This window comes from Alnus glutinosa, chromosome 11, assembly GCF_958979055.1.
Source record: "Alnus glutinosa chromosome 11, dhAlnGlut1.1, whole genome shotgun sequence".
NCBI lineage: Eukaryota > Viridiplantae > Streptophyta > Magnoliopsida > Fagales > Betulaceae > Alnus > Alnus glutinosa.
In genome coordinates, this window is record NC_084896.1 from 20892853 (window position 1) to 20964941 (window position 72089).

Below are 72089 nucleotides of genomic sequence, written 5' to 3' on the forward strand. Positions count from 1 at the left end.
GGCCCATTAGATGTCTGCATATATCACACCAGATAGATTTGTAGTACTTAGAGGGTTTGATATGTTTCCTTGAAATTAATATCAAAATGCCACATTTTTGCATCATTATGCATCATCCATCATGCATTACAGTAAATGTGCCTTGTGGTGTAACAATAAGTATTTTGGCAGTAATGCAACCAGTAAAAAGGCCATATGAGAATCGAATGATATGTGGATTTAGCTGGACTATAGTGTCACAAGCCACTTTTAGTCTTGTAAGCTACAAAAACTATTTCAAGATTCGATCTCTCTACGCGATTCAAAAGCTATTGCTAGCTGTAGACTTTTATCATGTCAAGTTTTGGAGATCCATGGTTTTAAGTTATGGCCTCCCTTCATGTACGAAAAAAGTTCCCAGGCACATAAAAGCATGCACACGACATATATCGACAATTCACTAATATCTATTGTTTTGGTCCATATATATTAAATGTATGTCTTTCACTAAGCTTTATTTTACGTTTGTACTCCTATTAGAAGACATTGTCACCAGTTTCACTTCTCAACTTAATGCATGTGCCGGTTATACTATTTGTATTAAACCATAGCCACGTAGGAACTAGCTTTTTCTTTTTCCCCCTCATTTTTTTTTTTTTTTTTTGAGTGGGGAGTGGTTTTTCCTAAAAGGGAGGAGTTATGACTGAAGTTGTAGACAACTAGGGGAAGGCAAAAGGAGATCCTTAAGGACACGAGATGATAGGTTGTTTATTTTCAGATGTGGTCCTCGATAGAACGAAATGAATGAGAAGTGTAGGTGCAATTGGTCTTATGTAGCTGTCATAGTTGATGTCATTAGGCTTTCTAGGGTTGAATTGAATGAGGCATAGTTCTCATGGTTGGATGTCAAAATGATATACATGATTACTTGACTAATAAGAAGGATGGTAGAATCATTGGCTTTTAAGTAAGGAATTCTTGAAATTTCAATTTCAGTCTTGTATGTATACATTATTTAAGATCATTATAAAGTATTCAATGATTATACCTGTTGCATTCTTGCACATATTGCAGTTGCTGCCTCAAGCTTGTTGCCTCCCTTTGCCTGTAACGCCCCGCCTTTTACAAAAAGGCGTAAGTGAAAATTTCGATTTTCACGTGACATTACTACAACATCAGAGTTATAAATTGGTAGCGGAATATAATTTATCCAACAGACTTGGATTAAATAACACATCAGAGCTTTTTAAATTAAATACCTCTAAACATTCATTAGAAAATACTTAGAACAAATACATGGAAACAGGTGTCCATAGTGACACAAGAGAATACATGGAAATTATTAGCAATCTTGTCAACATAAAATGTTATAAACACAGAAGACTACAAACAAAATACAAACTATGTATCTTTAACTTGAAGACCACTCGAGCTCTAATCTTTGTCTATAAACCTGCACCAATGTATATATATATATAGAAATAAAAACACAAAACAATCTAAGTGAGTCCACTGTTTCCCATAATAATATGAATGCTGATTTATTTAATAAAATACCACTTAATGCAAATATGGTTTTATAGTCACGTATATACGCAATATATAAACCGTGGTAGCTAATCACAGTCATATATTAAATGTATACCTAACCATAAAACAGTAATATGACAGTTTTAAATGCAAGGCTTAATTATCAATTTTATGTACTCCTCTCGTGAAGGAACCAACGGTCCGGATTAGCGTGTCACGGGAGCCAACGGTCCCAGTTGGTAATACCATCAACACCCCAGCTGTATTAGCCAACTCTCACATTTATTAGTTTGTTACTGGAATCCAAAGGTCCCAGCAGACTATGAGCCAAAGGTCATAACCCGTTTAATTAATTAAGTGTCACGGAAGCCAAAGGTTCCACTGGCAGCCATCACCCCCCCGCTGCATACCAGCTTTGTTATTAACCATTTTAGTTAAAAATAGAAAACATGTAAGAACACATGCGCAAACAAATAAATAAAGCAGTAAACACAATATCATGGAAAAATCCACTAGCTTCGTCCTCAGTAAGTATAGAGATACTTACAGCCTTTTGGTGCAGTTCTCATAATAGCTCATATTCTGCAATAAATATATGTTTATATATAGAAAGTGTTAATATTATTATTCAAGGATCATAATTGTACATATATAGATACAATTACTCGTGTTATATATATTTAACACGAGTTTAAGGAACTCAATATTATTGTCAAAATTTTTAATTAAACCATATAACAATATTAATTGATTACCTTGGAAGTTAATTTACAGTTCTTTTAACACCCAAAATCATTTTACACCAAAATCATCAACAAACCCGAACACTTCTCAATACACCACAAATTTGTACCCAAAACCCATATCATTCTGCCAACTACAAAAACCACAACTCAACTCAGCTAATACCCATCAAAATATAGCCATCAGGAGTCAATACCCATGTGTCCAAAATACTATAATCATAACCAATCCAAGATACATAAATCACCCAACACCCAAAACACAAGATCCATCCTATTCCAACTCACAAAACTATCATCAATTTAGCACAATCCGACCATTATCCATAGCCGCACATAAATCAACCCAATCTTCACCATTTATTAATTAAAACCATTTGGCCAAACATCACTACATACTGGAAACATGATCTGGACAGAGGAAAAAGGACACCAAAAATACACATAATCTGTAATCCATACGGCTTCTACATCATCAATTCCAACTCAAACCACAATAAGCTAAAACACCAACCACCGAGACACAAAACATGGCTCAGTCCACAAAAACAGGGAACACAACACACACGCACACTGTACAGAAACAGGGGATACATTTAAGCAAATCCATTTCAAAATCAACATCAAATTATAATCCATAATACCCATTCTAAATCAGTCCTTCCAGAAAAATACCCAACATCAAACCTATCTAGGAATCACCCATCTATGGGTACAGGGGATCACACGGCCGAACACCCACACAAAACACACACACGGCTAACCCAGAAAAATACACACAATCGGGTCAATCCAAATACCCAATAAATCCAAATACATAACAGAAAACTACAATAATCAAACAGAAATTACAAGAAATCGTTAGGAATTTAAGGCTGGGGAAATTCACCAGAAAATCACCCATGGAAGTCGCCGGATTTCGTGTCCCCTGTTCCGCCGGGAATTGGCCGAAATTCACCACTGGGAGTCGCCGGATTTCCGGCCAGAACCGCCGGAAATCGCGCCTGGGATCGTCACCGGCAATGACCCACGGAGGATCGGCTCTGGGTCTCGCCGGAGAGTCGGGTTTCAGCTCCGGTTCTTCTGGGTTCTCTCCTCCGTCGGTTTCCCTCTCTCGGTTCTCCCTCTCTGATTCACTCTCTCCCTCTCGGCTGTCTCTCTCTCTTTCGGCCTCTCAATTTCTCTTGTTCTCCTGATCTCTCTCTCCCTCTGTTTCGGGTTCCCTGTGTTTCTCCCTCAGCTCTCATCTCTCTTTCTCTCTGTTCTCACTCGGATTCAGCTGAGAAGAAGGAGAAAAGAAATGGGATCAAAAGAAGAGAAAAGAGAAAAGGATTGGGTCTCTTCTCTCTATTTCGGCCAGACAAGGAGGAAAGAAGAAGAATCACGGAAAGGGAAAGAAGAGATTCGGGTCATGGGTTCTCCGGGTTCGTTGGGCCACGGGTCATCTCCGGTTCTCTCCCTCTCTCGATTCTGCCTCTCTCTCTCTCTCGGGTCCCTCTTTATCTCTCTTCTCAGTTTCTTTTGATCTCCCTCTCTCCCTCACTCTCTGTTTCACTCAGACAATATCAAGAAAGAGGAATGAAGAAGGAAAGAAAGGAGAAAGAGATGTGATGAAATTGAAGGAGAAAGTATCTGTTATATAGGCGTGAGAAACAGACCAGGCATGGGCAACAAGTTGTAGGAGTGAGCTGTAGAGGGTGAGTCAGTAGTGATGCAAGGGGATGACGCAGAGTTTATGACAGCTGGTTCATGAATCTTCCTATTTGCACGTTATGTTCATGATACAGATTAAGTTAATCTGTAGGTATTCTTACATTAGGCTTTTATCATATAATAACTCATTAGGGTATAATTTTAAACTCGTTTTGAGTCCGGTTCATTTCATAAATAATGTTAATTTTTGAATAACATTATTACACTGATAATATTATTATACAAAATAATATTAGATCAAAATAATATCTTGTACAATAAATATTTCAAAATAATATTATATATTAATAATATTATTCTACAAAATATTCTCGTATAATAATATTAGAGATATTATTATTCCAATCAATTTACTAAATATTTAGGTTTTGGAACAGATAGCACATAAAGATGCAATTTATCAGAATAATGTCGATCAAGCAATTAAAAGTGTGAATTGATCGCCATAGATCTTAAATTCTATTTAAAACACCTTGTCTTAAAATCTGGGGTATTACATTGCCAAAACTAGAAAGTATAAAAGATAAAAGATAAAAGGTTAGAACTATACACCATAATATAAGATAGGCAAGATTGATATGACTAAATTAAATTAGATCGCTCATCAAGGTTGCAAAATAAAAACTAATTCAATTTGGATGGATGTATTTCCTAAATTGCAGTATTGTTACGGTCCACACTCCTCTTGGAGAAGGAATTCCTAAGGAAATAGAATATGTGGCTCAAAGTTCTCTTGGAGTTGGGATTGAAGAACAAAACATGACTTAAGGAAGTCAGAGTGGAATCATGGTTGAAGATAAAAATGGCCGCTAAGAGTTGATGGGAATTAAAGAAGAGTCTTGCTCATACAGAATGAACGACTATTAGTAGGAGGAGTCTTGCTTATAAAGCAGGCCCTTCATAGAAGAATAAGGGACTTCATGTTGTAGTAGACGTAGGACTATATTTACCGTATGTTTCAATTCATTCTTAATTTTATAATGTATTTCGTCTATAGAAGGAGGAAAGTTATTAATAAAATTATGAAAAGTTTATTATTTAGTTCTTGAAGTAGATTGGGAGGTTAGGGTATCTTGAATACCCTATTTATCTGTCACCATAGGTAAACTCAAGAAACTAGACCCTGCAACTTTGTCTGTTTCCAAACACAAAACAAGTTCTCAAACACAAGCCAATAACAAGTTGATATCAGAATTAACCACCACATCTAGTATGGAATCAAAGGGTCCGGCTTGCGGCTTTATGGTCGTGTCACAGAAGGGGAGACCTATAAGCTGGATTAAAATGTCTTGGTACTATGTATAAGCATAGTTTTAAGTCATTGAATACTGATAGATGAGTGAATCCGCCAAAAGCGAAATTGCTACAATTGGGTTAGTGTTGATAGAATGGACTGCCGTGGACGTCGGCTATGGAGAGTGGCGGTATATTATGATAGTAAGTGTCCCATGCACATAACTTAAGTACAATCTTAATCATGTGTATATAAAATCTTGGGCACTCTCCCATTGCAAGTTGGTTTTAAAGGGTGAGTTATACCTGAAGTTTGCATTAGGTACAACAAAAAATATATTGACATATGATCGATGTTATTTTCCAAATAGAATTTAAATTAAATCAAGATATTTTCTTTGTTTTCATTATACTTTTGTAGTTGAATATCATGTTCCTAGCTTGTCCATAAGGAACTACTCAAAACTTGTTGTTCTTTTTTAATATTGTGAAGTGTTGAGGCCATGAGATTTTATGTGCGTAATTAAAGGCTTGTGATTGCAGTTCATATTTTCCTTCCTACATTAAAATGCTCCATGAAGAATCCATACCAATAATCTTTTCACAAATCGGTTTGTTGTTATTCTTGGGTAACTTATACTTTAGCAACTTCATTCAGTTTCTACTTTAAACTTCTATAAGTGTTGTCTATTGAAAATATTGGGTTTAATATTTGAATTGGTACATCCTAGTGTCAAAAAATGGGTAAATTGGATTGTAACCTATAGTAGTTGAGATAGAGTTGAGTTTGGTTCGGTTTGAAACGTGATTCAGACATGCACTTTATGAAGACAACTCAATTCAACTCATATATGTTTGACCCACACTTGAGCATGCAAGTTTGGAGGTTAACCCATTCATAACCCAAAACGTTGCTTGATCCTTGCGTGATAGTCGCTCAAGCGAGTTTCCGATAATTTAATTTTTTTCAACTTTGATTCTCCATTTAATGAGTGAGTGTGTGTATATATATATATATATATATATTGTATTACACTACTTTTGAGATAAGGGAGAGGTAATCCTAAAAACCTTATAGAGAAAGCCTAGTTTCTTCTTGAGCCTAAACCTTTATTCTTGCTTCTCTCATTGTTTCCAAACCATTATGAAATCCTAAGTCCCTTTTAGATTGTTGGGGACTGGTTGGTGAGTTCAATTGAGCCAAATTTGAAGAGATCGAACAAGTGCATTCGTGGAAAGTCATTCTAGAAGAAGGTCAGAGTTTTGAAGCCGCTTGGAGCCGAAAACAAGTGTCACTTATACAATTACAAGCCTAGCTTCAAACAAAAGTTTTGTAAGTTAAACGGGTTGCAAAATTTTCTTCTATATATAGTAGAATTTGTTAGTGGTCAACTATCCTGGAGTGAGATTTTTGTTGACGAAGTGAAAAGCTTCTTCGATCTCCGCATGTGTCACTTATGGGATTACGAGCCTAGCTTTGAGTTTATAAAGGTTTTGTGAGTATTTAAAGAGTTTGCAAACTTTTCTTTTATAGAGGAATTTGTTGGTGGTGACTGCCCTCAGAGTGGTTTTTCTTTTGAAGAATTTTTTAAAATTTTTCCATATGTATTGTCATTTATTTACTGCATTTATTTTTGAACTTTTGTTGATTGATAACCCATGAAAAATAAATCACTCTTACTTTGGGTAGCATAATGCAATGTCAACGAACTAATAAATATATATTTCATTGGTTTTAAATTGGGGTGTACGTTGCGAAGAATAATTGTAGCTAAATACAATTTTAGTATGATTGTGTGGGGGCTATTGTGTCGTACAACTATGTTAAGAGTAGAATGTATTAACATCCCCTACTCTATTAGCATCTAGGCAATGAAATTGTAGGGGTATAGAAGTGTTGAGGAAATAATCAGCTCTGAAGCTATGTGGTCTCCATACAGAGTTGGAGGTTTGACGCACGGGACCGACCTCTGCTTGGTCACCTCGGATGTTTATCACAACCTTATACGAAGAAATCGACTTGGTGCCTGAGTACCTCGGACTATGACATATCTTAGTGTCCCACATCGCTAAGATTTCTTTCACCTGGACACTTTATAAGCCATAATGTTCTTATGACGTCCCACATCGCCTGAGAATGAGAATGTGCTTATATATATAAATGCACTATTTATGACACAATGCGTTTTAAAGCCGTGATGGTCGCGAACCTATCAGAACTCAGCAGTTAAGCGTACTTCTGCGAGAGCAATCCCAGGATGGGTGACCTCCTGGGAAGTCTGATTTGAGGAGTCAAAAGCGGACAATATTATGTCATTGGGTGTGGGTCGTTACAGTTCCCTTCTCTCTCAAGGCATCTTTTGAGAGTGTCAATGAGCCCATGGATGTATGGGATTCATTGGTTTTATCACTCCCAAATCCCATTTGTTGGGAATGTGGATTCCCTTCTAGAGATGATGAAATCAATATTCCCTTGGCTTGGGGATGTAGTCTTTTTTTTTTCTTTTTTCTTTTTAAAAGAACAAGAATGCCCATTCCATACCTTTCTGACTTTGTATGCATTTTTTATTGGATATGTACACAATCATTTTATGGTTAAATAGTGTTTTTCACTTTTATAAAGGGTTTTTGGAATTTAATATATATGTGGAAAATAGAGAGAAAGAAACTATTCTTGGCATGTGCTAACAAAAAAAATGCCTAGCTATGACAAGATCAGGAAGCAACTTTGTGAGAAGAACATTAATAGCTAAACATATTTGATTTAAAATAAAATATTGTAATGTGAAGAATAATTGAGTTTAAATAACTGATACAAATATTTGAAGAAGGCCAGGTAATGGATAAGAAAACAAAAAGACAAGGGGACAATATATACTTGAGCATTCAAAATACCGATGAAATATATCCAGACATTCAATTTGATCCAGTATTTTATTGAAGCTATTCACCTGATCGATCAATTCATGTACGTGAGTTCATCACCACGGCTTTCTCATATCTTTTGTCAGAGATGACCAATAATAAAACGAATATTATGTTGTGTATATTTTATAATTAACATTTGGCAAATAAGGAAGCAAGGCCGATGTAAATGAAGACAATGCCAACAAGGTAAAATTCTAGACGTTTTTCTTTTCATTGGTAGTAAAACGAATTATAATGCCAACAAAGGTTCTTGAATGTTTACCTTAACTTGCGAAGCAGGATCCAGCAGCCGATGGTGTTCCTCTTTTAGGTTGTTGTATCGTTCAATAACAGATTTCATGCTGATAATTCACGTAGTCATGAGATCATCAACATCATTAACTTAGCACACGTAGTCATATATATATATATATATATATAACAGTAATTTAAAGAAATCATTAGCTGAAAAAGAGAAATTGGTTGTAGATATAAATCAAGCATCAAAATGAATTTTGAAAGGAAAAAGTATCGTTCTTGTATTTGACCAATGATGTTAATTTCATCTTCTTCCTTATTTTGAATTTAAAACCTAACAATACGTCCTGTCTTGTAAAAATTGTACACTAATCAAAAGCAAGAGTTTTTAAAAGTATCCTTCTTGTATTTGAACAATGATGTTAATGCTTTTTACTTGCTTGCTTTGTATATATGCATGGGACCGTACGCTTTTCTCAGATCAATCACCTACCCTTGTCCCTTGTAGTCAGTCAAACCTGGAGCTTGGTTTGAATTTCCTTAACAAGAAGAGTGAAGATGAAGCTTCTAACTAAATCTCCATACCCGATCGTCTATTCTCAATGAAGAGCATTTTAGTCACACCCAAAATGCTTCTGGCGTGATTGATTCATGGCTATCTCTTCTTTGCTGGAGGCTCAAACTTTTATCTTCAGTTCTGTATATATATATAGCTAGCTTTCAAATCTATTGGTCTCAAATTTCGTCTTACCCAACAAGGTAGTTAGATCAATATTGGAGCAAAAATTTAATCGTTTTTTATGGAATGGTAGCAGTGATATCTGTTCTGAAAAAACTAAGGTATCATGGGATTTGATGTGTTTAGAAGAGGGAAGGTGGGTCGGGGTTAAAAAGGCTAGAGGATTAATTAGAATAAGGCTGCTGTCCTAAATTTGGAGATTATTTGCTAAATCAGGCTCACTGTGGGTTGCCTGGCTTAATCAGAATCTAATCAAAAGGGAAATGTTTTTGGTTACTTATAGTTTCTCAAACTGATATTTGGAGTTGGCCGGCGTAAAATTCTTAAGCTTAGAAAAACTGCTAAGAGTTGCTTGAAATTTTTGTTGGGTGATGGTAGCCAATTTACGTATGGTTGGACTCTTCGCATTCAGATGGACCAGATGGTATTCTTTATGATGAGTATGCATGGTTATCGACATGACGGAGGAATGGGGGGTTGATTCTTAAAAAAAAAAACGAAAGTGGGGAAAATATAATTTACAATCTTAAAGTTTGGCCACTTTTTCACTTTTGTGCAAATGTTTAAAAATTTGCAATGTAGCCTTAAAAAGTTTCCAAAATTCTCAATATTGTAAGCACTCCGTTAGTCATTTCCGTCTTCTTTAATGAAAAATTACTCACGTGCGCTGCACATGCATTTTTTGGTACAAAAATCACAATTACCCCATATATACGTGTTAATTCTCAAAATGTCATTTTTTTTTTTAAAAAAAAAAAAAGGAAGTGGCCGACCCATTTAGGGGTGGCCAATCCACCCCCATTTGGCTGGAATGGGGCTTGGGGGCTGCCGGAGCCATCCCCCATGTGGTTGCTGAAACCACTCCCGCGAACCGCACAAAATGGGGAGAACCTGTGCGGTGCGGGGTGATGCGGGGTGGGGGGTGCGGGTTGTGCGGGGATATGCGAGTTTAATTCCTAGATACATGAGAAACCAAACCAGAGCTAGATTTTCTCAGGAACCAAACAAGAAAATTAGATTCAAACAAATCACAAAAAATGATGAGAGGTCAGAAAGGAATCATTCAATACCGGTCTTGAAGGGAGCATCGACGATATTCCCGCCGTTCCCGGTCTCCTCGTCAACCCTGATCTGAAACTTCATGACGTCCCCACAGAACTAGCGACTCAGCTAGGTCTATCAAGCTCTCCATGGTCATCTCTTCCCAAAGAAGAGATGGGAAGAATTAAAGAAGAATGAAAGAACTGAAGAAGAATGGGGCACCATGGTCATCTCTTCCCAAAGAAGAAATGGGAAGAACTGAAGAAGAATGAAAAAACTGAAGAAGAACGGGGTAGATGCAGGAAAACGTGAAGAAGAAGTCTCTGGAAGACGAAGAAAAGAAAAGAAAAATGAAGGAGGGAGGAGGGGTGCGGCGTAGGAGAAGTGTTTAGGGATTTAGAGTTAGGCATTTTATTTTATTTTTATTTATGCGGGGCGGGGCGGGGCGGGGCGGGGTGGGGTGGGGATCCGGGAAAAAAAATGACTTAAACCCGCGCCCCGCCCCGCCCCACTTGGGTTGCTTAAAATCCAACCCGTACCTGTTAAAAAAACACTAAAACCCGAGTTTTTAAGGGAGGGTTGGGGTGGGGGATGCGGGTTGGGGCGGGTTTACTGGTTTTTGCTCACCCCTAATGCTCACCACCCTTTTTTTGGCTAGATGGAGGTGGATCAACCACCCCCATGGGCCGTGGTGGTGGCCGAGCCACCCTTTTTGGCTCATGGGGTGGCTACGACCACTTTTATTTATTTTTTTCTTTCTTTCTTTCTTTCTTTCTTCATTCTTTTCTTTTTCTTTTTCTTTTTTTTTTCTTTTTTTTTTTTTAAAAAAAAGGCATTTAGGTCTTTTCAATAATTTCAATTAAAAATGATGGAAATCATTAACAGATTGGTCACATTGAAAATTTTGAAACTTTGTTGTGCCATATTGCAACTTTTTAAACATTTGGGGCAAAAGTGAAAAAGAGGTAAAACTTTGGAGGGTAAATTGTATTTTCCACAACAAAAAAAAAAAAAAAGAAAAAAAGAAAAGAAATTAGTCTACTATCGAAGCAACAAAATGTTTGGCCATTGGCCCCTGACCATAATAGTTTATGGCTCCGTCCCTAGTTATCGAGTTATATATATATATGATGCTAGGAGTAAAGTTGATGCAAAGTCGTCAAGTTAATAAACGAGTAGTGATATTCCTATATATAGGGTTAGCTTCAAAATCAAACAAGTATAGAAACTTGGGAAGCAATAAGGGTAAACCAACCAAGGGTTGATTGGTGCCAGTGGTGGAACTAGGATTTGAGATAAGGGGACGAAACTAAAAAATAACGATCTTTAAGGATAAAAACAAATTAATTTTAGGGGTCGAATTCATAATGAACGGTTGGCCACCTATTATTTTGTGGTGGTTTTAGTAGAAGGGTATGAAGGGCAGTAATGCAGAAGTGCATTCAGGCAAGTATACCTACTGATTGGGAGGATATTTGAAGGAAAAGTATAAGAGAATGGCAAGGAAAAAGCTTGAAAGATGTGGTGTGTAAATTGGCTTGGGGCTCTGCAGTATATAATATATGCATGGAGGCATAGAAATGATGTTAAATATGGAAATAAAATGAATGCAAAAGAAAAAATGTTGCAGAAAGTATGCTGGGAGGTTAGAACCAGAATTACTGGGGAAGGGTAAATTGAAGGAGAATGAAGAGAATGTGGCCATTGGTACTAGTTGGGGTATATCTTCAACTATTCTAGTTTAAAAAATGGCAGGTTGTGGAAGCAGAAGAGTTTCCTATAGTTTTGGAAATGCTGATGGATTTCCCTGCTGGTGCTGGTTTTCTGGTGCATGATAGACTTCATATAGCAGTTGAAGGTTTGTTGTTTGACTTGAGTCTAGCATATTTACTGGAGATGATTGTAAGAGCCCTTTTTGCATTTGGTTCCTGATAGTTTGATTGGTTCCTGTTTTGTTGCTGTTGGGGAGTTGTGTAGCAGATAAGGTTTGCAGGTCCACTTGAGTGTTCAACATATTCTGTTTGAGGTTTTGAGTTGATTGTAAGAGTCTCATTAATGGTTTTCTGGTTTTGGTTTTGTTTGCTATAGTATAGTATGCTGTTTTATTTTTTTTTTTTCCATTTTTTTTTTATTAGGATTGAAAACCTACTAAAGACATGACCATTTCGTGTACCCACCCTTAATAGGTAAACTTGGGGCTCATATTTCGCACTCCTCTTTACATGGACCAAATTGAATAGCGGGCTTCGCCCGGAGGCCGACTCAAAAAGATCGATTTCAACTTAATGGAAACTCAAACTTGGAAATGAATAACCCCAAGTAACCCTTTTAACCATTTGAGCCAACCCCTAGGGCTTACGGTGTTTGTTAGGGGTATAATAACATTTAAGCAGCTATAAAAAAAAATATATATATATTCTATTTGTTATAGCTGCTGCTGTTTTGTGTGTAGATAATTGGTAAGGGTTCTGTTGTAGAGTGGATTTGTTGTTTGTAAAGTGTTTTGAACATATAGCTGCTTTCTTGTAGGCAGTTGATTGAGTCAGGATGCTTGTTGCATCTAGTGTTCTAGCTAATTTGCTGGAATACGTTCTGATAGTTAATAGAAATTCATTCATAAATAAAAATAATAATAATAATAATAATAATAATAATAATAATAAAAAAGGAAGCTTCTGACGCCATCCCTAACGTACCCACTCCAACAACCCTCTATCTCTATCATTATTTGTCATTGCCAATAGTGAGGCGATGACAAAAACTGGCGGGGTACTCGATCATTGACTTACCATTAAGACGGCGGTTGACGATGTTAGAAGGATTGAGCTCGATTCAGAACAAAGAGTACGGGAAATATGTGTTCTTGCACATCCTCCAAAACAAAGAGGAAAGCCATAAGAAGTGTCAACAATATTTTATATCGATCACTATATATATAGTAGTACTTCAATACGTACAGAATGTAACCTAGCTATATCCTATTTACAATAAATTTCACCAACGGAATCAGCTAAAAGCTGCGGGAAAAGCATGTAATATAGCCAACTAAAAAAATGTAACCTATATCGATCCTATTTTTTTTTCGATGGATAAGCTGCTTTTATAAGCTCTACAATATATACAAACCTTAATATAAACGAGTAAAAAATGCCTTCTTTTGGATGCATGAGAGAGACAGAGAGACAGAGAGTATACCTAGAGCTGGCAAAATCGTAGAGCCTGCCGGTGCTGGAGAAGACAATAAGTCCAACTTCTGCATCGCAAAGGATGGAAAGCTCCCGGGCCTTCTTGAGCAACCCATTTCTTCGCTTGGAGAAAGTCACTTGCCTGCTAGTCCAGTTGTCAATCCTTTTGATGACAATCTTTCCTCTCCCCATTTTCTTTCTGCTAGATCCACAAATACTTGTTAGTCGTAAAATTATAGTAAAACTGTGGAACAACTTATTTGCTTAAACAAAGATGTCGAAAGAAAAAATGAGAGGATATATATATATATATATATAGACCTAAGAACAGAAGAACAATAGCAATAGCAACGAAACGGTGCAACTAAAAGCAGAAGAACATTAAAGTATGAAATGGGATCAGCACAAGATAATCCAAAAATAGGTGTAGAAAATGGCAATTAATGCATGGGGATAGATATTCTATCTATAGAGCTTACTTGTTTGAGATATGTAAGAGGGGGGGACTAGGGGTGGGAACCAGAGAAGAAGCTGTTTCTGTTTTGAGTGATGTTTTTCAGGGACGCAAAGTCTTTCTGATTTGGAAGGAAATGGAAACCTCAAAGGATCCTTATTTAAGGTAATTAACATGGAGCACTTACAAAAAAAGAAAAAACCCAAGTGGTCCTGTGCTTCCCAACTCCCAACCCCACTTGGTGGGTCTCATGACGGAAGCCACTCTCTCCGGAACGAAATGAACATCTGCTGGCGTTTTGTCGTTAATCTTCCTTCTTTATTTTATTTTGCTTTCTGACCTCCTTAATAATTGGTCGAATTAATGAAAGTTAGGGCCAGAATTTCAAATCAGAAAGTGGGAAACTTAAATACTAATCTGTTCAATCACAATTCAGCTTGCTGGGCTTATTTAATTGGACGAGATAAATTTGAGTTCAATTATTAATTTATGGTCGATTTGATTTGTTCTCAACCTATACCCCCTAGCATATATAGGTTTTATATATCTAAAGAAGGATTTTTACTTAACCAAAAGGAAAATATGAATAGGCGTTTAAATTTATAAAAAAATGGGACCATGTTAGGAAGATAAAGCAAGAAAAAATTTATTAAATAATTAGATTCTTACAACATGTATTAATTTAATTACATGTTAAAACAGCTATTCATTAACTATTTGTTTGATGAAATGAATAGAGATACATCTTAAATTAAAAATTTACTAAGCCAGAGATATGTTCTATGTTTACTAAAAAAATTAGAAGAATAGATATTTCTCAATTTAAGCAATAGTATTCCCTCATTACAATGGAGATAGCTATTTCAAGTAAAAAAAATTAGAAGAATATATATTTTTATTCTCAATTAGATTCTTTTCATGAGCAATATTGCTACACGTCCCAAAAATATTTCTCCAAATTTTGATTCATAAATGATGTGTCACAATATCATGTGATCTATTATTTTGAGAATTGTGTCATAATTTTATGGGATTGTGACACATCATTTAGAAACAAAATTTTGAAAGAAAATTTTGAGAAGTCTAGCATTTCTCTTTCATATAACCTAACACCAAAATTATTTTATTTCACATTTTTTCATTCCTAATAAAAATTATTCATATTTTTAATAAAATAGTCATTTCACGTTCTAAACGTAATATTTATTAATAGAATCTAAAATGATGGGTCCAAATGTGCCTTTCCAACCATATATGGTTGGTTGAATGTTTACCCTCTGATAATCTGACCCACACTAGGAACTTTCTGTCAAAACATATATGGAGCACCAAAGTAGATTCTTTTGTGTGTCAAAACACCTAAACATATAAATTATATATTAACACATCCATGCAGATAGTTGAAAACTTCTTTTCACGGTATAAATATTTTCAGTTAGCTTTTTCCCTAATTTAAAGGCATCAAGAAGATAGCTGAAATTTATTTTAAGAAAAAAAAAAAAAAAAAAAAAAAAAAAAAAAAAAAAAAAAAAAAAAAAAAAAAAAAAAAAAAAACTGTACTGTACGTACGGTATAAATATTTTCAGTTAGCTTTTTCCCTAATTTAAAGGCATCAAGAAGATAGCTGAAATTTATTTCAAGAAAAAAAAAAAAAAAACAAAACTGTACTGTACGTACGTATAGAATTTGTAACATATGTACATATGTTATAACATGTCAAAGAAACCTTACTGATATGAAGAGGAACTTAACTCTCCGCTTAGGCATCCCCGTCCATTCCAAATGCTGCTGCTTCTCTTAAAGTTGGGAGCTCTCTGACTCCGGCTGTACTTGTCTCTGAGAAGTTTACGGTAACAACGATGACGAGAAGGAGGATGACTGATGCGTGAGAAAATCAAGCATATATAAGATTTGAAGAATATTTTTTAAATAGGATCAGGACAAGAATGAAAATAATCGTACAAAATATTTGAAGATTATTTTTAGAATCATATATTTTACTCTCTACAAATATTTTGCTTTGTCGATCTCCAAGTTTTGGGATATTTTTGTTCTTTTTATCCAAGTATTCTGCTTGGAAAGTACACAAACTTTTCCTATATAAAGACAATCTGCATTATTTTAGAATCAAGTTTTGAAGTATCAATTAAATTATATCTTTCAGAGTTATATTTTTATTTACTTATTTTGGATAATTAGGGGTATTTCGCTTCCTTATTAGTTATTTTCTCTATTTTTTAATTTTCCTTTCAATCTTCAATTCTTAATTTTTGCTGCTATCATACGGTATCAGAACAATCTTAGTTCTGTCCAGCATCAGTTAATATCAGAGCTTAGCGTCTTCTTCGGGGAAAAAAAATCATCAGTTTTCATCATTGGTGATCATAGTTGGCATGGATAAGTTCCGAATGAGAAAGTTTCTTACCATGGACACAGTATACAAGACGTGATAATTGAAGACTTGCAGAAGTAGGTTACAGAGTTAACCCAACGTCTAGTGGCAGAGAAGATGTTTCACGATATTGACGGTCATGATTCAGAATCAATTTTCGAGAACCCGTATCACAATCCTGTTCTGATTCGGGAACATCGTGATCAAAATAAACAGTTTGTTGATAAAGAGTTTTAACATGAAGAAGAAGTTGAAGATCCTTCTCAATGTTTTGTAGATTGGAATTCTCTAACAGCTTATGATACAATGTCAATGATGAAGATCTTGTAGAGGTAAGTTTTTTGTCATATGGTCAAGAGGTTGAACAAAAAGTGGATAATCATGTGTTTGTTGAAAGTCCAAAGAGTGAAATATCTCAATGGGGTTTTGAGAAAATTAATTATGTTGATTTTCTTGGTATTGAATTTTTTTTGTCAAATTTTCCTAATTAAACAAAATCTTGACATTAGTTTTGGCAGGTTGGAAGAAAATTTAATTTTTCGTGGTCAAGAAAGAATTGAAAATTTTTATAAAGAGTAAATTTATGACAATCAATCAAAAGCTTGTGAAAATTATTTTATCTCAAGTTGGTGATAGAAACTTGAAATCTAATATTCAGAGTCATGTTGTGATGGGTTGCAAGTTGTCTCTTTTCCACTATCAAGTTGATTTGGTGTTGAGAAGTACAAGATGAAATGAATTGATGGACATCCAAAAGATCGAAGCAAATATGATTCGAATTCAATGACAAATTCTTTCCAACCTGATGAGACTAATGCAGGAGAAAATCAAGCATAAGATTTGAATATTATTTTTTTTAATAAGATCAACACAATAATGGAAAGAATCGTACAAAATATTTGAAGATTATTTTTAGAACAATATATTTTACTTTCTCTACAAATATTTTGCTTTGTCTCCAAGTTTCGAGTTATTTTTGTATTTTTATTTATTTCTTTTTATTCAAGTACACTACTTGGAAAGTACTGAAGTTTTTCCTATACAAAAGCATGTCAATATTATTTTGTATAAGATATCGATGATTTGGTTCAATATGTTTTGCCTAAAAATATTACTTTATATAATGATCAAGTGATTGATATGTATTACAAGTTGTATTACAAGTATCACTTCATGAGTATCTAACACAAACCTATTGAGATATAATTGTCTTAGGATGTGTTTCACTACAACTCTTATTCTTGGTTGCTATATGATCTGAAGAGTTTCGGTTTGACTCTTGTTCTTGATTGCTATTTGATCTAATATTTTGGAATCAAGTTTTGAAGTATCAATTAAATTTAGAGTAATGAAAACTAAGATGCATGGCATGCACAGCTTTCACAAGTACCTGTAACTCCGCAAGTCCAAATTGCAGTGTTATTGAGCTTTTGATATAAAAATTTACACTTTGGGAAGTGCGATCCAGACTTTTTGGCAAGGGCAGTTTAAAGAAGGCTCGGGCAAATCTTCTTCTTTCTCAAAACTGGAATATTACCATGGATTTGTAGGCTTGATGCTAGTTTTCACGTGTTTTAGTTTTTGTGCTTTGTTTTGGGGGGTTTGAAACAGGACCTAGTTTCTACATGTATTTCCTGTCGTGTTTTAGCTTATCTGCTGAGTTGTTTGTATTGGTTTAGTAGTTAAATGAAAAAGTTTACTTAATCATAAAGAAAAAGTTTACTTATTAAGTGATTATATTGCATGACAAAAGAGAAGCGGTACCTTCTGGAGAATTTGAAGGGCGAAAGGACCCCCGAAGAATCCCTAGCTACCCATCCAAAGGCCTTCTTGGGGTGCTCTTGCTCCGGTGATTTCACCATTTATCTCTAATTTGCACACGTAGAAAGCAACTAAGAAACAATAATGAGTATGTTCATGTATACACACCCAAAAGATGATTTGAGTCCAGCAATAGAGCGATCAAGGACGAGCACTTAGAAATCTCCTTTGAGATTTCACCTCTCAAGCACGTTCAAACGCAAGTATCAATACATAGTGAATTACCAAATCAAGCACGTTCAAATGCGAAAGCCCAGAGAGATCGTCCAGAATGTGGCCCGTCAAAGTGTTCGACCGTAGCTCGAGAACTTCGACATCAGAACAGTTTCCCAGCTCCGATGGTTGCCAGAAGGCAATGTCGAGTTGTGTGGAGTGCCGAGCTGCTGCCATGACCAGAGTCTCCGGGATGTATGTGCAACCTACGATGGAGTCTTGGAGATTGAGAAAAAAAAAAAAAAAAAATTTCATAGGTAAAATCATATAAACTATGGAATTTCAAAGCGTAAGGAGATGGGTATAGAAGAGTCAGGTGCCGTGCACGTGACTCGGTTTTTGTCCACTTAGACAACACAAAGTGACAGATGGGGTCAAAAAAATAACTAATTAGTAGTTTGGAGGGCCGGATTGCAAGCACCGGTAGTTTGAGGGGCTATCCAGAAAATGAGTGATAGTTTGGAGGGGTTTTTTGCATTTAATCCTTCTTTTAAGCAAATGGAGCTTAAAAGAGAGAGATCTAGTGGTGACATGGCGAATTGATTGGCTAGCAAAGGCATGGAATATTCATGACATCATTTGCTAATTAAAATATCAAATCACAGAATATTCATAACCCGAGGTCTCTTCTGTAATTACTTGCTAGAATCCCTTAATATTCGGAAAAAAAAAATTTAAAAAATAAAGGTCCAAAGCTATTTCAAATGGGATCCGGCTTCAGTGCTGTAGTTTAAAACTACAGCATATCTGCTGTAGAAAAATGGAAGGCCTAGATTTATTTTTCCAAAACTAGTCGTTTCACCAAAACTGATGGCTGACGTCCGTTTGAGGAAGTGGGCGTCTGTTTGAGAAAGGATAAACGACAGTTTTGCTTTCATGGTGGGACACAGATTCTCCGTCTACCACCCAATACATGGTCGTCGTGAAAGCAACCACGCCATCGATCACCTTCCGCCACCTTCCCTCCATCTCCCAGACCTCCGAACTCAAAGCCTTTGTCATTTATTTCTTCAGTGATGCTGATTCTTCGGGAGAAGGAGTGGAAGGGACGTCGGAGATGGAGGAAGGTGAAAATGGAGGCATTGGACGAACATCCCTACGTACCCACATATCTAAAGCTGCCAGGTTTTGTGTCATGCTCTCCTCAGCTCTGGAGCAATGGTACCACCCATGATTACAAGAAAGAAGACTTAGCCTCACAAGCAAAATTGGTGATTTTTGAAAATCTAAAAAAGACAAATTCTTTTTGGGTTTATGGGGATTTTTTTTTATCTTAGCGAGGCGAAGAAGATGATCGGTCTGTGCTGGAGAACCCGGCCCAGGCATGGAGTAAGTGAAATAGGGAAGGGGTATTTGAGGCATCAAAGGAAGAGAATGAGGTTTCACAAGTCACTGGCCTTTCGCTTATGACTCCTCCACTACTTGAATTCAATCCAAGCAATTCGGTTTCCAAAAAGACAAGCTATTCAGGTTGTAGAGATGTTTCCTCTCATTCATCTTTGTCAACAGACCCACAGTAGAAACAAAGGCGGTACTGTGAGAGCTTTAGATTTGTGGGTACGCAGGGATGTTCGTCCAATGCCTCCACTTTCGCCTCCTCTCACCAAAGTCAAGACGCAAACTTAAAGGAGTGGAACTTCCTCAAACGGACGTTTTCTTGCACGTCAGCATCAGTTTTGTTTCCCTTAAGTGAAACGACTTAGTTTTGGAAAAATAAATTTGAGTCCTCTATTTTTCTACGGCAGATGTGCTGTAGTTTTAAACTACAGCACTGAAGCCGTATCCTTTCAAATGATTCCGATCCAAGTGGTCTAAACATCGATAGAATGGTGGATGAATCAAGAAGACATTATTAATGCAAAGATAAATGTCCTCAAAATTCGAGATTCGGCTTATGTAGTGTAGTTTTTTTTAAGGGTTTAAATTTATTTATTTTTACTTTTCATTTTAAATAAAAATAAAATAAATAAAATATAAATCGTTGGAAAAACTACAACACATATGTTGTAATTTAGTGAACTATAACTCAAAGTTGGAGATTTGGCTTAGGTACTACAATAAAAAATCAGTATATGTAGTGTAGCTTATTCCTTTTAAAAATACATCATGCATTGTGTTGTTTTTTTAATGATTCATATTTAATTTTATTCAATTTTTATTTAAAATAAAAAGTAAAAATAAATAAATTTAATGAACGCAATATTCATGATATTTAACATTAATGATTGCGTGATTGAATTAAAATAGAAAAAGAAAAAAGAAAGAAGCAATTGGGTAACTTGTATCTGGCTCAGAAGTGTCAAAATGTTTTTTAAACTAAATATAAGAAAATATTTTGTAGGCACGTACTGCCATTAAATTTGAAATTAGCAAACAAACCCTTAAGGTTTCATAATTTTAGGATAAAAGTGTAGGATAACGTTTTTTATTTTTTATTTTTTTAAAGTAGCGAATCACAGTCACTTAAAATACATCGTGTCAACCGTAGCACATGACAATTTGGGCCAGATTCTCCCCATTGCCGCCGGCCACCTCTAGGGGCAACTCGCAAGCCACCCCCTTCATTTTTCAATTTTTTTTTTCTTTTTCAATTTCCTTCTTGTTTAATTTTTTTTTTTTTTTTTTTTTTTTTTTTGAAGTTTTAAATTTTTAGGTTTTATATATTTATTTATTTTTTAATATGTCAATATATTTTTTTTTATTATGAGTGACACATGTTATCATTCTATTGGTGATGACATGGCACACTAACGAAATTCGTCAAGTGTTTTGATCAAATTTTAATGCAGGGACTAAATTGTTATTTTGGCATACTCTGAAGACATCTGAATTATTTTTTATACTGCAAGAAGCGGTTTGTAATTTAGGCTAACCACATAAACTGATTTTGCATTTATCTCAAAAATTAATTTGTTAAGTTTTTAATTTTTATATATTTATAATTTTTTTTAAAAAAGTGATATGTGTCATCATTCTATTGGTAATGACATGTTGTACTCAAATGAAATTTGTCAAGTATTTTGATGAAATTTGACTGCAGAGAATAAATCGTTATTTTGGCCTACCCCGATGACTTGTGAATTATTTTTTATACTGCCATGAGCGATAATTTTGGCTAACTATAAAGACTTATTTTGCATTTATCCTTAGATTAAATTATATATTTTTTTCTTTCTTTTTTTTTTAAAATATATATATATATATTTTTTCTATTAATTAATTAACTAATACAAAAGATAATTTTGGCTTTTTAATGGTCAAAATAAGGGTATTTTAGAAAGATTTTAGTCAAACTTGATTTTCCGTCCAACATAACGTTTAAGTCTAACGGAAAGGGATAATTAAGTTGCAACAAATAATTGGTAGTTTGAAGGGCTAGCTAAAGCATGACACTTATCAGTTCGTAATGCTTTATATATAAAAAAACGGTTGTTAGTTGAGGGGGCTAAATAATATTTAACCCTAAAAATATCTTTAAAACCCTGCAAAAACTTAACGAAGTTCATAAGAAAGGCTATTGCCAATTGATCGGGTTACTTGTTTTATCCATTTTTCACCAATTTGGTTATTAATTTAGCATTGTTGTAGTTTGTGTTGGGTCTGTTGTTAGGAAGCCCACCCCATTTTCATTTTTAGGATCATCCACTCTTTCTTCCATTTTCTTATACATTCAATTAGAAAAAAAAAAAAGAAAAAAGAAAAAAGAAAAAAGAAGAGAGATCTTACATTATTAGCTTTCCTTAGTCAATACAGAACTAATTTTGATAAATATTGAGTTTGTCTAAATTCAACTTAAAATCTGTTTCAACCTATTTCCAACTTGTGTATTCTATATATATATATATATATATATATATATGCATGCTATAATTTTTTTATAAGTAATATATGCAATAAATTGATTGTACAAAGTGTATACAATTGTTATATAAGATATATATATATATATATATATATATATGCATGCTACAATTTTTTTATAAGTAATATATGCAATAAATTGATTGTACAAAGTGTATACAGTTGTTATATAAGAAACAATATATATTACTTGTCTGTAAAAATGAAATACAGTGGGTGTGTTCGGCAAACACTTTCATCTTTTTTTCACTTTTTATATCACATCAATAATTTTTTCTTACTATTGAAATAAAAAAACCGACTTTAAAAGAAAACTTTTTCAATTTTCTATTAAACAATTTCAAATTTTTTTATACTTTATATCACACATCAATCATTTCTTATTGCTATTTAAATAAAAACTTCACAACACAACCGTTTATTAAATACACCCACTATCTTTTTCCGCATATCCAATTTGTATTTGTCCACCTCAATTTCAAGCTCATTGTATATATTCACCGACTCATCTTATCTTTCAAATGGTTAGATTTCTTGAGCATTCAAATTGGGCTAGCCTTGTAACAAAAATTAGTTAAGAAATAACTTGCTGCTACATAGCACAGTAACTCAATAATGAAAAGAAATAAATAATAATAATAATAATAATAAAAATAAAAAATAAAAAAAATACAGTGTTCTCTCCTCATATAACTGTTGTAGAAAGACTCACTGTATCCATCTAGATCTCTTCTGTGTGCTTCAGTGTCACCTCTGAAATAAGGAGAAAGAAGGGAAAAAGCATACAAAAACCAAAGAATTAATTTAGAGTGGATAAACTCTAGCTAAAAAGGTCCAATAATTGGAAGTTGACGGGTGAATTGATCATGACACTGTTAGAAATAATTTATACATGAAATTATTTTAACCTAACATGCGCAGCGGAAATAATAAAACATAGAAGAGTTTTTAGGCATACCTCCGGCCATTGTTGCTCAAGCACTTCTTCAGAACTTCTAGGAACAAAATATGAGTGTCTTCTAACCTATGCCTATTGCTTGATGGCTGTACTGATAGTGTACACAGGCACTCTATTTATAGGCTAGGTTAGGGACCCTCAAAATGGTAAACACCGTATTTGTTTCCTTCCATCAAGGAAACAATATCGTTAATTGATTTTAAAATCAATTAACCGATTCCATATTTACGGTAATCTAAATTAATAGAAATAACCATAATACCGATTCCATATTTACGGTAATCTAAATTAATAGAAATATCCATAATACCGTATATGTTTATTATTAAAGCAATAAACATAGTAAACACCATAAATGTGATATAAAGGCCACAACCCAAAAGGAAAAATATATATTACATTCTCCCACTTGGACTTTATAACACATGACCATATGGTATTAGGTTCTTTAGTTTTGGCCAATCTTTTATGGAATCCTCCAACTCAGTTAAAAAGTGTTTCACACGAATCATGGCGGTAAAACCATTATAAAGGTAGGTCGTCCATTCCATGTATCACAATGTAAACCACTCCTTACATGAGTACCTTATGGATAATCAAGCTTTATGAATGAACTTCCTATAAGTCATTCGGGTCCAACTTTATTTATCCTCATGAATAAAAATAACAAATGTGCACACAATAAACTTTATTACATTAACTTTATGTTTATAGAAAAAAAGAGTACAAAGTGAATCAACAAGTCCCATATGGTCCACATGACCTTTAAACTGTTTTACCGGTAAACCTTTTGTCATGGGGTCCGCAACCATTGATTCTGTACTAATATGCTCAATAGAAACTTCACGTCTCTTAATGTTATCCCTAACACTAAGATACTTGATGTCGATGTGCTTACTTCTGCTTCCACTTTTGTTATTCTTAGAGAAGAAAACTGCAGCAGAATTATCGCAAAAGATCATAATGGGTCTTGCTATTGAATCGACAACCTTTAGTCCACCAATGAAGTTTCTCAACCACAGTGCCTGTGTAGTGGCTTCATAACATGCAATGAACTCTGCCTCCATGGTAGATGTAGCAACTATAGTTTGCTTGCTGCTTTTCCAATATATAGCCCCTCCAGCTAGAAGAAAGATATATCCTGAAGTAGACTTTCTGCTATCTACACATCCAGCAAAGTCTGAATCTGTATACCCAAAGACCTCCAAACTATCAGCTTGTTTGAAAGTCAAACTGTAACCCTTGGTTCCTTGCAAGTATCTCATGACCCTCTTGGCAGCTTTCCAATGCTCTAATCCCGGATTACTTTGGTACCGTCCCAGTATTCCAACTGCTAATGCAATATCAGGTCTGGTGCAGACTTGGGCATACATCAGGCTTCCCACTGCAGATGCATATGGGATACTTTTCATTTGCTGTTGTTCCAACTCATTTTTGGGACACTGGTCTTTACTGAATCTTTCTCCTTTAGAAATAGGTGCCACACTAGACTTACAGTCACTCATCTAGAATCTCTCTAAAACCTTTTCAATGTAGGCCCTCTGAGACAGTCTTAATATTTTCTGTTGTCTGTCTCTGTGAATCTCTATGCCAATGACATAAGAAGCTTCACCCAAATCCTTCATTTCAAAGCTTTGAGAGAGTAACTGCTTAGTTTCATGTAGCAAACCTAAATCATTGCTTGCAAGTAAAATATCATCTACATACAGGACTAGAAATATCACTTTGCTCCCACTGACCTTAAGGTATATACATTGATCAACAAGGTTCTCAATAAATCCAAATGAGGTAATAACCTTGTGAAACTTAATATACCATTGACGGGAGGCCTGTTTTAGTCCATATATAGATTTCTTCAACTTGCAAGCTCTCTTGCTATCATCATCGAAGCCTTCAGGTTGTTTCATATAAACCTCTTCATCAAGATCCCCATTCAGGAATGCTGTTTTCACATCCATCTGGTGTAACTCTAAGTCAAAATGAGCTACTAATGCCATGATTATCCTAAATGAATCCTTCTTTGATACTGGAGAGAAGGTTTCATGGTAATCAATGCCTTCCTTTTGAGTGAAACCCTTAGCCACAAGTCTAGCCTCATATCGTTCAACATTACCAGAAGCATCCCTTTTGGTTTTGTAAACCCATTTGCAGCCTATGGCTTTAGCTCCCTTTGGTAAGTCAACGAGATCCCAGACTTGGTTTTTAGCCATGGATTCCATCTCTTCCTTCATGGCATCGTACCATAGTGTGGAGTTATCCCCACTCATGGCTTGTGAAAACATACTTGGATCATCCTTAGGTCCAACATCAAAGTCAGACTCTTGGAGGTATACAACATAATCTGTAGAGATTGCTGGTCTCCTTATTCTAGAGGACTTTCTTAATTCTACTTCCTCTGCATTTTGCAATGGGAGAGTAGATTCATTCTGAACCTGTTCTGTATGAGTTGGTTGTTCTAGAACTGGTTGTGGCTCAGAAGGATCAAATTGATCTCCCTGTTCTTCATGAGCCGGTTGTTCTAGAACTGATTGTAGCTCAGGATAATCAATCTGATTTTCCCTGAATACAATCAATCTTCCTCTGTGAGGAGGAGATTTGGCCAACTCTCGTGCTTCCACTAATTCTATCCTTTGTGGATGAGCACTCCCACTAGGTTCAGCATCCTCTAGAAACTTTGCATTTATAGACTCAACAATCCTAGTACTGTGAGAAGGACAGTAAAACCTGAATCCTTTTGAGTTTTCCGCATAGCCAATAAAATAACCGCTGGTGGTCCTTGGGTCAAGTTTCTTCATGTTTGGATTATAAATCCTCACTTCAGCAGGACAACCCCATATGTGTATGTGTTTCAAACTTGGTTTCCATCCAGTCCATAATTCAAAAGGTGTCTTGGGGACAGCCTTGGATGGAACTCGGTTTAATACATACACGGCAGTCTTTAAGGCTTCACTCCACAAAAACAAAGGTAATTCAGAATTACTAAGCATGATTCTGACCATGTCCATAAGTGTGCGATTCCTTCTTTCTGCTACACCATTTTGTTGTGGTGTGCCAGGCATTGTGTATTGGGCAACAATACCTTCTTCTTGAAGGAATTGCGCAAATAGACCGATCATTTGTCCCTTTTCTGTGTACCTACCGTAGTACTCTCCGCCTCTATCAGATCTTACGATCTTGATTCTCTTTTCCCTTTGTTTCTCCACTTCCACCTTATAGGTTTTGAAGGCATTGAGCGCTTCAGCCTTGTCAGTTAGGAAGTAGAGATACATATATCGCGTATGGTCATCAATAAAAGATATGAAATATCTTTGACCATTGAGGCAGGGAGTAGAAAAAGGTCCACAGATGTCTGTGTGTATGATTTCTAGAATCTCAGAACTCTTTCTGGCACCTTTAGTGGTCTTGTTGGTTTGCTTTCCCTTTATGCAATCCATACAAGTACCAAAATTAGTAAAGTCAAGAGTTTGTAAAACTCCATCACTTACTAATCTTTTGATTCTCTCGATGGAGATATGTCCCAATCTCCTGTGCCATAGCCAAGCGGAGTTTTCATCTACAAGGCTTCTCTTTATGCCAATATCAGTATGCAACGATAAATAACTGTTCTCAAAGTTGGGATCTAAAGAAAGTTTGTATAGACCATCAATTTTTATTCCACCACCAACAAAATTATTATTTCTAAAAATACTGAAAATTGAGTTAATAAACCAAAAACCGTATCCAAATACATCAAGTTTTGAAATAGAAATTAAATTTCTAGAAAATGATGGAATATAAAAAACATTCTCAAGGTCTAGTACATATCCAGTTTTCAAAATAAGTCTATAAGTCCCAACTGCTACGACCGGTGAGAACAATTTATTTCCTGAGTAAATACGTTGCTCACTTCTTATCGGCTTCCTTGTTTTGAGAAATCCCTGCAATGTATTCACAATGTGGATTGTAGAACCAGAATCAATCCACCATGTATTGCAAGGAGCCTCAACAAAAAAAGATTCATGACATACAAAAGAGATGAGATTACCTTTCTTTTCCAGCCATTTAATGTATTTCTGGCATTCTTTCTTCATGTGCCCCTCCTTCTTGCAAAAGAAACAAGCATCCTTATTGCCTTTGAGTGACATCTTGTTTCCTTTCTTGGAGTGGTGGGCAGCCTTGCCTTTCTTAGTCTTTGCTTTAGCACGAGCAACCAAGTGAACACTTTCTGGTTTCTCGTGTTTCAATCTCTCATCCTCTTGAACACACATGGTCAAGAGTTCATTAATTGACCAGTTATCCTTATGTGTGTTGTATGAAATCTTAAAGGGACCATACTGAGGAGGAAGAGAGTTGAGAACCAAATGGACCAAGAAGGATTCGGAAATCTCAACCTCAAGGGACTTTAATTGAGCTGCTATATCCCTCATTTCCATGATGTGCTCACGCACACCTTTGGAACTATCGAAGGCTTGACTTGATAGTCTCTTCATTAGAGTGCTGGCCATGGCTTTAGTTGAACTCACAAACTGTGCTTCAACGGCTTTCAAAAAATCCTTAGCCTTAGAACATTCAGGGATAGAACCCCTAATGCCTTTGGCAATGTGAGACTGAATAAACATTAAGCTGAGGCGATTAGATCGCTCCCACCTTTCATGTTTAGCCATCTCTAGTGCAATACTGGTATCCGTTAAAGCGGGTGGTTCATCCGTCCGGAGTGCCATGTCTAATTCCAAACACCCTAATGTAAAGAGCAAGTTCTCTTTCCATTCAGTAAAATTATTACCATTAAGTTTCGGAACATGAAAAGTACCATCAAATAATCCAGCAGGTATAGCTGCAAGAACCAAGGAAAAACAAAACTACTTAAGTGCTATGAAGTGACTTTAATTTAAATCAGCCAATGCTAATTTAAATAGTAAATTTCAACCTACCTTTGGGCAAAGGTTGCATCACGCATGAAATTTACTCCTTATTAATAAGACCAATAAATTTAAATATTAATAAATAAAAATTCCCCGTACCTTTGGGCAACCGAGATAATTTTTACTTTTAATACTAAATTTATTATCTTATTCTAATTAAGTCATAAAAATAAAAACTTCCCTTTGGGGATAGGTAATTAAATTTATGAGTTAATTACAATACGATGTTAATTTTTCCATATGAAGTTCATATAATTAAACTTGATGCAATTATTATTCAAAATTGAGATGCTTTGGCTCTCTCAAATTATCATAATAATTGCGACTTCATTAACATCTAATAACTTTATAGATGCCCACAAATGACCCTAGGAATAAAACAAACCAACACGTAAATGAGGTAAACAGCATTCTCCAAGGTGCAAGCAGATGAGCTCCCAGGAAAGTGAGGGGGGTCACACCGGACACACTTAAATCCCAAGACTTTCCTTGCCAGAACTTTCTCCGACATTGCATTCTCAGATAGCGCCATAAACCCACACTAACATATTAGGTTTTGCTAATTATCCCTTAGGTCTAGGCATCAACCAATTTATAAATATACAATTATGTATTAAACAAATTATTTCAATACACAATAATTTAAACCTTAAGGTAAATAAAATTGCATTAACATGACACAATAAACATATAGCCCAATGGTTCATCATGTAGCCTTAAGCCCCTTTATACTTAGTGAACGAAAACCCCATAAGGCCCCAGCCCTTTTTTATTTTTTTATTTTTTTTATTTTTATTTTTTATTGAACAGGCCCAGTTCTGGATTGGGTCAGCCCACTTAATGTCAGGTTGGGTTCTGGATACGGGTCAGCCCACTTGATGTGGGGTTGGGTTTTAAACCCTACCCATATAATAACCCGACCCGACCCGACCCGTCATGTTCTTTTGGGTTGAAACCCTAAAGGCTAGAAGAGTGACCCAGCCGCCGCCCCTATCCATTCCCCGCCGCCGCCCCTTATGCGGCAGCCGCCCTGACGACCACGGCGACCCTTGTGGGTCGCCGTGAACTGGAGAAGCAGCGGCCAAAGGGCCGCTGCTGTCTGGGACAGCGGGAACGGCGACCCAAAGGTCGCCGTTCACTGCACAAGCAGCGGCCTTTCGGCCGCTGCTTAGAATGCTGAAACGGCGACCCAAGGGTCGCCGTTTACCGCAGAGGCAGCGGCCAAAGGGCCGCTGCTCGGGTGCTGGAACGGCGACCCTTGGGTCGCCGTTTCACTGTAGAAGCAGCGGCCTTTCGACCACTGCTTGTGGTACCGGAACGGCGACCCAAAGGTCGCCGTTTACTGTAGAAGCAGCGGCCTTTCGGCCGCTGCTTGTGGTACCGGAACGGCGACCCAAGGGTCGCCGCTTTTTCTGTAGGGGCACCCGAACGGCAAACCAGAGGGGTTTCTAGCTTGGTTTCCAGCAGGGGCAAAACAGTCATTTTTAACGATGAACAGTAAATCACAGATTAAAACCATGCGTTTCATCACAGTATATAGACAAAAGCAACAACAATCCTCCACAGAGTATTGACAAAACAATAATAAATAAAAATATACTGGATTAAAATTGATAACGCATAAAAAATCATATGCTAAGCTACACGGCATAGAGGCTGGCTCTGATACCACATGTTAGAAATAATTTATACATGAAATTATTTTAACCTAACATGCGCAGCGGAAATAATAAAACATAGAAGAGTTTTTAGGCATACCTCCGGCCATTGTTGCTCAAGCACTTCTTCAGAACTTCTAGGAACAAAATATGAGTGTCTTCTAACCTATGCCTATTGCTTGATGGCTGTACTGATGGTGTATACAGGCACTCTATTTATAGGCTAGGTTAGGGACCCTCAAAATGGTAAACACCGTATTTGTTTCCTTCCATCAAGGAAACAATATCGTTAATTGATTTTAAAATCAATTAACCGATTCCAAATTTACGGTAATCTAAATTAATAGAAATAACCATAATACCGATTCCATATTTACGGTAATCTAAATTAATAGAAATATCCATAATACCGTATATGTTTATTATTAAAGCAATAAACATAGTAAACACCGTAAATGTGATATAAAGGCCACAACCCAAAAGGAAAAATATATATTACAGACACGTCTGGACCCTCATACATAATTGTAAATCTAAAAAGATAGAAATCACTTGGGAATAGAAAAGAAGGGAGGGAAAATTAATTATAAGCATAACAACATCACTATTGGGTGCATATTTATTTTCTTATTTCTTCTTCTTCTTTTTCTTCTTTTTTTTTAAAATAATACCTTTGGTATGACTACATGAGTAGGTACTCCTCGTTGGGATCGGAATAGAATCTCGTTTTCTTAATCTTTTTTTTTTTCTATTTTTTTTTTTTTTAATTTTTAAAATACCATTGGTGTGACCTCGGTAGGTATATACTCATTGGGAATAGAATCTTGTTTTCTTTTTCGTTCTATTATTTTATTATTTTTTTGGCTTTTATAATACCGCTAAAGAATATGCGCAGTAGCGGAATAATTAAATAAAATTTAACTATGTATGCCTACAACTTTGATAAATTCAACTTGATTCAATCATTGAAAAAAAAAAAAAGGTAAAATGTAAAAAATTTGAAATTATATTTCTCATAATAAAAAAACCTTAGAGAAATATTTATACAAAATGTTGTAGGATCTCTCCTCTTATAAAGATACCTATAAAGTATATATATTGCTATTTAATCAACATTAATTATTTGAAGTTGTTTATACAGCTTCTTTATGAACTCAGAAAAAATATGTTACCAGTATTTTGATCATCTAGATTTCAAGTGAAATGGAGGAATGGAGAGGAGAGATTTCATGCATGCGTTGAAATTTTATTTTGTTCTATTTAATGGTGTATATGATGCAACGTTATGAATATGCATGTTGCCATATCACTTAAAAATTTTAAACGCGATGTGGCATAATATACACTATTAAATAAAACAAAATAAAATCTTAGCCGTGTAATGGCTCCTCTGCATTCGTGGTTGAAAGTCTGATTTAATATATTTTTATAAGCTTTGATTATGACATAATTAATTAGATGAAGTTTATGAGATTCCACAATATTAAAGCTGTCAACTAATTTTAAATGTTTCCTTTGTTTGGGATCGAGTTAATGTGTATTTCATACATTGTATACCTTTCACACTAAAGGTGTTATCTAATTATGTGATATTGTTAATCTTATTAATTAGTATTGATCTTGAAACCATTCTATCACTTCGATTTTCGGTGATTTATTTCATTAATTATCACTCTGTCAAAAAAGTTGATGTACAATTGTTCATCATAGATGATATAATTTAAAACTTTAACGTATTCAAATTATTCTCCCCGAACTTATAAAATTTGAAAATGATGTGGTCACAAAAACCTCAAAGGATTAATCCTTTATTATTATTATTTTCCTATGCAATTCCAAGAGAATATTGTATTAATTATAAGCGGAACCACATCGGCCAAGAGATGAATGAGTTTATAAGAACTACATACGGGTGTTCCGTCAATCAGCAATCCTTACTTTGAGGATTAGGTGTCATGTATATATGCTAAATGCTTTTTTCTAAGTATTAATCGTGGATTAATTAGAAGCCAAAATTATTCTAGCAATATTTTTGCTACTACATGAATTTGAGCTCCCACCGTGGATTTAATATTTCATTGTAATGATACAAATTTTATTTGTCGTGTGCCGAAAGGGAATCAAGAAAGCAGAAAAGAAAAAGCCAAAAAAGTTGTGAATGATTTAAGGTATGCTTTATAATAGACCAAGTAGAACATAGTACTACATATATAAGGAGATTAAAAAATCATCAATATATAACATATTCAGATCACTTAAACTGAAACCAAGGAAAAGGCCATAGTTCACTAGGCAAAAAGAAAAGGGAAGCCTGGATATTTGTAAATCATTGCGAAAAATATATGCTTTTAGATTTTACTGGCCGGCCGAGGTTTCAGAAAAAGTATGGCCTGGGGATAATGGCCGGGATATATTAGAAGCTAAAAGAAAAGACCATAGATACGATTACTCAACTAAAGAAACTATGGAATCTTAAGCATTTTTGGAGAATATATTTATAATTTTTCCTGCTTTAATTAAGCGTAGGGAATGTGGAGACTAGTTGGCGTGGTATGATATATATATATAAGAGCTGTTAGAATCTAACGTATAGGGAAGACGAAGAGAAATAGTACTTAATTTATAGCCTGCAAATGTAATTAATTAGAAAAATCTTTTTTAAAAGTTCTGCAATGACGACCTAAAAGTACACTATAAATTCCCATGATCATGCAAAATAATATATATAAAGCATTGAATCATTCATGTCTTTGTATATATTTGTTTTGTGAGCAAATGGAGCGTGACAGGGAAGACGGTGGTAAGGGATGCAAATCATTGGCTAACAAAAACTTTATTTTTTCATAGCAGCTAACGAAAGCATTGAATGATGCGGACATTAATTTCTCTCTTAAAATATGACAAAGTCTTCAGGTACTATTTGGTGAAAAACGCTAAGGAATATCAAACTGCTGGTCCTACAGATCGGAAGAAAGGTTGAACTCAAACTCTGACAAAGCTGATCAAATCAACAAATAAAAGTTCTTTCCCTTCCAGAAATCTGGGACTAGCTTAATTCACTGCAATAAAAAGGGGAAAAGGAATAAAGATACACTGCGTAGAATCAACTATCTTCGGATTGTCTCCAAGGGGTAACTTAATCAGTTGGGGACCACGCTTCATGAAGTGGAGGTCACTAGTTCGAATCTTCCCTCCCCCTCTTGTATGGACATGTCAAAAAAATAAAATAAAATAAAATAAAATCTTTGGATTACTTGACTATCCAAAAAAGCATTTTGGCTCACAAGGATGAAAGCATTTGAGCCTAGCTTGCATCAGTTGAATGGAAACTTCAGTATCCTAGCCTAGCCTCCTACCCTTTACAAAATTATCTTACTTACTTAAGTATCGGTGTGTTCCTCGCCGATATATTTCGATGAGTTATAGTTATCCGTGTCTTTTTATTTACCTTTGCAGGTTAAATTCGAGTGGTGCATTCAACTAGGCACGACCATAGTAGCATGACCTGCCCGTTAGGAGACACACACACGAAGGGTCTTCTAGACGGTGAGAACTGCAAGCGCTTTCTCAAGTCCAACTGAACCATAACCTGACCAAGCCCTATAATGTCATCAGTGAGACTCAAATTAATCGACTAATACTAATCAGGTTTGGCAATTTCAATTATGGGAGTCGAATCCTCGCCCTAATTCTTACCCAACTGCCTAAAGATTATCTAGAAACTATTGAACCACCACCAATTATATATGGTCTAAAACATACCAAACGAACAATAACATGCATTAGAAAGAAAAGTTAACATATGTACGTAGCTTTCTCTGTAACCTAATGGAGCTCTAGCCAGATTGACATAGTAAATTACTATACATAGCTTAGAGAAAAATAGAACATTAATTGTTAAATAGGCAAATTTAATTTGTACAAGTTTTGCGTGATGATTGAGATGTTCCCAAGAGAGAGTTCACCAATTTATATTCTATTCACAGTTCACTACATGATTGTTTTGCGCATGGCTTCTTTTATATTATTAGCTGAAGTTTCTTCTATTCCAACAATTACGTCAGGAAGCAGAAGATGGCCTCTGATCGATTGTCCAGTTCTACTGTTCCCTACACTAAATTAAGAAAACTACTAAAAATCCTTCTTTAGATATATAAAACATATATATGCACCTAAACCCTAAACCTAGCTAGCCTAAGCTAGGTTTAGGTTGATCGAGAACAAATCAAATGGACCATAAATTAATAATTTAAATTTAATTAAACAAGCTCAAGCTGATCAATTGAGAAAAAATTATTTAAAGACATATTATATGTATATTTTTTATACATTTTTCATACATCTTTTTTTTAAATCACCCATTGAATCTGTAAAACCCATATGTGAGTTCTACAGAATCGATGATTAATTTAGAAAAAAATGTACAAAAAACATACAAGAAATGTAAAAAGACCATTTCCCAATTATTTAAGGAGAGTAACTTGAACCAGCCACACCATAAATATTCTCTCCATCCGATCAAATCCTAGGTGCCTGGCTAACGTATTAGAAATGGTAGGATGTGAGTCTCTCCCAAAATAAGGCACTCGCCCCTCCTCTGCGAAGAGAAAAGAGAAAGCCTACTGTTTAAGGGTTTGTTTGGATTTTCTATTTAAAAATAATAATTTTAAAATGTGCGATTTTGAAAATGTGAATTTAAAAAAACGCAGTTAAGCGTTTGGTAAAATCGCAGTATAGTTTTTAAAATTATGCATTTTGAAATCACAATTTTTTTTAGAAATACAATCTCAAACAAAATATATTACGATTTAATTTAAAATCATACTTTTTGTCTATAAAATAGCAATTTTGAACGTACCCTAAACCAGCACGTGTCGACAACTAATTATGGAGGTGTTTCTTTTTGAAATTTTGGCCTTACTTTCATTAATTCGAGTTATTATTAACGAGCTCAGAAAGCAAATTAAGAGCTTTTTAATTTACATTTACGAAATCATCAAAAAAATCACTTCAAAAAAATAAAAAATTCATCGCAAAAATCCTTAGCGCTGGTAATATAGCTAGGCTGGGGACCATCGACCACGGAATCCTTCGATTCAGGGCTTTATATAAATGTCCTTTCAATAACCCAGATCGATCCTACCAGTAGCATATAATAGAATAGCCATTAGAGTTTTGAATTGGCCAACAATAGCGCGATTATCATAGCTTTCAAATTGTTTTTATGTTGCTTTGAGAAATAACATTGACACATCGATCTAGATGCCTCGGCCCCATAAATTAATAACTTAGGGAAAAAAAAAAAATTCCCCTAGATTTTTTATTTTTTTTTATTTTTTTGGGGAAAAATAGTTACACTAAATTCTTTTATCTAAACCCTATCATATTTGTCAATAATTATTCAATGTTCTATATACACGTGTGAGTTTAAAAAAGTTTGAGTTTCATTAGAAAGATGTCAAAGTGTGAGGGAATAATATGGCATTGTTGGGTTCAAACTCATAGGCTTAATTGCTTTTAGGTTGAGTAATGTCTCAACATGCTATATTTAGGCTCAATAAATTAAAGACAACACAAGGTGTACATCAATCTCCTTGTTAGAGGCCAATGATGTTGTGCGGTATTGTGAAGTGACATAGAAATGGACAATTTAAAAGTCCTTAGAATAGGAAAAAATATGTAAGATGCGATCATGGATGAGCTAGGGTCCCTTGAAGTAAGGGAGCAAGGTATATGAAAGTCCCTAGACTATGGACAAAGGTGTGTGGCACTAGCAAACCCATATAGCTCACAAGTAATCTTAGAGAGGACCTATAAGATTGATAAAAAAAAAAAAAAAAAAAAGCGCTTTCCTTTGAGGAAGAGTGTAGCAATGCGGTGATGGTCTCACATGTGAGAGCTGGGGGAGATTGTTGAATATATATACATGTGTGAGCGTAAAAAAATTTGAGTCCTATATGGAAAAGATGCTATAAAAGTGAGTAATTAATATATCATTATTGTTCCCAAATCAATAGATCGACTTAAACTTTTGAGCTGAGTAATGTTTGAACATGATATATATATATAGAGGCTCACTAAAAGAGTACTCCTAAAGTATCAATCTCCTTAACATTAATTTAACAACAATTACACAATACATGGCCTTTAATTTCCGCCAAATTTGGCTTATATAAGTAGGTGCCGGAAGAAAATACTACAACACATTTTTTGTAGTTTTTACAACTGTCAAATCAAATTCTAAGTTTATTTTCATGAGATAGAAATAGAAATTAAATTTATACAGTTGAAAAAATATAAGAAATATACGTGTAGTGGCTTTTTTCATATGTACGTGGCTTTTCTCTGTAACCTAATGGAGCTCGATCTAGTCATTTTTTCAGCGATCGACCGGCATGCCTATCCCCAAGTTGTTTTGACAGCATGTAAACCTGATCTACTTAAAACCTACGTCTACTGCCCCAATTTAAGGAAGATCTTTAACAACCTAGTACACTCTTCAAATCGTGAGTGTGCATGGTCGCTAGTAAACCTAATTCTTGACTAATTGTAGCAACCATAAAGAGATCGAACACATCTAATACTACCTCTTTAAGTTTGAACAACGTACGCAGATGGATAACAATTCCAAATATGTCAACCTAATTCATGTTAAGTACTAAATGTAAATTTTTATTAAAATTGTAACCAAAACAAACTTTTTTTCTTTTTTTCTTGAATATATTTTTCAAAAAGAAAAAAGGGTTATAAGTAAGAGACTACATATATAGTATTTGAATTTACATGTGTTCTCTAATAACTTCGTTAAAAATAATAATAATAGTAATAATTTATTGCCTTGGATAGAGTAAAAATATTCTCCTTCAAAGAGAAAAAGTAAGATTATAAAATAAACAATATCTCTGACTTTTAGTGAATTTTTAATTAATATAAGATATATTTCTATTCGTATCATCAAACGAGCAGTTTATGAATAATTGTTTTAAAATATAAATTAATGCAAGTGATAAGAATCTAATTACGTAATAAAGTTTTCCTTGCTTTATTTTCTTAGGTGGTCCCCTTTTTTAAAAATTTAAGCACATGATTTTGTTTTCTTTTTGGTTGAGAAAGAATAATTCTTTAGATATAGAAAACCTAGCCTATGCTAGGGTTTAGGTTGAGAAAGAATCAATTAAATGGACCATAAAATATTGATAATTGAACTCAAATTTATCTTGTTTAATTAAACAAGCCCAAGCTGAATCGATAACAAATTATTTAAGTAGAGTAACTTGAACTAATAGCCCACACCATAATTCTCTCCAATCCCAACAAGGCCTAGGTACGTGGCTAACATAACGAGTACTGTACGTCTTAGAGTGGATGCATCCGATGCATTTGTGCCAATAATAGTAGAAATGGTAGGATGTGAATCGATCCCTCCCAAAAAAAGCCAACCCCTCCCCCAACCTTGCGAAGAGGAAAGAGAAAGCCTACTTTTAAATCAGCACGTGTCAACACCTCATAATTCGTGGCGTCTCCACTTGGATAGGAATTCCTAATAATTTTGTTGTTGATCCGAATTGTACGTAGCTAATATGAGGCTCATAGGTTCAAACAAATTTTGAGTTGTCCACTCATCTGCTTAAATAGGTGAGATCCATAAAGACTCTCTCAAATTCGCTATCCGACTTTAACCAGAATCTAAATACTTCTCATTCATCCCTTCCTACCACGTTGCTTTAATTACTTCATATATCGAGTAAACAAGGCTAGGCCATGAGGATTATCCCTTTTTTTTCTTTTCTTTTCTTTTTTTTTTTCTTTTTTAACGATAGTGAGATATTTTATTATCAAAAAGTGTTTGAACTACTATAGATTGTATTATTAGACGATAGAATAGCCTGAAAAAAGTTATTGTGCAAATAAGCTTTTGAATTCTTGACTTCGAATATGGAGGTGTTTCTTGAAATTCTGGCCGAAACAATTATTAACGAGCTCAAAAAGCAAATTAATTAAGAGCTTTTTTAATTTCCCCAAATGATCATCACACAAATCCTTAGCTCGATCTGGTGGGTAGGGGACCATGGACCACGGAATCCTTCAGGCTGCTTCCTGTCGTTTCAATAACCTAGATCTTACAAGTAGTATAATAGAATAACCATTAATTAAAGTTTTTGGCCAACAATAGCGCGATGATCATTAGCTTTCAATTTTTTTTTTTTTTCCTTGCTTTAAACTAATCCCTAGCATATTTGTCCATCATATCTCCTTCACTAATTATTCAACAACAATGACACAATAACCTTTTTCACCCATTTAGCTTAGGTGCCACAAAAATAAAAAAAATAATAATAATAATAATAAAAAACCCCTAATTCCAAGTTTTCGATCTACTATAAAGAAAGAGAGAGTGAAATTATTAGACTTGTCTCGATATTGTTTTTGCAACAACACCTAAGCCAGCTTGAACCCATTTCTTCTAATGTCTCGATAGGTCAAAAAGAGAAAGTTATTAGCTAGCCACCACTAAATTAGGGGAAGAGAAGTGATTGTTGGAGCGATGATCAATCTGTCATTCTTCATATGCACGTAGCTTTTCTCTGTAACCTAATCGATCTCTAGCCATTTTTTCAGTGAGCAGCATGCTTATCTAAAAGTTGTTTGGACAACTTATAAATTGTAAACATGCATTACCTACTTAAAACCTAGCTACGACTACTGCCCCTATTTGAGGAAGATCTTTAATTGACAACCTAGTACACAGAACACATCTAATACTACCTCTTTAAACAGACCTATTAGGATAACAATTCCTGGCCTAATAGGTCACAAGCTACTTCATGTTCAGCAAATGTAAATTTTTATTAAAATTGTAACCAAAACAAACTTTTTTCTCAATTCTTTCCTGAATATATTTTAAAAAGAATAAAGGTTTGTATGAGACTATATATTTAGTATTTGCATTTACATGTGTTCCCCAATAACTTGGTTCCCAAAAAAAAAAAAAGAAGTAAATTTGCTGCTTTGGATTGAGTAAAAATATTCTCCTTCAAAGAGAAAAAGTAATTAAGATTATCAAAATAAACAATATCTCTGACTTTTAGTGAATTTTTAATTAATTTAAGATGTATCTTTATTCGTATCATCAAACGAACAGTTTATGAATAGCTGTTTTAAAATATAAATTAATACAAGTGCGTTATAAAGTTTTCCTTGCTTTATTTTCCTAGGTGGTCCGCTTTACATGATTTTGTTTTCTTTTTGGTTAAGAAAAAATAATTCTTTAGATATAGAAAACGTATCCTATGCTAGGGTTTAGGTTGTGAAAGAATCAAATGGACCATAAATTAATAATTATTGAACTCAAATTTATCTCTTTTAATTAAACATGCATGCAAGCCCAAGCTGAATTGATAACAAATTATTTAAATAGAGTGACTTGAACTAGCTAGCCACACCATAATTCTCTCCAATCCCAACAAAGCCTAGGTACGTGGCTAACATATCGGCTGTCTTAGAGTGGATGCATTTGTGCCAATAATATAGTAGAAATGGTAGGATGTGAATCGATCTATCCCCCCAAAAAAAAGAAAAAAGCCAACTCCTCCCCCACCATCGCGAAGAGGAAAGAGAAAGCTTACTTTTAAATTAGCACGTGTCAGTACCTCATAATTTGTGGCATTTTCACTTGGATACAGATTCCAAATAATTTTGTTATCTGAATTGCAGCTAATATAAGGCCCACAAGTCCAAACAAATTTTGAGTTGCCCTCTCATCTGCTTGGGTGGGTGATTCAAATCCATAGAGATTCTCTCACATTTGCTATCCGAATTTACCGAGAATCTAAATACTTTCCATTCATCGATCCCTTCCTACCATGTCTCTTTACTTTATATATTGAGTAAACAAAGGCTGGGGGATTATCCCCCCCCACTATTTTTTTTTTCCTTTTTTTTCTTTTTTTGTAATGATAGTGAGATATTTTATTATCAAAAAGAATTTGGAATACTATAGATTGTATTATATTGTAAAAAAATATTCATGTGTGAGTTAAATGTTAAATTTTATAGAAAAAAGTGTTGTTGTATGATATTATACATTTTGGTGAGTAACGTGGTAAGTGTCACGTGAACTGTCTTGTTAATTGTAAATAAACATGATAAATGTCATGTACTATCACATGACATTCTAATTAATTTTTAGCAGCTGACGTAATAAGTATTATATAAACTACGTACCAAGTAGTAAGAGACTTCTAGTATATATACCTTAAAATAGCCCTAACATCACTCTTCACGGTTTATCTTGATTAATCTTCGGACACATGCAACTTTCTCGTCTCACATACACAGGATAATTACAAGTTACAACGTACACCTTATTAGACGATAGAATAGCCTGAAAAAAAATTATTATGCAAATAAGCTTTTGAATTCTTGACTTCAAATATGGAGGTGTTTCTTGAAATTCTGGCCTTACTTTGATTAGTTCGAACAATTATTAACGAGCTCAAAAAGCAAATTAATTAAGAACTTTTTTAATTTTCCCAAATGATCGTCACGTACACAAATCCTTAGCTCGATCTAGTGAGTACGTATGGGACCACGGACCACGGAATCCTTCAGGCTGCTTAATTCCTGTCGTTTCATGAATAACCTAGATCTTACAATTAAGTAGTATAATAGAAATTAGAATAGCCATTAAAGTTTTTGGCCAAAAATAGCGCGATGATCATTAGCTTTCAATATATATATATATATAACTAAACCCTAGCATATTTGTCCATCATATATTCATATCTCCTTCACTGATTATTCAACAACAATGACATGCACAATAACCTTTTTCGCCCATTTAGCTTAGGTGCCATTAAAAAAAAAAAAAAAAATCCAAGTTTTCTACTGTAAAGAAAGAGAGGGAAATTAGATTTGTATCGATATATATAGTTTTTGCAACAACACGTAAGCCAGCTTGGACCCATTTCTTCTAATTAATGGATGACCTTCTCGATATAAATTACTAGCTAGCTAGCCACCATTAAATTAGGGGAAGAGAAGTGATTGTTAGAGCGATCTCTCAATCTTTCATTCTTCATACGTACGTAGCTTTTCTCTGTAACCTAATGGATCTCTAGCCATTTTTTCAGTGAGCAGCATCCTTATCTGAAAGTTGTTTGGACAACTTAATTGTAAACATGCATCACCTACTTAAAACCTACGACCACTGCATGCCCCTATTTAAGGAAGATCTTTGACAACCTAGTACACTCTTCCAATCGAGTGAGTGGTCGCTAGCTAGCTAGGAAACCATATTAATTCTTGACTATTTGTAGCAACCATAAACAGAACACATCTAATACTACCTCTTTAACTTTAATTTGACCAATGCCGATGGATATATAACAATTCCCAATAGGTCACAATTAAGCTACTTCATGTTAAGCAAATGTAAATTTTTATTAAAATTGTAACCAAAACAAACTTTTTTCTCAATTCTTTCCTGAATATATTTTAAAAAGAATAAAGGTTTGTATGAGACTATATATATGTAGTATTTGCATTAAAATGCATGTGTTCTCCAATAACTTGGTTCCCCCCTAAAAAAAAAAAGAGAAAAAAGAAGAAAAAATAAAAGTAAATTTGCTTCTTTGGATCGAGAAAAAAATATTCTCCTTCAAAGAGAAAAGTAAGATTATAAAATAAAAAATATCTCTAGCTTAGTAAAATTTTAAACTGAGATGCGTCTTCATTACATATCACCAAACTCGCAGTTCATGATTAATTGTTTTAACATATAAATAATTAATAAAGTCGTAAGAATCTAATTTTTTAATAAATTTATTCTTGCTTTATTTTCGTAGGTGGTCCCCTCTTTTATAAATTTAACATCTGATTTTATTTTCTTTTTGGTTAACTAAAATCCTTCTTTAAATTAATAAAACTATGCACCTAAATAAAACCTAGCCTATGCTAGGACCGGTCTAGATTGATCGAGAACAAATCAAACTGACCATAAATTAATAATATTTAATTGATCTTGTTAAATTAATCAAGCCCAAGCTGAGTTGTGAACAAAGTATTTAAGTTTGCCACTTGAACTTTTTATTGAAATTCTGGCCTTACTTTCATTATTCGACCAATTATTTGCGGGCTCAGAAAGAAAAATAAAATAAAGAAAACACAATGAGACCCACCAAGTGGGGTTGAGAGTTGGGAAGCACAGGACCACTTGGGTTTTTTCCTTTTTGGTAAGTGCTCCATCCCATGTTACCTTAAATAAGGATGCTTTGAGGTTTCCATTTCCTTCCAAATCAGAAAGACTTTGCGTCCCAGAAAAACATCACTAAAAACATAAACAGCTTCTATCTTCTCTGGTTCACACCCCAACTCCACCCCCACCCCCCCCCCCCCCCCCCTTCTTACATATCTCAAACAAGTAAACTCTATATGTAGACTATCGATCTATCCCCATGCATTATATTGGTTTCCATTTTCTACACCTATTTCTGGATTATCTTGTGCTGATCATCCCATTTCGTACTTTAATGTTCTTCTGCTTTTAGTTGCACCGTTTTGTTGCTTTTGACAATATTGCTATTGTTGTTCTTTTTCTCTTTTGACATCTTTGTTTAAGCAAATTAAATAAGTGAGAGAAGTAAGGTTTTCCACAGTTTTACTATAATTTTTTACGATCGAGTAACATGTGTTTGTGGATCTAGCAGAAAGAGATAATGGGGAGAGGAAAGATTGTCATAAAAAGGATTGACAATTCAACGAGCAGGCAAGTGACTTTCTCCAAGCGAAGAAATGGGTTGCTCAAGAAGGCCCGGGAGCTTTCCATCCTTTGCGATGCAGAGATTGGACTTATTGTCTTCTCCAGCACCGGCAGGATCTACGATTTTGCGAGCTCTAGGTATACTCTCTGTCTCTTTGCCTCCCTCTCTCATCCAAAAGAATGCATTTTTTACTCGGTTATATTAAGGTTTGTATTGTAAATAGTGTTAGTGAATCTCCTCCAACCATCAACTCCACGTCATCTTCAGTTTCTAAAGACTCCAACTCAACATGCAACTCTTCATCATGTATGACACTGCAGGCCGATCAGCTCATCAACATCAACAATATACCACAAGACACGGTCATCAACAAATTACCTGGAAAGATAGTGTCCTCAGATAATGGAACTTATTTGAATTCAATATTAGAGAAAGGATAGAAGCTTAGTTATCTTCATGTGTATTTTAAACTCAATTATCCTTGTGTGTAATTCTGTTAGGTGGTTTTACTTATGTACAGAATCATAGTTCAACATGAACTCTTGTAACATCTCTATATATACTACATCAATACTTAGGTTCTGATTAAGTTAATCAAACCTATTCCCTATCAAATCTTTCATGGTATCAGAGCCTATCTAGGCTAACCCATTTATTTTTCGTATCCCAATGGCCTCTTCTAATGTGTTTAATGCTTCCGCACTTCCCACTCCTACTCAGCTTATCAAGCTGACCGAAACCACCTATCTTTTATGGACTTCTCAACTAGTTCCAATTTTGAAAACACATGATCTTATGGGTATTGTGGATGGTTCTACCCCATGCCCCCCAGAATTCTTGACCGATGCTGATGGCAAGCATATTCCAAACCCGGCATATTCTGTCTGGGTCAAAACTGACCAATACATTTTGAGTTGGATCAATCTCAATCTCTCTGAATCAGTGTTGTCTACTGTTTATGGACTGCACACCTCCAGGCAAGTGTGGGTCTCTTTAGCCACTCAATATGCCTCTGAATCCAAGACGCGTGTCTCTCACTTAAAGCGTCAACTTCAGACTTTACAACAGGGTTCCAAAACCTGTACTGTTTTTCTTCAACTTGCTAAATCTTATGCAGATCAACTTGCTGCTATTGGCCAACCTGTTGTTGATGAGGATTTCATATCATATGTTCTGAGTGGTTTAAACCATTCCTTCAACTCTTTTGTTACTGTGATCATGATCTCGACTCGGCGAGCCCCAATATCAGTTGCTGATTTCGTGATGAACTGCTAAATCATGAACTTCTGCTCAATCAGCAGTCTGCTCCTTCTGTCAACAGTAGTTTTGCTCTTCTTGCTCAGAAACCAGGTGGTGGCAATTCCCCTGGCCCCCGCCCATTTCGACCTCACTATCCTCAGAGGTATCCTCAAAGGTATCCTCCTCGGTATAACAATGGGAGGCCACCTATGAGACTGTCTTCTTTTCCCCGGAATCACAACAGTTCACCTCGTCCTGCTGGTCATTCAGGCCCCAATGGTTCTTCTTCCAATGGTTCTTCTGGCCCTGCTCATGGTTCATCTGCTTCTAGTTTTTCTAGTCGACCACCCTGCCAAATCTATGGAAAAACAAGTCATCAGGCCTTGGACTGTTTCCACAGAATGGATTATGCATATCAGGGACGCCATCCTCCACCACAACTGGCTGCCATGGTTGCTCAGCACAACACAGCTCTTGAAGATCAGCAATGGTTTGCTGACAGTGGTGCTAATGCCCACATTACAAACGAGCTTGAAAATCTAACCATTCAGGAGCCATTTCAGTGTTCTGATTCAGTAGCAGTGGGGAATGGAGATGGTCTAGTCATTGAAAATACTGGTTCATCTACTCTTCTTTCAACTACTTCTCCATATTCCACTCCTCCCTTTAAACTTAAAGACATTTTACATTGTCCTTCTGCTTCTACCAATTTACTGTCTATTCAGAAATTTTGCAAAGATAATGCTTGTTTCTTTATCCTAACCGATTCTCATTTCTATGTGAAGGACAATCAGACTTGGGAGATTCTGCTGGAAGGCAGGAGTGAAAATGGCTTGTACCCTTTGCGGTTTCAAAAGTCTCTCTTCAAACTCAACCGTTGTTTTACTGCTTTCTTAGGCTTAAAAACCACACCCTTCATGTGGCATTTTAGATTAGGTCACTCTTCATTTGTAACAGTGTCCAATGTAATCAAATCTCATCACTTACCTGTTCTAAGTGGTGATTTATCCAATAAAAAGTTCTTTTGTGATTCTTGTCAACTTGGTAAAGGAAAGTCATTACCTTTTTCATCTTCTACTCGTGTTTCCACTTCTCCTTTAGCACTCATTCATTCGGATCTCTGGACATCTCCAGTGACCTCTCTCAGTGGTTGCAAATATTACATCATCTTTGTTGATGATTTTTCCCGTTATACTTGGTTTTATCCTTTGCACGCTAAGTCCGAAGCTTTTCAGTGTTTTGTCAAATTTAAGGTCTTAGTTGAGAATCAATTTTCCTGCAAAATCAAGAGTCTTCAATCTGATGGTGGGGGTGAATATACTTCCCATCAGTTTCAAACTTTTCTTTCTCAAAATGGTATTCTCCATCGCAAGTCATGTCCTTACACATCCCAGCAAAATGGTCTCGCAGAAAGAAAACTCAGACACCTTCTAGAGACTAGTTTAACTCTTCTTGCTCATTCGGGTCTTTCCAACAAATTTTGGGTTGATTCATTTCTTACTTCCACTTATATTATAAATCGGCTTCCTATTGTGGTCTTACAAAATTTATCTCATTTTCAGAAATTGTTCAACACTCCTCCAGATTACACATCTTTGAGGGTTTTTGGTTGTAAATGTTTCCCCTTACTTCGTCCTTATACAGCACATAAATTGGAATTTCGATCCAAACCTTGCATCTTTTTAGGGTATAGTCATGCTGGCTATAGGTGTCTAGATATCACATCTGATAGAGTTTTTCTTTCTAGGAATGTTGTGTTTGATGAGAGCTCTTTTCCTGCAAAAGATCATGCCAAGCAGCAACTGCCTTCCAAGCTCAATGCCTCTGCTGATGTGTTCTTTCCCTTGCCTCCAAGCATTACTCCAATATTGCCCAGTTCTGCTCCTCCACCAGATGACCTCCTTTTGGTTTCTCTTGCACCAGTTTCAGCTCCAACTCAACATGTCTTCACAGATCCAACTCTGGACTCTACTGAGGTATATCCTCCTTCACGTCCTACATCATCTATTTTACATGATTTCCCTTCTCCTGAATCTGTTCCTAACTCTGTTCCTGCCAATATTGATTTCCCTTCTCCTGAACCTGTTCCTAACTGTGTTCCTGCCAATATTGACTCCGTAGCAGCTTTACCTCAAACTGTGATTGTTTCTCATTCTGACTCACTGCCTATATTTGATTCTACTTCTCATTCTTCACACCCACATCATAGTACGGTCACACGATCCCAAACAGGATCCTTGAAACCAAAATCCTTTCCTGATTTTCAACTTTTCTACATATCTAAGCACCCACCTATTGCTCTTCATACTTCATTATCTCTAGTTGAACCTACTTGTTACACAAAGGCTGCTACTGATTCACGTTGGAGATCTGCTATGGCTCTTGAATTTGATGCACTTATGGCCAATGGTACTTGGACTCTATGTCCTAGACCCTTACATACCAATGTCATTCGGAATAAATGGGTTTATAAGGTCAAGCACCATGCCGATGGCTCCATTGAACGCTTCAAAGCACGCTTAGTTGCTAAGGGTTTTGATCAGAAGTGTGGTCTAGATTACACAGAAACTTTCAGCCCTGTAATCAAAATAGCCACCATCCGAATTGTGTTGGCTCTTGCAGTCCAATTTAATTGGGAGATTCGACAATTGGATGTCTCCAATGCATTCTTACATGGCACGTTGCAGGAGGAAGTTTTCATGGAACAACCTCAGGGTTTTCAAGATAAAGATCAACCAAATTTGGTTTGCAAACTCCATAAGGTTATTTATGGTCTTAAACAAGCACCAAGAGCATGGTTTACATGTCTCTCGGGTGCCCTACTCAGTCATGGTTTTCATGCTTCTCTTGTGGATACATCTTTATTTATTTTTCTGCATGGTGATGTTCAAATCTTCATTTTAATATATGTAGACGACATCATTATTACTGGGACTCACAGCAAGATTATTTCCTCTATAATCTCAAAGCTTCAATTGCAGTTTCCTCTCAAAGATTTGGGTCCTCTTCATTTCTTCCTTGGTGTCCAGGTTACCTTCTCCTCACATGGACTTCATCTTTGTCAGACAAAGTATATTTCAAATCTTCTACACAGGGTTCGGATGCTAGGTGCAAAACCCTCTAAATCTCCATGTTCCTCAGGTGCTAAGCTATCCAAATTTGATGGAGAGTCTTTGCTAGATCCTTCTGAATATCGGCATGTGGTAGGTGCCCTACAGTATTGTACTCTCACAAGACCTGAGATAACATAGTCTGTGAATCAACTTTGTCAGCACATGCAGTCTCCAACTACTACGCACTGGACTGCTGCTAAGCGAGTCCTTCGATATCTTAAAGCTACACCTTCACATGGCCTCTTTTACTCAAAAGGACCTCTACAACTGCAAGCATTTTGTGACTCTGATTGGGCTGGCAGCCCCGATGACCGCCGTTCAACATCTGGTTTTTGTGTATTTCTTGGTAATTGCTTAATCTCATGGTCCACTAAGAAGCAACCGGTTGTGTCCCGTTCTAGTACAGAGGCGGAGTACCGTTCATTGGCCATAGCAACTGTGAAGCTTTATTGGTTAAGAATGCTTTTTAAAGATTTGTCAATCCCTCTTCCTCATGCTCCAATTCTCTGGTGTGATAATGTGAGTGACTTGGCCTTGGCATCAAATCCGGTCCATCATGCTAGGACAAAGCATATCGAAGTCGATTATCATTTTGTCCGAGAAAAGGTCATCAATGGTGATATCTTGATTAAATACATCTCCACTCTTGATCAAATAGCTGACATTTTTACAAAGGGTCTCTCAACAGCTCGGTTCACCTTTCTCAAATCCAAGCTTCTGGTTGATTCTCCACCCATCAGCTTGCGGGAGACTGTTAGTGAATCTCCTCCAACCATCAACTCCACGTCATCTTCAGTTTCTAAAGACTCCAACTCAACATGCAACTCTTCATCATGTATGACACTGCAGGCCGATCAGCTCATCAACATCAACAATATACCACAAGACACGGTCATCAACAAATTACCTGGAAAGATAGTGTCCTCAGATAATGGAACTTATTTGAATTCAATATTAGAGAAATGATAGAAGCTTAGTTATCTTCATGTGTATTTTAAACTCAATTATCCTTGTGTGTAATTCTGTTAGGTGGTTTTACTTATGTACAGAATCATAGTTCAACATGAACTCTTGTAACATCTCTATATATACTACATCAATACTTAGGTTCTGATTAAGTTAATCAAACCTATTCCCTATCAAATCTTTCAAATAGGATGTGGGTTACATTCTGTATTGCAGTACCACTATAGTGATATAAAAGCAGCTTATTCATCGAAAAAAAAAAATCATTGTTGACTTCTTATGGTGAAAAAAAAACAAGGCTTTCCTACTTGAATGATTCTACATGTACTATCCTGACCTTTTTTCGTTCTTTTTTTTTTTTTTTCTTGAAAAAATAAATGGATCCTCCGGTTAACTGAACATGATACTGTTTAGAAAGCCAACAGTAGTCTTTGTTTTGGAGAATGTGCAAGAACATATGTCCCGTACTCTTTCCTTTGGAAAAATAGCTCAATCCCGGCCTTCTACCATTGACCCCGCCAGTTTTTATCACCCCACAGTCACAGATCTCCAAACCATTGGCAATGATAGAGGGTGTGCATGGTTAATTTGTTGGAATGGGTCGGAAGCATTTTGGGTGGGGTTTTGCGACTAATTATTTATTATTTATTATTTATTTATTTTTTGACTAATTAAAAGTTAAAACAGACGGTCGGATAATTAATTAAGGAGATTTTGTTAGAGGCTTCATCTTCACTCTTCTTGTTAAGGAAAGTCAAACCAAGCTCCCACCTATTCTTTTGATGAAGAAACTCCTGGTTTGACTACAAGGGTGATTGATCTAAGAAAAAGCGTACGGTCAAGAGAAAAACCTTAATTTGGATCTAATTCAGCAATTGTCACAAAACAGTACTCCAGCTTTTAAACAAGCTGCAAAATACAGTATACAACAAACACTTCAAACAACCATACAACTAAACTCAAAAAACCAATCAAATGTGCATATACAAATCAGCATGCTGTACCACGAAAACCAGATAATCCTGCGTATATATATACAAATCTTGGTATCTAAACTGCATATACAAATCAAACAAACCAACCTCAAGCTCCTATACAAGTAATCTGAAAAACGCTGGTTTAGATCACCCCAAATGGCTAAACAATGAATATCTCAATCTTAACAAAAATAAAGATTAATAAAGTTATGAACTCACAATTCAAACACCACAGATATGAACACCAAAATCAAGCGAAGCATTAAAAAATTCAACACAAAGATTATGGTGACGAAGTGGAAACATTTTGAAGAAGTTTTTAAAAGTAAATTCACTATGATGTAGACAAACAAGAAAATTAATCCACTATAGAAGAATAAAGAGATCACAAGTTGTTCGTACTAACAAAGCCTTTGTAGTTGGTACACTCTTATACTAGCTAGACAAGTAACCCACTTACCTTTTATTGTAGTAGATCTTCCAGAATCTTTGGACAAATTTTTTATTTGATCTCCTTTACCATAACTCTTATATGCTGAAGGCTTTTTGTAAAGAAACAGTTTGTGTGGTCTAACCAAAAGAACTGTAAGAGAGACTTAGTATGAATGCTCTATGATCAAAGAACTCAGTGTTAGCACACTAAAACTTAGCCACATAGTCTTACAAAAATCGTGCATAAAGAGTCCTATTTATGAAGTCCCAAAAAACAAGGTCTACGAGGGCAATTAGGATACCAAAATAAAGAAATGGGTTGAAATGCAATTCATCCCCAAAATTGCCACCCGTTTTCAATCTTGCCTCCAATCCCTTATAGCCAACCAAGAAACAAAAGCTTGCTTTGGGATGACCGTGGGAAACCATATAAGCTTCCACCAAGGGACTTGTGGGAACTTTCCTCGGAGTTAAATCTTCCTAAGTTCCTGCACAACTCTAAACACCCTTCATTGGGATATTCCACATAGGCTGATCCACCCATCCAATAGGCATAAGACGGAGTTTGCTCTGTATAAGAACTAGATTTTCTGACCTTGCCGGATGCCAACATCATCTATTTTCTTTCAAAACACTCGAAACCCATATTTCTCATATAGAAATATGCTTCTAAACTACTGCGTAACAACATCATACACAACTCTAAATCCATATTTCTCATATAGAATCTCATCCGGATGCTACTTATCAAGCCAAAAATGAAAAGTACTTTTCCTATCTCCACCTTTAAATTAAGTGCATAAACCTCCTAGCAATATCCCTTAGTTTCAATAGCTTCCTCCAACTCCATGAACATGATTGAAGAAGTTTTACTATCCAAAAGCACCTTCCTCTAATTAGCAAGTACTCCCTCACCCAAGCAACGACCCACAAAAAGATCCTGTTTTTGCATATAAATTCCATATGTGCCTTAAGATGGCAGACTGGTCAATTATATCATCTATCCCATGTCAAAATCATTAATGCTCAATGCTAACATCTCATAGATTTCTTTTACTGGGAATCTTGATAAGATCATAATCAATATATTTTGTTTGAGCTCAGTTCATAGGCTAAAAATTCTGAAGTCACCTTTTTTGCCTAGTCTTAATGTACGTATAATATTCATACGATCTACCATAATAGTTGGAACTTTGATGGATTTATTCTATGAGTTATCAATCTAATCGTTTAGCTCAATTAACTACACCTTTTAACCAATTTTTTTTTTATTATATTATTGTTCTTATTCATTTTAAAAATTATAGAAACAATTTCATCCCTATCAAAAAAGAAGAAAAAAGTTTAGTCCTTTATATATATATTACATTAAAAGGAATACAAATTTATGATAGTGCCAGGTGGTGAAAAAATATAATGCACCATATTTTCTGTCACATAAAAATAGTCCACATATCCTATTTTAGATATCCCATAATAATGTTTTTGCGCAAAAAATCAAATGCCTTCTATTTATTTTCTTAAAATTATTATTATTATTATTAATATTATTTTGCATTGATTACAAAATGGTGTAATGCTCAAAAAAAGTATATACTTTTTCACCTTCAAGTAACAAATTAAAGATAAAATTGAAAACCTACCATAAGGGAAGCAAGTACTGAAAAGTATTTATTATTTTTTTTCTTAAAACTTGTGCTTTTGATAAGTGGACTATTTTTGAAGGACACGTTATATGTGCTTATTGTAAGGTTGTTCACAATAAGAGGAAAACGAAATTAACCTCTTTGTTACGTTATATGTATGCAAAAAGCAGTACATATATAGTACCTTTTCCTTTCAGATTTTTTTTTTTTAAATAAAAATAAAATTAAAAACACAAAACAAAACGGAAAGTTATTTTGATGCTTAATTTATCAAATTGTCAATTTATCTGTTTATTTTTTTTCATCACCAAGGCTAGAATACAACTTATTTTAGAATGAAAGAAACCCAGGGGAAAGCAAAATAAATAAATAAAATTGTGTTTTCTCATTAGTTGCAATGTTCCTTTCGACCATGCATGCATGCATCAAATAAGAAATTAAGGACAAAATTGAAAGCCTACAATAAAGCAAGCAAGTAAAATTAAACCATTCATTATTGTTTTCTAAAACTCTTGCTTTTGATAACTATACCATTTTTACAAGATCGACAGGACGTATTATATATTTATGCGTATTGTTAGGATGTAAATTTAAAATAAGAAGATGAAATTAACATCTTTGTTCAAATACCAGAATGATACTTTTTCCTTTTAGAATTAATTTAAAATAAAATTATGTTATTTTGATGCTTGATTTATATCTACCTACAATTACATTTCTCCTTTTCAGATTATATCCTTTTCCTATTTTATATTTGTAAGATTTTTAAGCTTTCGACTGCTAACGTTTTCTTTAGATTACTGCTATATTTCCTGTGCTAAGTTAATGAGAATACTTGTATTATCAGCATGAAATCTGTTATTGAACGATACAACAACCTAAAAGAAGAACACCATCGGCTACTGGATCCTGCTTCAGAAGTCAAGGTAAACATTCAAGAACCACTCCACAAATATTTACCAAAGATGTTTGTTATGTTTATTCTAAAAATGATACTATATATATGGCCGGATACCACCAAATTTACTACCATTAAACAATAATATAATCATTACTTTCAGTATCAAATGTAAGTGGCGTTTGGATTGCGGTATTTAACAACTCCCCCCACCCCCGGCATCCACATGATTCCTAGGAATGTGATGCTTGAGAATCTAGAGTCCCAAGAATTTGACTATTTTCATGTTTGGTAATGATTATGAATCGTATTAATCGAATACGATTCATGAGAATATGATATTCTCATATTTGGTTTACTCATATGCATCCGGTATAAATTATTTATTCTTTCCAAAATATCCTGATGTACATTTTGTCCAAATTTTCCTTATAATTTGTTTTACTACCAACAAAAGGAAACACGTCTAGACTTTATCTTTGCTGGCATTATCTTCATTCTCATTGGTCTTGCTTCCTTATTTGCCAAATTCTCTATTATGTTATAAAATATACATAATATCCGTTTTATTATTGGTCATCTCTGACAAAAGATATGAGAGTCGTGGTAATGAACTAACAGGATATGAATTGATCAAGTGTATAACTTCAATAAAATAGATGATGTTGTAACTTTTTACATCCTATTTAAGTATTCAATAAACCTTAATAAACAAAAAGTTGGACTTGTAATCCCACGAGTGACACACTCGATCTCTGCTTCAAAGCGGATCCACAACTCTAGTCTTCTACGTACTACAATGACCTTCCATAAATGAACTCGTTCAATCTCCAGAGCTCCGAGTCTGATGAACACACCAGCCAAACACAAACAATCAAAAGAGGATTTATAATTTCATAGTGGTTTGGAAACAATGAGAGATGCAAGAATGAAGGTCTAGGCTCAACAAGAAACTGGGATTCCTCTTTAGGATTACCTCTCCCTTTCCTCAAAATTCGTGTACTACCAATATATAGGTAGGAGAATATATGGTCATTAAATAGGGAATTCAAATTTAAAACTAATTAAGTTGTGGTAGACTCGATCAAGTGACTATCACACGAGGGTTGTGCGAAGTTTCGGATTCTGCATGGGTGAACCATCGAACTTGCATGCTCGAGTGTTGGTCGACCTTGAGTTGAGCGAGACTTTATAAAGTGCATGTTTTAATCAAATTTCGGACCGGACTCAACTCTAACTCAAATACTATCAATTACAACCCAATTGACCTATGTTTGACACTAGGATGCTCCAATTCAAATACAGAACCCAGCCTTTTCAATAGACTACACTTACAGAAGTTTGAAGTAGAAACCAAATGAAGTTGCTGAAACATAAAAGAACCAAGAATAACAAAAAACTGATTTGGTAAAAATATTATTGAAATGGATTCTTAATGGATTATTTTAAAGTAGGAAAGAATATGACGTGCAATACCAAGTCTTTAATTACTCAAATAAAATTTTATGGCCTCAACACTTTATAATATTCAAAAAGTACATCAGATTTGGAGTATTATCTTATTGACAAGGAGCATGGTAATATATCAAATATGAAAGTATAATAAGAGTAAAATAAAATATATATTTAATTTAAATTCTATTTGGAAAAGAACATTGGTTGTATGTCACTATATTTGTTGTTGTGTACTACAGTTCAGGAAACACATGTATCCATATAAATTCAATTTCGAATTTATCTTGCAACCTTGATGGGCTATCTAATTGAATTTAGTCATGTCAATCTGCCTATATTATACTATGATGTAAACATTTTTTTCTTTTATCTTTTATAATTGCTAGTTTTGGCAAAGGGAGGCCGCAAGCTTGAGGCAACAACTGCAGTACTTGCAAGAATGCAATAGGTAGAATCATTTAATACTTGATAATGATAATATATACATACAAGCCTCAAATTGCAATTTCAAGTATTCCTTACTTAAAAGCCAAAGATACTATCGTCCTTGTTATTGGTTAGGCAATCAAGTATATCATTTTGACATCAAATCATGATGACTATGGCTCATTCAATTCAACCCTAGAAAGCCTCGTGATATCAACTACATAAGAAGAATTGCACTGTCGACCTTCTGATACATTTTGTTTTAACGAGGACCACATTTGAAAATAATTTCAAAGTAGACTATCATCTCTTGTACATTAGGATCCCAACCCACATTTGCCTTCGCCTTTCACTAGCTAGTTGTCTGCACTTCAATCATAACTCGTCCAATCCCTTCTAGGAACTGCCCTCCTCCCCCCACCCAAAAAAAAATAACAAATGAGGGGGGGAAGAAAGCCTAGCTCCTCAGTGGTTATGGTTTTATAAAAAATTTATCACCGACACATATTAGGTTGAGAAGTAAAACTGGTGACAATCTCTTTTGATAAGAGTACAAAAATAAAATAAAACTTAGTGATAGACATACAGTCAATATATATGGACCATAATAATAGATATTAGTGAATTGCTTATATCTGTCGTGGTCATTCTTTTATGTTCGTGTAAATTTTTTTCTTATATGGGCCATAACGTAAAGCCATGGATCCACAAAACTTGACATGATAAAAGTCTATAGCTAGCATTAAAACTCGAGTAGCTTTTTGGGATAGGACCAAAAATAGTTTTTGTAGCTTACAAGACTTAAAGTGGCTTGTGACACTACAGTAGTCCAGCAAAATCCACAAATCATTTGGTTCTGATAAGACCTATTTTCTCATTTCATTACTGCCAAAATACTTATTGTTACACCACAAGCAGGCACATTTAATGTAGTGCATGATGGATTATTCATAATGATGCAAAAGATGGCATTCCAATATTATCTATCCAATATAATTTCAAGAAAACATACCAAACCCTCTAAGGTACCACAAATCTGGTGTGATATATGCAGACAACTAATGGGCCAAGATCTTTCTGGTTTGAGTATCAAAGATCTACAAAATTTTGAAAACACACTCGAAATGAGTTTGAAGGCTATCCGTATGAGAAAGGTTTGAACACTTCTTACACCTAGTCAAATTTCCATCGAATTGTATTCAAAATCCCACCTATGTACAACATATGCATTAACCCTTACATTTTTCTTTTTTTCTCTTGCAGGAACAGATTTTCATTGAAGATATAAGAGAACTAAACCTGAAGGTATAGCAAAAGGATTGGCTCAATTTTTCTAGATTTTCATTGGGACTAATTCCATGTTCATCACTTAACTTTAATGAATTTCATTGCAGGGAAACCTTGTCTATCAAGAAAACCTTGAACTGCATAAGAAGATAGACCACTTTCATAAAGAAAAGGGAGGATTGCGAAAGAAGGTAATTGAAAGAAACTTGTACATACGTTAAGAGAAAAAAAAAATATCCAATGTAAACTTTTTTCTTTTTTTCTTTTTGTTTCTATGTTCATATAAGAACTTAAGCAGCAATAAGTCTATTGTAATCATCTTGCAACTCGAGAAGCATAGCGATTTTCTTGTGGCTAAGCCTGAACAGTAGCTTTGGCTCTCAAGTTTACGAAGAAAGAGAAGTAAATGAAGCAAGATTAAGTTCGCACCCTCTACACACTATTAGTAATGGATATGACATTCATGCAGCCATCCATCTCCAGCTAAGCCAACCTCATCCTCAAAACAATGAAGCACAAGTAAAAGCACAGAAAGTGGGGTATCTTTGTCAAACTATTGACATACTATACAACTTTATTGAGTACTGATGCATCCTATTTATACTAATCCTATTAATATTGCATCAACCTCTACAACAGACTTCAATATCCACAATGAAGCTGGTTGACAACTAGGGATCGCTATCCATCATTATCCCATCAATAACTTGCCCCAGTGGAAAATTAAGCTTCTACAAATGAGATCTTTTATTTCAGCTACTGGTAAAATACATTCAGCAGAATGACATTCGGATTTGGGATGAAATGTTCTATGAAGAAGAAAACTTAAAAATTTCTCTAAGATGTTCCTTTCTATGTTAATTTATACAATAAAGCATTACATGTTCCAATTGCTTGTTTGCTGTAGATGAAACGAACCTTGGTTTATGAAGAAAAGATTGAAATTTCCATCAAAGATTTGATTTTTTAGTGGTGGACAAAATTGACTTTTTGCAAAACTAGGAATAAAGACAAGGGGATAAACATTAGGCCAACCTTCCCCAAGGCCATGGTCCAAGGGGTGTTTGTAGTTGTTACTATGCTCTGCAAAAAAGAATATGCCATGAGTCATTTAACTAAATGGCCATCTGAGTTTTCTTATCACACCTGGTAATGGCCATTACATTGGGAATGGAGATGAGCCTTTATCTAGAGATTGCATGCTTGGAGATCCTATCTCAAATCATTTTAGACTCCAAGGATCGAATTTGGATCTTATGCATCATTTTTTCCACAAAATTAATATGAGGGATGGTAGTACTGTTGTTGCTACCATGCCTTTGATCATGGATTCCAGCACCCTGGTGAGGAAAACTTTCATATCGAGCAAGATAATAAACACACAGAAATTCCTCATGTCTTTTAGAATCTACCTTTAACTGGGAATAGCTCAGAGGTTGAGGACTTGGGTCAGCTAAAAAAGTTATCTGCACACAAACTGTTCAAATCGGTGATGGAGATATGATCTTCTTCTTGCAAGGGCGGGATGCAGGACTAATAATTAATTAATATCAAATAATATTTACATTTTAACAAGAAATGCTTTTTTCTTTAAACACCCTAAAGAAAGTATTGCATGCCCAATTAATTGCTTCTAATATTTAATTATATATCAATGGTAGCATTTAATACCTTCTTTATTTTGCTTCCCCAAAGAAGGATAAAGTTATTTCCAAATTAACTTTTAAAATTACTGAAGACTACATATTTGTTGGTATCTTTACTTCACATAAAGAAAACATATATATTATAAATTTTTCATATTACGATGAAATCGATTGATATAACAGTACTACTCTTCATCAAACTATAGTATTCTTAGTTGCCCTCTTAAAAAAAATATTAGATCAAGAACATAAAGTGATTGTATACGTGGATTGGGTACAAGAGATTAATTTTAAGAGTGGCCGGTACTTCAACTAATTAAGTGGTTAAAATGACAAAAATCCATTGGTCACAAGGTGGGTTGACCCAAAAAAAAAGAAAAAAAGTAAAGTGGGATTTGAGAGAAAGAGTGAGATTTTGAGAGAAGGGAAAGAAACAGTTGGAAAAAATTGAGAAAACACAGGGAAAGAATGATGAGGACCTTTGGCCTACCGGTACTCTTAATCCTCTTACGGAAAGGTTTGCACGTCTTGTGCGACCTTGGTATAACACCAATGCCCCTCTAAGATACATAACTAGCCACCCCTAGTGGTCTGATCGGGTCCAACCCTAACTTATCCACACAACTAGGAATGCGGTAAAGTGTGATTGCCACCTATGGATGGTTGCGTCAATCACTACTCTAGTCAATGGATCAAAAACATCCTAAATCTACTAAGTCTAGGTCATAGGGTCAAGTCTATACAATAATGTTTACGTACCCTAAATTCTACACCTCATTTTCTCATGATGGTAGGACACATAAGAATTTATAAATAACCAATTGAGAGACATCGTTTAATTCATGGTAAGCAATAAATTACAATGTAGTAGTAAATCATTATTTTTATAAAATGTTAGGCTTACGAGATAATTTTATGTAATGCATGAGAATCAAAATGCACAGTCTATAGATAAAATATCCATGTTTAATGACATGGCATTTTTTGTGTTTCCATGGACAATTACTTACCTCAAATACTCAGATACAACCTCGAACATACCAAAAGTTTAAACTTCTTGTTCATGCAAGTCATATTTTAATATTAGTCAAAACACTAATTATAAGCAAAACCCTAATCCTACACTTAAGACCCTAATCATGCACATTCTTCCTAGAATGATCGATCATTACAAAACGTTCGATCGTTCCTCGAGATCGTTCGATTATTTTTTCCTAGAATGTGTTTTTCCCTATATCATCCTATTAGAACCTAATGTATCTCTTACCCAAGACCCCTAGAGGTTACAAAACTCAAAGTGGGTGCCATACAACATTCATAAACATTTACAACAAAGGTTCGGCAAAAGTGACCAAATGTTCGATAATTGTCAAAAATGTGTAATAACACCTCGTCCTTATCTTCAGATGCCTCAGGCCCATAAATACCCCCCACCCCCCCCTCACCCTCGCCCATTTCACCCCATTTTCGCCAATTCCTCTAGTGTTATTCTAGAGTAAGAGTGTGAGAGTGTTTTGGAGAGAGAGAATGAGGTCTCTTGGTTCTTGTTCTTCTAAAGAGGTAACATTACTAGCCCAACTATTTTCTTAAGTTGTTGTTATGTTGTTTAGTTAGTTTTCATGCCCTAACTTATGATTTGTATCTCTAGTTGGTTCTTGATTTTAATACTAGATTAGTGTTTGATTAGTAGTTTGATGAGATTTAACATACCAAGTTCTATATGAATGTGTTATTAAGGATTAGGACCCTTTTAGAAATCATATGAAGACCTTAGGACTTGCTTAGAAATTGTTTGTGAGTTTTTGGTTCGGAAATGAGATTCTACCCCAGCACCGATGTAACGATCCACCCTCAATGATACAATATTGTCCACTTTTGACTCCCACAAACTAGGCTTCTCACGAGGTCACCCATCCCGGTATTACTCTCGCAGAAGCACGCTTAACTGCAAAGTTTGGATAGGTACATGGCCATCATGGCTTTAAAACACGTTGTGTCATGAATGATGCGTTTATACATATAAGTACATCATCATTCCTAGGCGATGTAGGACGTCACAATCACCGCCTTTTGGGGCCCAGCGTCCCCACTAATGACCGTCATGAGATCACCCCATTCTTGGCGTCCGAGCAAGTGCCCACTAGCGACCCTCATGGGCTTGTACACGGTCCCCCCATCTCAGGCTGGGAAATGGCTCTAATACCATTTGTAACAACCCACTCCCAATGACACAATATTGTTCGCTTTTGCCTCCCCCGAACCAGGCTTCCCAGGAGGTCATCCATCCCGGTAATACTTTAGCAAAAGCACGCTTAACTGCGGAGTTCTGATAAGTTCATGACTATCACAGCTTTAAAATGCGTTGTGTCATGAAGAGTGCGTTTATACATATAAGCACATCCCCATTCCCAAGCGATGTAGGAGGTCACAACCGAACGTTTGACCTTGCACTGGTCGAATGTTCGATATCGAGGCCGAATGTTCAACCAATGGGAAAAAAAAAATTCCTATTTTGGACTTATTTACGATTTAGGGTTTGTTTAGCTCGGGATTAGGATTGATGATAGGTCTTCTGGCAGATTTTGAGGTTGTGGAGCCTCAATAAGACTCTCCATTGGAGTTCTACGATACAAATAAGTAAAAACTCACATGGACACTAGTTATAATTTTTCCTGCACAGCATGGTTATTTTGTGTACCAAAACATGCATGCTTACAAATCATATGAAATAAATTTTTTATTATTATGAACTCTATATTGTAAAAATTTGCGATTAATGACAAGATAAGGAAAATGGTGAATTTATGAAAAGCATAAATGTAAAAGATAATGAATATTAAATTACATCGTATGACATGGTACACTAGTATGTGCGGGATAACAGTCATGGGCTTACTTTGTAGAGGTAATTATTCTTTATGGTCAAAGGTTTATTTTTATATTAGCCTTGGATCCAATGGTTCTTGTGACTGATGCAATTATACTTGAATGGAGGTCCCTATAGACAGACGTCATTAGCGACGTGGGCCACCCAAGGTCAGACTCGATTGGACTGCTATGATGGACAATAGCATAAAATATATGGAGCACCGATATTATATTATAGATCACTCGGGACAGAGCCAACCCTGTCGGAAAGGGATTAAAATTCTGGGTAGACATCGAAGGACCTCGAGGCGGTTGCAGCCATTTGGAGTAATGATAGTGATCTAGTCAATGCTTGAGGACTTGTCATAGGATTTTGGAGGCCGTTCTTAGTAATTTAGTATTATTGGGAGATGTTGTAGATTTAGTATTTTGAGGTGTAAATGTGTATTAAGGTTTAGTATGAGGATTTGTAAAGTGCGATTTCAGCTAATAAATAACTCTAAGTAGATTCTCTAGTCGTAATTAATGTTGATAGAATATTTTATGTTTCACTCCATAGTATTTTCTTTTTAAAGAATAGAGATCCCTAAGTCTTCTTCCCTGTGGAATGGGATTGGAAGACAAATTGTGAAGTTAATCATTAATTAATTAATTTCTTGTGGCATTACAGTTTCCGCCCCTATGTAAGGGTCAAGCTTATTTACTTAAAAGACTTGCTTTTAACCATTATCAAATGAAAGACAACTAGCATGCAATTTGATACGTAAAATACAGCTTAAACATAAGGAATAAACATAAGTTAGGGTATATGTGTGTGTGTGTGTGTGTGTGTGTGTGTGTGTGTTTTTAAAGTATCATGCACACAAGTTGTTTAAAGACCATACTATCATTACCAGTTTAAACCGGTTACTTGTAAAATATCTACCACGTGTTTGAGTGGAGTGTTACACTGGCAATTTTTTTTTATTATAGGCTCATATTTTCACATAGAATCCGCACATGTAAGTGCTATAAATGTGTTAGTTGACACTATTGAGAGCATCGGTATATAGCAAATTAGAGGCCCATAATTTGTGGGCACTTAATAAGCGTCAACAAATATATTAGCGCATACTAAGCGTCGATATATTTGTCGACGCTATATATGCACCAATATTTTTTTAAATTTTTTACCATCGCTTAGTAAGCGCCGATAAATATTATTATTGTTTCTGAAAGGAAAGATAATGCAATGGAAAAATAAATATAAAGTGGAATAAATAAAGACACAAAAATAATAGTTCAATCTATGACTACGTCTATAGGATAAAGTCCAAAAGGATATATTTTGATCCTATTTCTTTGGTCATATTTACAATATAATAGGCTTTTATTTATAGAAGAATTAGGGTAGATGAGAATAATACAAATAGACTTCAACTAGAACTAGGTGATAATCTTCAATTATGACTAGGTGATCACACTACAAAAAATTTGATCATTAGCGGCCAACAAATTTGGCCGCTAATGATGTTATTTTGGCCGCTATTAATAAATAGCGGCCAAATTTGGCCGCTAAAGAGTGGCCGCTAATAGTCCGACGCTAAAGACTATTAGCGGCCACTTTTTTTGGTCGCCGCTAATAATTGTTTTATAGCGGCCACCAAGTTCGCCGCTAAAAGTAATTTTATCCGCCGCTAATAATTGTTAACTGAGTCTAAAATCGCCGCTAATACTAGACTATTAGCGGCGACACGTATGTGGCCGCTAATAGTTAAAATAGTCGGGTATTATTAGCGGCCACATGAGTGGCCGCTAATAGTCTAGTATTAGCGGCCACACATGTGGCCGCTAATAATACCCGACTGATTTAACTATTAGCGGCCACATTTGTGGCCGCTAATACTATTAAAAAATTGAAAAAATAAATAAATATATATATACAAAAAAAAAAAAATAAATAATAGATCCATTTAACTTCACTGCATTAATTAAATCTCTATATACAATTAATACTAATAAAAATGAAAAAAAAAATATAAATACAAATAAAACTAAATACAAATACATCATTAAAAAAAAAAAAAAAAAAGTTTACCCCCAACGCACCCCCTCTCCTCATCTCTCCTACTAGCTCAAATCCGACAATTTTTTCAGATCCGGCCATTTTTTCAGTGCCCCTCACCAAGCAAAATATATTTCAAAAAAAAAAAACGGAGGAGATGAAGTATAAGAAATTAAAAATGACCCATCGGGATCTCACAACTGATAAAACTCCTGGACATCTGCAAATTCAACCCCAAAGATATGAATTAACAAAATTTGCAAAAAAAACAAAAAGAAGAAGAGTAAGGTACCTTTTCCTTCTTGTTTCTCTTTAAAATTGAAGTAGATTTCAATAATTGCAATAAATAAACCAAAATCTGAAACAAAGACAAGAGAGACAGAGCTGAGATATGTCACAAAATTTGCAAAAAAAAAAAAACAGAAAAGAAAAGAAATAGAAACCACAAAGACGAAGAAGAAGAAAATGGAGAAGAGTAAGGTAACTTTTTCTTCTTGTTTCTCTTTAAAATTGTAGCAGATTTTAATAAATCAAATATCTGAAACAAAGACCAGAGAGAGAGAGAGAGGAGAGACGAGAGTTCTGAGAAATGAGAAATGAATCAAATGAAGTTGAGAGAGAGAGAGTAAAGAGAGTACAGGTTATTTAGAAAGAAACAAAAAAAACATTGAAAAAAAAAAATAAAAAATAAAAAAATTAAATTTTGGGGGTGAGGCGCGCGCGGGACACGAAAATTTTCGTGTCCCGCGTGCACCCCTGCACCCCCTCCCCCCCCTTCACCCAAAAGGCTCAATCATGAGCTTTTTGATTTTTTAATTCATTTTTTTTTTTTTTGAAATCAACACCTCAGAATTGCAAGATCACAGCAAGGCTTTAAAGCCATTCAGTCCCGAAAGATGGTAATTTGGTGTTTGATATCATCACCGGCGTTTTAATTCATTTTTTGAATATATATTGGTTTTTTTTTTCTTAATTTTCATATATATTTTTTTTGTTTTTTTTTTTAAAGAAAAATTATTTTTCATTTTTTTAATTTAATAAAAAACAGGTTTTTCTTTTTTATTTTTCGTTTGTTTTCTTTTTTCTAAAAAAAATTGTGTTCATAATTATTATGTATTTTTTCGGTTTTTTTTTAAAAAAAATTATTTTTTGTTTTCTATTTTTTTTTTCATTTTTCTTTAATTTTTTTAATTCCTTTTTTTTTAAATAACTTTTTTTTTTTGAAAAATTGGTTTTTTATTTTTAATTTTAAGTAAATTTTGAGTTTAAAAAAAATCGTTCTTTTTCTTCTTCTTTTTTTTTTTAATTTTAATTTTGTTAATTTGTTTTTAAAAAAGTTATTTTTATTTTTATTTTTATTCAAATTTATAGACATTTTTGTCTTATTAAAAAAAAAAAATCCATTTTTGCCTTATATAGTATGTTAAACTAACATATTAGATCATCCGATCAATCATGGTAAATCATCCGATCAAGATAGATCAATAGGATCGATAGATCATTCGATAGATCATGGTAGATCATCTAATCAATCATGATAGATCAATAGGATCGATAGATCATCCGATCGATCATGGTAGATCATCCAATCGATCATGATAGATCAATAGGATCGATAGATCATCCGATCGATCATGGTAGATCATCCAATCGATCATGATAGATCAATAGGATCGATAAATCATTCGATCGATCATGATAGATCATCCGATCAATCATGGTAGATCATCCCATCGATCATGATAAATCAATAGGATCGATAGATCATCCGATCAATCATAGTAGATCATCCAATCGATCATAATACTTCAATAGGATCAATCGGATGAACCATGATTGATCGGATGATCTATCGATCCTATTGATCTATCATGATCTATCGATCCTATTGATTTATCATGATTGATCGGATGATCTATCGATCCTATTGATCTATCATGATCGATTTGATGATCTACCATGATTGATTGGATGATCTATCGATCCAATTGATCTATCATGATCGATCGGATGATCTATCGATCATATTGATCTATCATGATCGATTGGATGATCTACCATGATCCATAAGATAATCTATCGATCCTATTGATATATTATAATCAATTGGATGATCTACCATGATTGATCGGATGATCTATTGATCTTATTGATCTATCATGATCGATCGGATGATCTACCATGATTGATAGGATGATCTATCGATCATATTGATCTATCATGATTGATCGGATGATCTACCATTATTGATCGGATGATCTATCGATCCTATTGATCTATCATGATCGATCGGATGATCTACCATGATTGATCGGATGATCTATCGATCCTATTGATCTACACGATCGATCGGATGATCTATTGATCTTATTGATCTATCATGATCGGTCGGATGATAGATCGATCGATAGGATGGATAAATCATCCGATCGATCGTGATCAATCCATAGGATCGATAGATCATCCGATCGATCATGATCGATCATTAGGATTAATAGATCATTCGATCAATCATGATTGTATCGATCAATAGTATCGATAGATCATCCCATCGAAAGTGATAGATCAATAGGATCGATAGATTATCCGATCGATCGTGATCGATCCATAGGATCGATAAATCATCCGATTGATTGTGATCGATCCATAGGATCGATAGATCATCCGATCGATCGTGATCGAACAATATGATTGATAGATCATTCGATCCATCGTGATAGTATCGATCATATCCGATCGATCGTGATAGATCAATAGGATCGATAGATAATCTGATCGATCGATAGGATTGTTAGACCATTCGATCAATCGTTATAGTATCGATCATATCCGATCGATCGTGATCGATCAATATGATCGTTAGATCATCCGATCGATCGTTATAGTATTGATCCTATCTGATCGATCGTGATCGATCAATAGGATCGATCCCATCGATCGTGATCGATCCATAGGATCGATAGATCATCCAATCGATCATGATAGATCCATAGGATTGATAGATCATCCAATCGATCATGATAGATCCATAGGATTGATTGATCATCCGATCGATTAATAGGATCGATAGATTATCCGATCAATCATGGTAGATCATCCGATCGATCATGATAGATCAATAAGATCGATAGATCATCCGATCAATCATGGTAAATCATCCGCTTAATCTTGATAGATCCATAAGATCGATAGATCATCCAATCAATCATGGTAAATCATCCGCTTGATCTTGATAGATCCATAAGATCGATAGATCATCCGATCGATTATGATAGATCATCAAATAGATCGTGATTTATCGATAGGACCGATAGATCATCCGATCGATCCTGATCAATAAATATGACCAATAAATCATCCGATCGATCGTGATCGATTAATATGATCGATAGATTATTCGATCGATCTTGATAGACCAATAGGATCGATAGATCATTTGATCGATCGTGATAGAGGTCGACTGATCAGACTTCACACAATGAAGGTTTGATCGATTAATATGATTGATAAACCATCTGATTGACCATAATGCATTAATTATGAAAACAATTTTTTTTTAAAAAAAAAATAATAATGAAAAACTAGTTTTCTATTAATTTTTTTTTTTTTAAAAAAAAGAAAGAAATAAGAATGATTTTTTTTTTTTTTTTTTTTTTTTTTTTTTTTTGTTGAAAGAAAAACCAAAACTTAACTTTTTTTTATTTATTTTAAAAAAAAAAACAAATTCTCGAAAAACAAAATTAGTTTTTACAAACAAATTAAAAAAATTAAAGAAAAACAAAAAAAAATTAAAAATGAAAAATATTTTAAAAAAAAAAAAAAAAACGAAAAAAGAAAAAAGTAAAAATATTATTAGCGGCCATATAAAAAAGTGGCCGCTAATAATCATCCAATCGATCGTGATCGATCGATAGGACCGGTAGATCATCCGATCAATCCTGATCAATCAATAGGACCAATAGATTATCCGATCGATCAATATGATCAATAGATCATTCGATCAATCTTAATGGACCAATAGGATCGATAGATCATTTGATCGATCGTGATAGAGTTCGACTGATCAGACTTCACACAATGAAGGTTTGATCGATTAATATGATTGATAAACTATCTGATCGACCATAGTGCATTAATTATAAAAACAATTTTTTATTTTTTAAAAAAACCTAGTTTTCTATTAATTTTTTTTTTAAAAAAAGGAAAAAGAACGATTTTCTTTTTGTTTGTTTTGTTGAAAGAAAAACCAAAAATTAACTTATTTTTTTTTTAAAAAAAATAAAAAATAAAACCAATTTTTAGGAAAAAAAATAGTTTTTACAAACAAACTAAAAAAATTAAAGAAAAACAAAAAAAAAAACTGAAAATTTTGAAAATATAAAAAAAAAAAACCGAAAAAAGAAAAAAAGTAAAAATATTATTAGCGGCCACATAAAAAAGTGGCCGCTAATAATTGATTATTAGCGGCCAAAAAAGTGGCCGCTAATAGTTCTGGAAAACATTTTTTTTAAAAAAAACAAAAAAACAAAAAAATAAATAAAATAAATAAAAAAGAAAAACTAGTTTTCTATTAATCTCCTTTTTTTTTAAAAAAAAAAAAAAAAAAAAAAGGAAAAAGAACGATTTTTTTTTTGATAGAAAAACCAAAAATTAACTTTTCTTTTTATTATTTTAAAAAAACCAATTTTTTTTTAAAATATTTTTTACAAACAAATTAAAAAAATTAAAGAAAAAAAAATTAAGAATGAAAAATATATATTTAAAATAAAAACAAACAAAAAAAATGAAATTTTTGAAAACATTAAAAAAAAAAAAAAAACGAAAAAAGTTGGCCGCTAATAGTTCTAGAAAACAATTTTTTTTTTTTTTAAAAAAAAGAAACGAAAAAATAAAAAGAAAAACTAGCTTTCTATTAATCTCTTTTTTTTTTAAGAAAAAAAAAAAAAAGGAAACAGAACGATTTTTTTTTTTTTGTTGGTAGAAAAACCAAAAATTAACTTTACTTTTTATTATTTTAAAAAAATTAAAGAAAAAAAAAATTAAGAATGAAAAATATATATTTAAAATAAAAACAAACAAAAAAAATGAAAATTTTGAAAACATTAAAAAAAAAAAAAAGAAAAAAGTTAGCACATATTATTTTGAAAACATAAAAAAAGGCTAAATATTATTAGCGGCCACATAAGTGGCCGCTAATAATCAACTATTAGCGGCCACAAATAAAGTGGCCGCTAATAATTGATTATTAGCGGCCAAAAAAGCGGCCGCTAATAGTTCTGGAAAACAATTTTTTTTTTTTTTTTTAAAAAAACAAACGAAAAAATAAAAAGAAAAACTTGCTTTCTATTAATCTTTTTTTTTTCTATGAAAAAAAAAAAGAAAAAGAACGATTTTTTTTTTTTTGTTGATAGAAAAACCAAAAATTAAGTTTACTTTTTATTATTTTAAAAAAATTAAAGAAAAAAAAAATTAAGAATGAAAAATATATATTTAAAATAAAAACAAACAAAAAAAATGAAAATTTTGAAACATTAAAAAAAAAAAAAAAACGAAAAAAGTTAGCACATATTATTTTGAAAACATAAAAAAAGGCTAAATATTATTAGCGGCCACAAATAAAGTGGCCGCTAATAATTGATAAGTGGCCGCTAATAGTTCTAGAAAACAATTTTTTTTTTTTTAAAAAAAAAGAAACGAAAAAATAAAAAGAAAAACTAGCTTTCTATTAATCTCTTTTTTTTTTAAGAAAAAAAAAAGGAAAAAGAACGATTTTTTTTTTTTTTGTTGTTGATAGAAAAACCAAAAATTAACTTTACTTTTTATTATTTTAAAAAAATTAAAGAAAAAAAAAATTAAGAATGAAAAATATATATTTAAAATAAAAACAAACAAAAAAAATGAAAATTTTGAAAACATTATAAAAAAAAAAAAAAAAAAAAAGGAAAAAAGTTAGCACATATTATTTTGAAAACATAAAAAAAGGGTAAATATTATTAGAGGCCACATAAGTGGCCGCTAATAATCCATTATTAGCGGCCACATAAAAAAGTGGCTGCTAATAATTGATTATTAGCAGCCAAAAAAGTGGCCGCTAATAGTTCTGGAAAACAATAAAAAGAAAAACTAGCTTTCTATTAATCTTTTTTTTTTTTAAAAAAAAAAAAGGAAAAAGAACTATTTTTTTTTTGTTGATAGAAAAACCAAAAATTAAATTTTCTTTTTATTATTTTAAAAAAACCAATTTTTTTTTTAAAAACATATTTTTTACAAACAAATTAAAAAAATTAAACAAAAACAAAAAAAAAAAATTAAGAATGAAAAATATATATTTAAAATAAAAACAAAAAAAAAATGAAAATTTTGAAAACATAAAAAAAAAAAAAAGGCTAAATATTATTAGCGGCCGTATATAAAAGTGGCCGCTAATAACTTGGTGGGGAATGGATTATTAGTGGCCAAAAAAGTGGCCGCTAATAATTGATTATTAGCGGCCATATATAAAAGTGGCCGCTAATAACCAATTATTAGCGGCCACTTTTTTGGCCGCTAATAGTTTTATTATTAATGTCGCCGCTAATAGTTTCCCGGAATTTTCCGCACCTCCCCGCCAAGTTATTAGCGGCCATTTTTAGCGGCCACAATTAGGTGGCCGCTAATAGTTTACAAATAACGGCGACTATTAGCGGCCAATTGTTTTTGGCCGCTAATAGTGTATTATTAGCGGCCACTTTTAAAAGTGGCCGCTAATAACATGATCATTAGCGGCCACTATGCGTTGGCCGCTAATAATGTGGCCGCTAATGATCAAATTTCTTGTAGTGTGATAGAGTTCAATTGTAGCTAGAAGACTGTGATTAGGTGATAGTCTTCAATTGTAACTAAATAATATACTAGAGCTGTAACATAGATTATTGAACTGCAGAATATATTCTAACAGTTTTGAACTTAATTTGTATTTTAAGTTGTGTACACCAAAATCCCCCATTCATTCACAAATGACATAATAACATTATGGCTAGTAAAAAGGGATTCTCTATCACTAAATCCAACAATTACAAAGATAGTATCTTATACTAGTAAACCCCAACAGTTATGAAGATAGTTTTTGTAGAACGACTAAACACCACAAGGTCCACACAAGTGATGATACTATGAATATGACCCGTAAGATTTGAAAAATAATCGCCAAGACTCCAAACTACACCTACAAGGAAAGTTGAATAGGTGTATGTCAATAAAAATACAGAATTTAGAAATAATCAAGCACACAAACAATCACAAAATATTTTGAAAACAATAAACCAATCAACACAATGAATTTGGTGACGAAGTGGAAACTTTTTGAACCTGAAAGAGAAAAGCCACTCTTGGGTGCCAACCCAGAAATCAATCCACTATAAAAAAAATAAAGGTTACAAAAAGTTCCAACTTACAAAACCTTTGTAGTTGAAAGGTTTTTGTATAAGGCAAACGGCCCACTTGACTTCTACCGTAGTAGCCCCCAGAACCTCTGAAAAGTTCTTCTACTTTATCTCCTTTAGTGGAACTCCGATAGGCTTCAGTTGTTGTGATGAACAGTTGTGATTTACAACAAAGACTCTAAGAGAGATGCACTTGAAAGCATAAAAACCGAAACTTTCTCTCTTAGCACATGGAGGTAAAAGCTCTATTTTTTCTGGAAATATTCCCCTTAAATAAACTTTAAGAAAACTAGTTCTAGTTTGAATAGGATAAGAAAACCTAAAAGAAGAAGGAAACTTCGGATTGAAATCGCCTAGATTTTTGAGCTAATATTGTGGGGCGATTCTAAAAAATCTTGTGTCAAAGAGATTTGTTTCATGTTGAGTTAGCTTTCCAATGCTGCTTGTATCATCTCAATCTGATACTTGAACTAAAAGTTATGACAAAAATATTGAGACGTGCTTAATTTGGAATTGACAAATCCAATTTTAATTGCAATTAACGAAATTTCGATTGGCTCATTTTCTTGATTGACTTAACTACATCATACAGGTCTTCTAATTTGGGTTGGATTCAACCCACTTAAATTTGCACCCATCATCATGCTATTGATAAATTTTTTCACTAACTTAGGTAACCTCATACGAAAATTTACAACCAAATATGTTTTGACACTGAATATGCCAATACTAAAAACCTAACAAGATTGATACAACATCTCTTTGAAAAAGAGTGTAGTCATGTGGTTGGAGTGGGAACAGTGGGCATGTATCAATTGTGGATCCCTTTCATAGTTTGAGCAGGAGTACATGTCTATAGCACCGATAAAGCCCACATAACTCAACCAATTAAGTGATACTATGAATGACACGGAAGATTGATAAAACTTCTGTTCGAGATGAAGTTTAGTGATTTGGTGATGGACTCGCTGTAAGACGGAAATTGTTGAGTAGAAAAGTTAATCCCATATTTGAAATGTTGGCGTGAGCTACGTAAATATGTTAGAATGGGAAGTAAATATTCTAGAATGGAAAGTATGCTAATATGGAAAGAGATGAGCGTGCTGTGATTATAGCATGATATTAGGCATGATATTTGTATAGACCAAAAATAGGATGAATGAGCGCCTATTTAATTGTATTGATTCAATGGAAAATATACGAAAAACAGAGATTATTCCCTAATTGTTAACATGGTATCAGAGCATGTAATTCAATCCTTGCCTTATTCTCAGAAAAACCCTAACCCTGCCCTTACCTGTCAACAATGGCCGAACCTGCCACCAACACTGGCGATCCTCCACCACCAACCACCTCCATGCTTACCACTCTCACCCATCAAATGACCAAAACTCTCTCAAAAGTTCAGACCCAGACCATGACCACCGAAAATTTGACTGCTCCGATTGGTATTAAGTTGGACGGTTCCAATTATGCCCTTTGGTCCCAAGTTGTCGAGATGTACATCTCCGGCAAAGACAAACTGGGATTTATCAACCGCGATTTTCCCAAACCTCCAACGATTGACCCATCCTTTAGAAAGTGGCGAACTAACAATGCCATTGTCAAAGGGTGGTTGATCAATTCGATGGACCCAACCCTCATTGGCAATTTCATCTGATTTCCCACCGCCAAATCGGTCAGGCATGCCATTGCAACGACCTATTTTTACGGTAGTGATACCTCCCAAGCCTATGAACTCCGACGACGCGTCACTCGGCTGAGACAATCCGGTGGCTCCCTGGAGAAATACTACACCGAGCTTCAAGGCCTCTAGCATGAGATTGACTTCCGCCGCCCAAATCCGATGGAGTGCGCCGCTGACATCAAGCACTACAGCGCCCTAGTCTAGGAAGACCGGGTCTATCTCTTCCTCGACGGGCTGGACAATCGGCTTGACCACATTCGGGGTGAGCAGGCCTACGCCCACGTCCATAGGGAAGCTCTCCGACAGGCCATCATGAGCCCTGGTGACCCAGACGTGAACCCTGGCGCTGTCTTGGCTACAAAGGGGGTGAAACTAAATCCAGCCCCTTCACATGTTGGTGCGGCCTCCAGCCCACACCAAGGAAAGACACACGTGATCTCTAGGTCACGAAATACCATAAATGCCCCTGCCAACTTGAAATGTTCCCACTGTGGAAAAAAAAAATCACTTGAGTGATAATTACTTTAAAAAAATTTGTTATCCTGACTGGTGGTATGAATTGCAGGATAAGAAAAAAAAAGGACTCTGGAGGTGCAGATACCAACATTGGCATTGTGGCTGTAATGTCAGCCAAACCTCACCTGTCTCTGATTTCTCAAACCAAGTCCCCAGATGCGGACCCTGTCTCAGATATAGGTAAGATTGGTTCAGGTTTAGCAACCTCCTCCAGTGATGGCAACCGCAATGCTTGGCTCCTTGAGTCCGCGGCCACATATCACATGACCTTTGATGATACCGATTTTACTACTAGATCTACCCCGCGACACACTTGTGTTGAGAATGCTAATGGGGTAGTCTCTCCAATTACAGGAGTGGGCACTATGTCCCTGTCCCCGTCTATGCAATTATCACATACATTACTTATCCCATCGCTTTCACATAAGCTACTATCTGTTGGCCAAGTTAGTGAAGAATTAAATTGTGTTGTCCTAATTTACTCTCACTTTTGTCTTCTTTAGGATATTCTCACCAAGGAAATAATTGGGCATGGTACTAAAAGGGGGGGCCTCTATTATGTGGATGACGTTAGCACATGTCATGTTTTTCACGTACGCAGTGATGGTCGGGAACGGCAAATCCAGTTATGGCATCAACGATTAGGGCATCCAAATTTTGGTTATCTGAAGCATATACTCCCTCAACTTTTTTCAAATATGGTGCACTCTGAATTGAAATGCTCTACCTGTATTGTAGCTAAAAGTTACTGTACTTCTTATTTGCCAAGTTTAAATAAAAGCAGTATTCTGTTTGCACTTGTTCACTCTGATGTGTGGGGACCTTCCCCAATTTCTATTGTCTCGGGAGTTCGTTGGTTCGTCATCTTTGTTGATGACTGTACCCGCATGACATAGCTCTACTTGATGAAAAATAAAGACAAGGTGTTCTTGATCTTTCAATCAATCCATGCAATGATCCAAACTCAATTTTCTGCCAAACTCCGAGTTATCCGCTCTGACAATGGTGGCGAATATGTTAATCAGGGTTTCTGCACTTATTTCGACCACCATGGACTTATTCATGAGACGTCTTGCCCTCAAACGCCTCAGTAAAACGGTATGGCTGAGCGGAAGAACCGT

The 72089-nt window shown here is 34.7% G+C and overlaps 2 protein-coding genes and 1 non-coding gene across 3 annotated transcripts in view; 1 reads left to right on the forward strand and 2 right to left on the reverse strand.

Moving 5' to 3' along the window:
- Positions 1-13921, reverse strand: part of LOC133882372 (MADS-box transcription factor 23-like) — a 14958-nt gene extending 1037 nt beyond the window's left edge. The window contains exons 1-6 of the mRNA XM_062321521.1: positions 13808-13921; positions 13339-13527; positions 8389-8467; positions 4468-4472; positions 1028-1084; positions 1-14 (exon numbers count right to left, since the gene is read on the reverse strand). The exon at positions 1-14 is cut by the window's left edge and continues 86 nt beyond it. Of these exons, the coding sequence (XP_062177505.1) occupies positions 1-14; positions 1028-1084; positions 4468-4472; positions 8389-8467; positions 13339-13520 (337 nt within the window). The 5' untranslated portion in view covers positions 13521-13527; positions 13808-13921. The remainder of the gene's footprint in view (positions 15-1027; positions 1085-4467; positions 4473-8388; positions 8468-13338; positions 13528-13807) is intronic.
- A 28351-nt stretch (positions 13922-42272) lies between these two features.
- Positions 42273-54659, forward strand: LOC133882468 (MADS-box transcription factor 23-like). The gene is made up of 4 exons (XM_062321657.1): positions 42273-42484; positions 51568-51646; positions 53460-53521; positions 54554-54659. Exons 1-4 carry the CDS (start codon positions 42303-42305, stop codon positions 54657-54659), a joined length of 429 nt encoding a protein of 142 aa, XP_062177641.1. The 5' UTR covers positions 42273-42302.
- Positions 54660-62185: 7526 nt separating this feature from the next.
- On the reverse strand, positions 62186-62274 carry LOC133882971 (small nucleolar RNA SNORD96 family). Its single transcript, XR_009902785.1, has one exon. It is a non-coding gene; the product is annotated as a small nucleolar RNA SNORD96 family (small nucleolar RNA).
- Positions 62275-72089: the final 9815 nt, after the last annotated feature.

What these genes read in the sequence shown, in the direction of transcription:
- LOC133882468 (XM_062321657.1), top strand. Translation starts at nt 42,303, where the DNA reads ATGGGGAGAGGAAAGATTGTCATAAAAAGGATTGACAATTCAACGAGC. An exon ending in TACGATTTTGCGAGCTCTAG is followed by an intron (nt 42,485 to 51,567) that starts GTATACTCTCTG and finishes TTGTATTATCAG; the next exon opens with CATGAAATCTGTTATTGAAC. An exon ending in TACTTGCAAGAATGCAATAG is followed by an intron (nt 53,522 to 54,553) that starts GTAGAATCATTT and finishes TGATATATGCAG; the next exon opens with ACAACTAATGGGCCAAGATC.